A 72,089-nucleotide genomic window follows, 5' to 3' on the forward strand; every position below is an offset into this window, starting at 1 on the left:
TTGCTCCCAATTTAATTTCCTGCACTTGTGTTCTTTTGCAATTTACATTTAAGCTACTGTGACCTTGAATTTACTTTTCCTGCAATTTAATTTCCTTACAATTGTTCTAAGCTTGGATCTACTGCTTTCATTTAATTTCCAGCACCCCATCCCCCTTTACATTTGATGCAATTTACATTTCTTGTCATTTAAGATTTTGTCAATCTACTTTTCTTGCTCTTTAAATTTCCTGCCACTTTACTTTCTGCAATTTAAATTCCCTACAAATTTACATTCTGTTGCTCAACTTCACACAATTCATTCAATGTTAGCTTGACTAAACTAATCACCCAATAAAGTTGCTTGATCCATCAATCCCTGTGGGATCGACCTCACTCTTGTGAGTTATTACTACTTGATGCGACCCGGTGCACTTGCCGGTTAGATTTGTGTGTTGGAAATTCGTTTTCCGCAAAAACACCATCATATATGCACACGTGTCTTCAAGAGGGTGGTAACGGGGTTGACGTGGTGCTAGTGGAGAAAGTAATGGGACATTATAGTCCTTGGGCACTAGGACGACATCGTTTCTGGTGTGTGCCCTATTTCTTCAAATGGAACCCTGTCGCCATAGCCGTTGTGATTTGTGTGAGAGCTTGGGGGTGGTGGTACTGCGGAGTGGTAAATGGCCAGCAATGGAGCTTCATCCAGCGCAAGACGCATTCTACTACTGTCGACCGTGAAATGCGTGAAAGCTGCAGAGGAGAAAGACGACATTGCTTCGAGGTGTAGATGTGGAGTGTATGCCATATTGTACAAATCAAGGACAACGACGAACCCCAGCAGATTGTTCTTTGGATGTCCATTATTTAGGGTAAGTTGGTGGTTTTATTTGATTGATTTTGATTATACCGGCGTAAGAAGAAGTTATTTTTTTTATTATAAGTTGGTGATTTTTGGTTTTGCCATCATGAACATGCAGCTGAAAAATTCCAGTCACTGCAAGTTCTTCTTATGGTTGGATGACCATGTTTCAACAGTAAGTGTTCTGGACAAGTTTATGATTGAGAACGAGGTTGATGATCTGAAACTGTATCTTGGGAAAAAGGTAGTGGAATAGAGACTCACTGATTTGGAGAAGAAGATGTTGCATCTAGAGAGGAAGAAGAATGTTAATTTGTATTTTGTTATTGTTGTTGTGGTTAGTGTAATTTTGGGTTCTGTTGTTGCCAAACTTGGCTAAAAATTGGAAAAGGGGTTTAAATTATGCCTTTAGAATACAATTGTTGTATTAAATTATCCTTTGATGAATGATAATATGCTATTGCTGTAACGTGTTGGAGTTGGGTGGGTATATGTAATATGATGTTGATGGGATTAGAATGAAAAAGACATTAAATAGTTTGGATCATTTAACATTAAACCAAAGTTTAAGATCGAAAGATTACAATCCTAACAAAACATGATATGCAGTCTGATAACAATTCACAACCTTAGCATCGTAGTTTAGCTGGACCTCACTGAATGTTATTATAGTCTCAGTTTTGAGCACTCTTGCTCAATATTGCTTTCAAAATAGTGCTTGACTCTTTGCCCATTAACAATGAATCTCTTGTCAGAATCAATATCCTGAAGCTCCACATATCCATATGGTGACACACTTGTAATCATATATGGTCCCCTCCATCGGGATTTTAATTTCCCGGGAAATAGTCTGAGTCTAGAGTTAAATAATAGGACTTTTTGTCCCGGTTCAAACACTCTGGATGATAAATTCTTGTCATGCCACTTTTTAGCTTTCTCCTGGTAAATTTTTAAATTTTCAAAAGCATTGAGTCTGAACTCTTCTAGCTCATTCAACTGGAGCAATTCTTCCTCTCCAGCTAATTTAGCATCAAGGTTTAGGAATCTGGTTGCTCAGTAGGCTTTGTGTTCCAGTTCCATGGGCAAATAACAGGCCTTACCATACACAAGTTGGTATGGAGAAGTTCCTATAGGAGTCTTGAATGCTGTTCTGTATGCCCACAGAGCATCATCCAAGCTTTTTTTCCAATCCTTTCTACGGTCCATTACAGTCCGTTCCAGGATCCTCTTTAGTTCTCTATTAGAGACCTCACCTTGCCCATTTGTCTGTGGATGATACGGAGTTACCACCTTGTGGCTAATTCCATACCGGACCATAGCAGAGTAAAGCTGTTTATTGCAGAAATAAGTGCCTCCATCACTAATTATTGCTCTGGGGACACCAAATCTACTGAAGATGTGTTTCTGGAGGAACTTTATCATTGTTTTAGTATAACTAGTGGGTGTTGCAATTACCTCTACCCATTTAGATACATAGTCTACTGCCACCAGAATATAGGTGTTTGAGTATGAAGGTGGAAAAGGCCCCATGAAGTCAATACCCCAAACGTCAAACAATTCAATCTCTAAGATCCCTTGCTGAGGTATGGCGTATCCATGAGGTAGATTACCAGCTCTCTGGCAACTGTCACAGTTTCGTACAAACTCTCGAGAGTCTTTATAGAGAGTAGGCCAGTAGAAGCCGCATTGGAGGACTTTTGTGGCTGTTCGCTCACTTCCGAAATGTCCTCCATATTGTGATCCATGGTAGTGCCAAAGGATCCTCTGCGCTTATTCTCTAGGCACACATCTACGGATTATTCCGTCTGCGCATCTCTTAAAGAGATATGGTTCATCCCACAAGTAGTACTTTGCATCAGAAATTAATTTTTTTGTTTGTTGCCTGCTGTACTCCTTGGGTATGAACTTTGCAGCCTTATAGTTTGCAATGTCTGCAAACCATGGTACTTCCTGAATGGCAAAGAGTTGCTCATCCGGAAAGGTTTCAGAGATCTCAGTGATGGGGAGGGACGCCCCTTCTACTGGTTCTATCCGGGACAGATGATCTGCCACTTGGTTTTCTGTCCCTTTTTTGTCTCTTATTTCTATATCAAACTCTTGTAGAAGCAGCACCCACCTTATGAGCCTGGGTTTTGAATCCTGCTTTGTGAGTAGATATTTAAGAGCAGCATGGTCAGTGTACACAATCACCTTTGATCCTACCAAATAGGATCTGAACTTGTCAATGGCATAAACCACTGCAAGCAATTCCTTTTCTGTGGTTGTGTAATTCCTCTGTGCATCATTTAGGACACGGCTGGCATAGTAAATGACATGCAGAAGTTTGTCATGCCTCTGTCCCAATACTGCACCAATGGCATGGTCACTGGCATCACACATCAGTTCGAATGGTAATGTCCAATTTGGTGCAGAAATGACTGGTGCTGTGACCAGCTTGGCTTTCAGGGTCTCAAACGCCTGCAGACACTCTGTGTCAAATATAAATGGCGTGTCAGCAGCTAGCAGATTACTTAGAGGTTTTGTGATTTTTGAAAAATCCTTTATAAACCTCCTATAGAATCCTGCATGCCCCCAGAAAGCTTCTGATTGCCTTAACATTGGCAGGTGGTAGTAACTTTTCAATTACCTCTACCTTAGCTTGATCTACCTCTATTCCTCTGTTCGAAATCTTGTGCCCAAGGACGATCCCTTCAGTCACCATAAAGTAATATTTTTCCCAGTTTAAAACCAGGTTAGTCTCTTGGCACCTTTTTGGAACAAGTGTCAGGTGATCAAGACAGGAGCTGTATGAGTCTCCATATACTGAGAAGTCATCCATGAAGACTTTCAGAAATTTTTCCATCATATCAGAGGAAATAGAGAGCATGCATCTCTAAAAGGGTGCAGGTGCATTACACAGCCCAAATGACATTCTTCTGTAGGCAAATACTCCAGATGGGCATGTAAATGCTGTTTTCTCTTGATCTTGGAGATCTACTACAATTTGGTTGTAGCTTGAATATCCATCCAAAAAGCAGTAATAATCATGACCTGCTAGTCTTTCTAGCATCTGGTCTATAAATGGTAAAGGAAAATGATCCTTTCTGGTGGCTATATTGAGTCTTCTGTAGTCAATACACATGCGCTACCCTGTAACTGTTCTTGTGGAAACCAGTTCATTTTTTTCATTATGAACTACTGTCATGCCTCCCTTCTTGGGGACGACTTGGACAGGGCTCACCCAGGGGCTATCAAAAATTGGATAAATAATCCCAACCTCTAGTAATTTAGTGACCTAATTCTGCACCACTTCCTTCATGGCTGGATTTAGCTGCCTTTGTGGTTGAACCACTAGCTTAGAATTATTCTCCAAGAGAATCTTGTGCATGTATCTGGCTGGGCTAATGCCCTTAAGATCACTTATGGACCACCCAAGAGCTGTCTTGTGTGTCCTTAACACTTGAATCAGCGGTTCCTCTTCCTGTGACTTTACCGTAGAGCTTATGATCACAGGAAAAGTGTTGTCTTCTCCCCGAAATGCATATTTCAGGGATGGTGGCAGTGGTTTGAGCTCTAGTTTGGGAGGCGTTTCCTCTAATTGAGGAGTTTTCAGAGGTTCTTCTAATTCCTCTAGCTCCTCCAGATCAGGCTGAACATCTTTAAATATGTCCTCTAGCTCTGATTCGAGACTCTCAGTCATATTGACTTCTTCTACCAGAGAGTCAATAAGATCCACTTTCATGTAGTCTCTTTTGGTGTGTCTGGATACTGCATAGCTTTGACAGCATTCAACTTAAACTCATCCTCATTGACTCTCAAGGTCACTTTTCCCTTTTGGACATCAATGAGGGTGTGCCCAGTTGCTAGGAAAGGCAACTAGCAAAGTCAGTGGGAAAGGCAAATAGCCCAACCTTGACAATCATGTCCTCGATTATGCCTGATGGGTATTTAATGGAGCCATCAGCAAGTTGAAGACAGATCCAGGTTGGTTTGATCTCATCGGTTAAACCAAGCTTTCTGATAGTGGATGCAGGGATTAGGTTGATACTTGTCCCAAGATCACATAGAGCTGTCTTAGTGCAAACTCCTTCTAATGTGCATGGTATCATAAGGCTTCCGGGATCCTTAAGCTTCTCTGGTAAGCTTTTTGGAATGACTGCACTGCATTCCTCAATGAAAAAAACTTTTTTAGTTTCTCTCCAATCCTTCTTATGGCTTAAGATTTCTTTCATGAACTTAGCATAAGAGGGTATTTGCTCGAGTACTTCTGCAAACAGAATCTTTATTTCAAGAGTCCTGAGATAGTCTACAAAGCGGGCAAATTGCTTATCCTGTTTTGCTTGGCGGAGTTTTTGAGGATAAGGTATTTTGGCTTTATATTCTTTAACCTTGGTTGCTACAGGGTTATTTCCTACAGAAGCAGGCTGAGACACCTTCTTGAGGGAGTTATTATCAGCACTTGCAGGTGTCTGATTCCTTACTGGCGTTTGAACGCCAGGATTGGGCGCTGGATTGGCGTTTAACGCCAGATTCCTACCCTGTTCTGGCGTTTGAACGCCAGAATTGAACATGGAATTGGCATTTGATGCCAACTTTTCACCCTTTTCTGGCGTTTGAACGCCAGAACTAGGCATCCACTAGGCATTTAACACCAGTTTGTCACCCTTTTCTGGCGTTTGAACGCCAGAATCCTTCCTCTCTGGGCTCTTATTATCCTCAGAGGGATTTTGGGTAGCATACTGTTCATCCTCTGTCAGCTGTTCTTTCCTTGGCTTTCTGCTGCTTTGAGTTGATGTATTTAATGTTTTTCCACTCCTTAATTGAACAGCTTGATATTCTTCTGTTATTTGTTTAGATAACTATTGTCTTGTCTGGTCAAGTTGTGCTTCCATATTCTTATTAGCATCCCTAGTATCTTGTAACATTTCTTTAAATTCTGCTAACTGTTTTATCAGAGTAAGTAATTGCTGGTTGAGTTCAGGAACTTTTTCTGGAGGACTAAGGTCAGTAGATACTGCTTTAGCCTCTTCCTTCATGGAGGACTCACTGCTCAAGTATAGATGTTGATTTCTAGCAACAGTATCTATAAGCTCTTGAGCCTCTTCAATTATCTTTCTCATGTGTATAGATCCACCAGCTGAGTGATCTAGAGATATCTGAGCTTTTTCTATAAGCCCATAGTAAAAGATGTCTAACTGCACCCATTCTGAAAATATTTCAGAGGGGCATTTCCTCAGCATCCCTCTGTACCTATCCCAGACGTTGTAAAGAGATTCATTATCCTCTTGCTTAAAGCCTTGGATGTCCAGCCTTAGCTGTGTCATCCTCTTGGGAGGGAAATATTGATTCAGAAATTTTTTTAACAGCTGTTTCCATGTCCTTATGCTGGCCTTAGGCTGGTTATTTAACCACCTCTTAGCTTGGTCTTTTACAGCAAATGGAAATAGTAATAATCTGTAGACATCCTGGTCTACTTCCTTATCATGTACTGTGTCATCAATTTGTAAGAACTGTGCCAGAAACTCAGTAGGATCTTCCTGTGGAAGACCGGAATATTGGCAATTTTGTTGCACCATGATAATGAGCTGAGGATTCAACTCAAAACTATTGACTCCGATGGAGGGTATACAGATACTACTCCCATATGAAGCAGTAGCGGGGTTAGCATATGACCCCAGAGTCCTTCTGGACTATTCATTTCCACTTAGTTCCATAATGGAGAAAGGGAGATGATGTGGATTTATTTTATTTATTTTATTATATTTATATATATATATATATATATTTTTTTTCAGAATAATAATAATAAAAATTGGAAACTAAAAAAATAAAAAGAAAGATTTGAAAATTTTTTATGAGGATTTTCGAAAAAAAAGAAGAAAGAGAAAGTGGTTAGTAAGTTTTGAAAAAAAAAAGATATGATTGAAAAGATATGATTGAAAAATAATTTAAAAAGATTTGATTTTGAAAATTGAAGACTAATTTAATGCAAAACTTTCGAAAATTTGAGAAAAACACCAAGGAACACCAAACTTAAAAATTTTAAGATCAAAACACAAGAAAGACTCAAGAACATAAATAGAACACCAAACTTAAAATTTTTAGAAAACCAAAAATAAATTTTCGAAATTTAAATAAAAACTAACAAGAGAACACCAAACTTAAAACATGCAACTAGACTCAAACAGAAAAATCTAAAAGAAAAAATAATAATAATCTTTTTTTTGAAAAATTTTGAAAAGAAAATAAAAGACTCTGACCCAAAAGACAAAATTTTCCTAATCTAAGCAACAAGATGAACCGTCAGTTGTTCAAACTCAAACAATCCCCGGCAACGGCGCCAAAAACTTGGTACATGAAATTACAATCACACTTGCAATTCCGCACAACTAACCAGCAAGTGCATTGGGTCGTCCAAGTAATACCTTATGTGAGTAAGGGTCGATCCCACGGAGATTGTCGGCTTGAAGCAACCTATGGTTACCTTGTAACTCTTAGTCAGGAGATTAATAATGAAAAGGGTTTTTGTTTGCAATATAATAAAAGAGCATGAAATAAAAGGTACTTGTGGTTCAATAATGGAGAATAGGTTGGAGTTTTGGAGATGCTCTGTCATATGAATCTCTGCTTTCCTACTATCTTCTTCTTCACGCACGCAAGGCTCCTTCCATGGCAAGCTGTGTGTAGGGTGTCACCGTTGTCAATGGCTACTTCCCATCCTCTCAGTGAAAATGGTCCATGTACGCTGTCACCGCACGGCTAATCATCTGTCGGTTCTCGATCATGTTGGAATAGAATCCAGTGATCCTTTTGCGTCTGTCACTACGCCCAACACTCGCGAGTTTGAAGCTCGTCACAGTCATCCCTTCCCAGATCCTACTCGGAATACCACAAACAAGGTTTAGACTTTCTGGATCCCAGGAATGGCCGTCAATAATCCTAGCTTATACCACGAAGACTCTGGATGCACAAATTCGAACACTCTGTTGTCAGGAGAGGCACTCAAAGTCGTGAACCAGGAACCCAAGAGATACACATTCAATTTAAGATAGAACGGAGGTGGTTTTAAGGCACGTGTTCATAAGTTGAGAATGGTGATGAGTGTCACGGATCATCACATTCATCATGTTTAAGTGCGAACGAATATCTTAGAATGGAAACAAGCGTGATTGAATAGAAAACAATGGTAATTGCATTAATCCATCGAGACACAGCAGAGCTCCTCACCCCAACCATGGAGTTTAGAGACTCATGCCGTAGAGATACAATGTAAGACGTGAAAATGTCACGAGGTACAAAATAAATCTCTAAAGGTAGGTTTTATACTCAACTAGTAACCTAGGTTTACAGAAAATGAGTAAACTAAAATAGGTAGTGCAGAAATCCACTTCTGGGGCCCACTTAGTGTGTGCTTGGGCTAAGCATTGGAGCATTCACGTGCATAGGCCTTTCCTGGAGTTAAACGCCAGCTTTGGTGCCAGTTTGGGCGTTTAACTCCAACTTTTATGCCAGTTCTGGTGTTTTGACGCCAGAAAAGGCAAGAGAGCTGGCGTTTTGACACCATTTTACGTCATCAAAACTCGCGCAAAGTATGGACTATTATATATTGCTGGCATTTTGACACCATTTTACATCATCAAAACTCGCGCAAAGTATGGACTATTATATATTGCTGGAAAGCCCTGGATTTCTACTTTCCAACGCAATTAAAAGAGCGCCATTTGTAGTTCTGTAGCTCCAGAAAATCCACTTCGACTGCAGGGAGCTCAGAATCCAACAGCATCTACAGTCCTTTTTCTACCTCTGAATTAGATTTTTGCTCAGGTCCCTTGATGAGCGGATAATTTATACGCTTTTGGCATTGTTTTTAGTATGTTTTTAGTATGTTTTAGTTAGTTTTTAGTATATTTTTATTAGTTTTTAGTTAAAATTTACTTTTCTGGACTTTACTATGAGTTTGTGTGTTTTTCTGTGATTTCAGGTATTTTCTGGCTGAAATTGAGGGACCTGAGCAAAAATCTGATTCAGAGACTGAAAAGGACTGCAGATGCTGTTGGATTCTGACCTCCCTACACTCGAAGTGGATTTTCTGGAGCTACAGAAGCCCAATTGGCGCGCTCTCAACGGCGTTGGAAAGTAGACATCCTGGGCTTTCCAGCAATATATACTAGTCCATACTTTGCCCGAGATTTGATGGCCCAAACCGGCGTTCCAAATCAGCTCAAAACTGCCCGGCGTTAAACGCCGGAACTGGCACAAGAATGGGAGTTAAACGCCCAAACTGGCATAAAAGCTGACGTTTAACTCCAAGAAAAGTTTCTACACATAGAAGCTTCAATGCTCAGCCCAAGCACACACCAAGTGGGCCCGGAATTGGATTTTTATGTCATTTACTCATTTCTGTAAACCCTAGACTACTAGTTCTCTACAAATAGAACCTTTTGCTATTGTATTTGAACATCTTGAGATTTTCATATCTTTAGATCTTTGAATCTTTTGATCATTTTCGATCTTAGGATCATCTTTGGACGTCTAGTTCTTAGATCATGGGGGCTGGCCTCTCGGCCATGCCTAGACCTTGTTCTTATGTATTTTCAACGGTGGAGTTTCTACACACCATAGATTAAGGTGTGGAGCTCTGCTGTACCTCAAGTATTAATGCAATTACTATTGTTCTTCTATTTAATTCAGCTTGTTCTTGTTCTAAGATATCACTTGTTCTTCAACTTGATGAATATGATGATCCGTGACACTCATCATCATTCTCACCTATGAACGTGTGCCTGACAACCACCTCCGTTCTACCTTAGATTGAGTGGATATCTCTTGGATCCCTTAATCGGAATCTTTGTGGTATAAGCTAGAATTGATGACGGCATTCAAGAGGATCCGGAAAGTCTAAACCTTGTCTGTGGTATTCTGAGTAGGATTCAATGATTGAATGACTGTGACGAGCTTCAAACTCCTGAAGGCTGGGCGTTAGTGACAGACGCAAAAGAATCAATGGATTCTATTCCAACCTGATTGAGAACCGACAGATGATTAGCCGTGCCATGACAGGGTGCGTTGAACATTTTCACTGAGAGGACGAGATTGTAGCCACTGACAACGGTGATGTCCAACATACAGCTTGCCATGGAAAGGAGTAAGAAGGATTGGATGAAGACAGTAGAAAAGCAGAGAGACGGAAAGGACAAAGCATCTCCATTCGCTTATCTGAAATTCTCACCAATGAAATACATAAGTATCTCTATCTTTATGCTTTATTCATATATCATCCATAACCATTTGAATTTGCCTGCCTAAGATTTACAAGGTGACCATAGCTTGCTTCATACCAACAATCTCCGTGGGATCGACCCTTACTCGCGTAAGGTTTATTACTTGGACGACCCAGTACACTTGCTGGTTAGTTGTGCGAAGTTGTGAAATTATGTTTAGATCATGGTATTGCGCACCAAGTTTTTGGAGCCATTACTAGGGACTGTTTGAGTTGTGAAAAGTAGAGATCACAATTTCGTGCACCAAGTTTTTGGCGCCGTTGCCGGGGATCGTTAAGTTTAGACAACTGACGGTTCATCTTGTTGATTAGATTAGGTATTTTTCAGAGTTCTTAAGAATGAATTCTAGTGTTTCAAGATGATGTTCTTATCATCACCAAAGCTGATTGATTCTCATCAATTTAGCTCTTGAATGTAATGTCCTGCTGAAGCTTGGCTAGCCATGTCTAATTTCTTTAGACTGAAGCTTTAGACTAACATTGCATGATTCCTGGAATTCTCATTAAGAATTTTGATATCTTTACTTTCTTTTCCACTTAATTTTCGAAAAATCCAAAAAAATTTACAAAATCATAAAAACAAAAAATATTGTATGTTTCTTGTTGAGTCTAGTGTCTCATTTTAAGTTTGGTGTCAATTGCATGTTTCTGTTCTTCTTGCATTCATTCATGTGTCTTAAGTGATCTTCAAGATGTTCTTGATGATTTCCTTGCTCTGATCTTTAAATTCTCTTATCTTGAGTATTTTTGTTGTTTCTCATATGCATTCTCATTTTGTTAGTGTCAGTAGTATACAAACTGCTAAGTTTGGTGTCTTGCATGCATTGTTATTTGATTTTAGTTGCATTTTGATTATTCCTCATTATTAAAAATCTAAAAATTTTTAATTTGTGTCTTTTCAAGTCAATAATACAGAGAATTGAAGATTCAGAACATTCAGCAGAGGAATTGCACAGAAAAAGCTGGGTGTTCAAAACGCCCAGTGAGGAAGGAAAACTGACGTTTAAACGCCAGCCAGGGTGCCTGGCTAGGCGTTTAACGCCCAAAAAGGTAGTGTTTTGGGCGTTAAACGCCAGAATGTGCACCATTCTGGGCGTTTAATGCCAGGATGGCACAAGAAGGAAGATTCTGTTTTTAATGCAAATTTTTTTCAAGTTTTCAAAATCTTTTCAAAATCGAATCTTTTTCAAATCAAATCTTTTCAATCAAATCTTTTTCAAAATCAATTTCTTTCCATTTTCAAAAATACTTGCTATCAATTAATGATTTGATTCAACATTTCAAGTATGTTGCCTTTTCTGTTGAGAAAGGTTTAATGTTTGAATCATATCTTTTCTTGTTAGCTAAGTCATTAATTTTTAAACTCAAATCTTTTTAAATTGTTTTTCAAATCATATCTTTTCAATCATGTATTTTTCTCACATCTTTTTCAAAATAGTTTTCAATCATATCTTTTTGATTTCTAATTTCAAAATCTTTTTCAAAAATCACTTGATTTCTTTTCCACTCTTAGTTTTCGAAAATCAATTAGTGTTTTTCAAAATGTTTTTAAAATCTTTTACTTAATTTTCAAAAATTTCTTCCTCTCTTCTCACATCCTTCTATTTATGGACTAACACTATTCCTCAATGAACAAATCGAACTCCATCTCTTTTGATAAGTTTGAATTCTTCTACCTCTTCCTTCTATTTTTCTTTTCCTCTGACACCTCAAGGAATCTCTATACTGTGACATAGAGGATTCCATATTTTCTTGTTTTCTTCTCTTTCATATGAGCAGGAGCAAAGACAAAAGCATTCTTGTTGAGGCTGACCCTGAACCTGAAAGGACCTTAAAGCGAAAGCTAAGAGAAGTTAAGGCACAACTCTCTATAGAGGATTTAACAGAAATCTTCAAAGAAGAAGACATGGCAGCCGAAAACAACAACAATGCCAACAATGCAAGGAAGGTGCTGGGTGACTTTACTGCACCTACTCCCGACTTCTATGGGAGAAGCATCTCTATCCCTGCCATTGGAGCAAACAACTTTGAGCTTAAGCCTCAATTAGTTTCTCTAATGCAACAGAATTGCAAGTTCTATGGACTTCCATTGGAAGATCCTCATCAGTTTTTAGCTGAATTCTTGCAAATCTATGACACTGTCAAGACTAATGGGGTTGACCCTGAGGTCTACAGACTTATGCTATTCCCTTTTGCTGTAAGAGACAGAGCTAGAATATGGTTGGAATCACAACCTAAAGAAAGCCTGAACTCTTGGGAAAAGCTAGTCAATGCCTTCTTGGCAAAGTTCTTTCCACCTCAAAAATTGAGTAAGCTTAGAGTGGAAGTCCAAACCTTCAGACAGAAGGAAGGAGAATCCCTCTATGAAGCTTGGAAAAGATACAAACAATTGATCAGAAAGTGTCCCTCTGACATGCTTTCTGAATGGAGCATCATAGGTATTTTCTATGATGGTCTGTCTGAACTGTCCAAGATGTCTTTGGATAACTCTGCTGGAGGATCTCTTCATCTGAAGAAGATGCCTACAGAAGCTCAAGAGCTAATTGAAATGGTTGCAAATAACCAATTCATGTACACTTCTGAAAGGAATCCTGTGAACAATGGGACGAATCAGAAGAAATGAGTTCTTGAGATTGATACTCTGAATGCCATATTGGCTCAGAACAAAATATTGACTCAGCAAGTCAATTTGATTTCTCAAAGTCTGTCTGGAATGCAAGCTACACCAGGCAGTACTAAGGATGCTTCATCTGAAGAAGAAGCTTATGATCCTGAGAACCCTTCAATGGAAGAGGTGAATTACATGGGAGAACCCTATGGAAACACCTATAATTCTTCATGGAGAAATCATCCAAATCTCTCATAGAAGGATCAACAGAGACCTCAACAAGGTTTCAACAACAATAATGGTGGAAGAAACAGGTTTAGCAATGGCAAGCCTTTTCCATCATCTTCTCAGCAACAGACAGAGAATTCTAAGCAGAGCCACTATGACTTAGCAACCATGGTCTCTAATCTAATCAAAACCACTCAAAGTTTCATGACTGAAACAAGGTCCTCTATTAGGAATTTGGAGGCACAAGTGGGTCAGCTGAGCAAGAAAATTACTGAACTCCCTCCTAGTACTCTTCCAAGCAATACAGAAGAGAATCCAAAAGGAGAATGCAAGGCCATTAACATGACCTACATGGCCGAACTTGGAGAGGAGGAAGAGGCAGTGAACGCCACTGAGGAAGACCTCAATGGACGTCCACTGGCCTCCAATGAGTTCCCTAATGAGGAACCATGGGAATCTGAGGCTCACACTGAGACCATAGAGATTCCATTGGATTTACTTCTGCCATTCATGAGCTCTGATGAGTATTCTTCCTCTGAAGAGGATGAATATGTCACTGAAGAGCATGTTGCTAAGTACCTTGGAGCAATCATGAAGCTAAATGACAAGTTATTTGGTAATGAGACTTGGGAGAACGAACCTCCTTTGCTCACCAAAGAACTGGATGACTTGTCTAGGCAGGAATTACCTCAAAAGAGACAAGACCCTGGAAAGTTTTCAATACCTTGTACCATAGGCACCATGACCTTTAAGAAGGCTCTGTGTGACCTAGGGTCAAGTGTAAACCTCATGCCTCTCTCTGTAATGGAGAAGTTAGGGATCTTTGAGGTACAAGCTGCAAGAATCTCACCATAGATGGCAGACAATTCAAGAAAACAAGCTTATGGACTTATAGAGGATGTTCTGGTAAAGATTGAAGACCATTACATCCCTGCTGATTTTATAGTCCTAGAGACTGGGAAGTGCATGGATGAATCCATCATCCTTGGCAGACCCTTCCTAGCCACAGCAAAGACTGTGATTGATGTGGACAGAGGAGAATTGATCATTCAAGTGAATGAAGAATCCTTTGTGTTTAAGGCTTAAGGATATCCCTCTGTCACCATGGAGAGGAAGCATGAAGAGCTTCTCTCAAAACAGAGCCAAACAGAGCCCCCACAGTCAAACTCTAAGTTTGGTGTTGGGAGGCCACAACCAACTTCTAAGTTTGGTGTTAAACCCCCACATTCAAACTCTAAGTTTGGTGTTGGGAGGTTCTAGGATTGCTCTGAGCATCTGTGAGGCTCCATGAGAGCCCACTATCAAGCTACTGACATTAAAGAAGCGCTTGTTGGGAGGCAACCCAATGTTATATTAATCTATTTTCCTTTGTTATTTTATGTTTTCTGTAGGTTGATGATCATGGGAAGTCACAAAATCAATTGAAAAAGTAAAAACAAAATGAAAAACAGAAAGAAAAACAGCACACCCTGGAGGAAGACCTTGCTGGCATTTAAACGCCAGTAAGAGCAGCAAATGGGCGTTTAACGCCCAGTCTGGCACCATTCTGGGTGTTTAACGCCAGAAAGGGGCACCAGACTGGCGTTAAACGCCAGGAAAGGGCAAGAAGCTGGCGTTAAACGCCATAAATGGGCACCAGCCCGGCGTTTAATGCCAGAATTGGCATAGAGAGCATTTTTGCTCGCCACTTGGTGCAGGGATGAATTTTCCTTGACTCCTCACGATCTGTGGACCCCACAGGATCCCCACCTACCCCACCACCCTCTCTCTTCTTCTTCACCCATTCACCAATCACCTCAACCACTCTTCCCCAAAAACCTTCACCTATCAAATCCCATCTTTCTCTTCACCACTCACATCCATCCTTCATAAAACCCCAGCTACCTCACCTTTCAAACTCAAACCACTTTCCCTCCCAAACCCACCCTCCCATAGCCGATCCCTACCCCTCTCTCCACCTCTATATAAACCCATCTTCACTCCTTCATTTTCACACACCCTAAACACTACTTCTCCCCCTTTGGCCGAACCATAAAGCCATCTCCATCTCCTCTATTTCTTCTTCTTCTACTCTCTTCTTTCTTCTTTTGCTCGAGGACGAGCAAACATTTTAAGTTTGGTGTGGTAAAAGTATTGCTTTTTGTTTTTCCATAACCATTTATGGCATCCAAGGCCGGAGAAACCTCTAGAAAGAGGAAAGGGAAGGCAAAAGCTTCCACCTCCGAGTCATGGGAGATGGAGAGATTCATCTCAAGGGTACATCAAGACCACTTCTATGAAGTTGTGGCCTTGAAGAAGGTGATCCCCGAGGTCCCTTTCAAACTCAAAAAGAGTGAATATCCGAAGATCCGACATGAAATTCGAAAAAGAGGTTGGGAAGTTCTTACCAACCCCATTCAACAAGTCGGAATCTTAATGGTTCAAGAGTTCTATGCCAATGCATGGATCACCAAGAGCCATGATCAAAGTGTGAACCCGAACCCAAAGAATTGGCTTACAATGGTTCGGGGGAAATGCTTAGATTTTAGTTCGGAAAATGTAAGGTTGGCGTTCAACTTGCCTATGATGCAATGAGATGAACACCTTTACACAAGAAGGGTCAACTTTGATCAAAGGTTGGACTAAGTCCTCATAGACATTTGTGAAGAGGGCGCTCAATGGAAGAGAGATTCAAGAGGGAAGCCGGTTCAACTGAGAAGGCATGACTTCAAACCCGTGGCTAGGGGATGGTTGGAGTTTATCCAACGCTCAATCATTCCCACTAGCAACCGGTCCAAAGTTACTATAGACCGGGCCATCATGATTCATAGCATCATGATTGGAGAAGAAGTAGAAGTTCATGAGGTTATAGCTCAAGAACTTTATAAGGTGGCGGACAAGTCCTCTACCTTGGCAAGGTTAGCCTTTCCTCATCTCATTTGTCACCTCTGTTATTCAGTTGGAGTTGACATAGAGGGAGACATCCTCATTGATGAGGACAAGCCCATCACTAAGAAAATGATGGAGCAAACAAGAGATCCCACTCATCATGAAATCCCTGAGATATCTCAAGGGATGCACTTTCCTCCACAAAACTATTGGGAGCAAATCAACACCTCCCTAGGAGAATTGAGTTCCAACATGGGACAACTAAGGGTGGAGCACCAAGAACATTCCATTCTCCTCCATGAAATTAGAGAAGATCAAAGAATCATGAGAGAGGAGTAACAAAAGCAAGGAAGAGACATTGAGGAGCTCAAGTGTAATACCCGGTCTAACCGAAATTTAATTAAATAATAAGTTAAGGAGGAGCGAATATGGTTGGAATATTTGGCAATTGGAATTTGATGATTTAAATATGATATTTGGATTCAGTGAATTTTTCCGAGTCGGAAGACATAGTTTTCTGCGTAAAAGCGCGCAGTGGAATTTTGACCGACAGTACCGGCTGAGACCTGTCTGGTACTGCAGCTGAGAAAATTGATTATGAGTAAATAATATTAAGAAATGAGGAATTATGATTAGGGGAGGTAGAAATATTTAAAGTGCGATTTGGAGCGCTAATCTTAAAGGTTTTGGTCCAAAATTGGGCCAACGGACAACAATAAGTGAACTGGGCCTAAGTGGGCCCAAGACCCAACATATATAAACATTAGTTATGAGCATTTCAGCTCATTTTACCCTAAAAAGAAGGGTTGGGGCGCTGAAATTGGGAGAGAGAAGAGAAGAGAGAAAACCTAACTCTCTTTGATCTTCAAATCACCATAACTTGAGCTACGGAGCTCCGATTGACGAGCCGTTTGCGGCCACGCGTCGCTCTTCTCATCCTCTACATTTCTATCTAAGTTTTGTGGTGAGTATTCCATTCATCTCTGCCCAGTTTTCGAAATTCCCCACTGTTACACGTTTTTGGGAAGTTAGTGTTGAAATCTTGTGATTTTGGGTGTTTAGGGATACTCCAACATGGATTCTAAGTGGGTTCTATCCCTACTTCATATGGGCTGAGGTAAGAAGTGCTCAAACCCTTGTGAGTTGTCATTTTCATGAGCCCTAGGTTGATGTATGTATGTGATATTGGTTATGTTAGTGTATTTGATGATCTTGGTGCACAATTGAAAGATTGGTGTTGCTTGAGGAGCTTTGGTGAGGCTTGGGACTAAGGTTGGTGGAGACTTCTAAAGAAGAGGCTCAATTGATTTGGCTACAAGAGGTACGGTTTAAGTTTCATTTAAGTACCGTGTGGTGTGATGAGAATTCCTAGGCTAGATGCCCCTAGGATTAAGTTTGGATTGTGTAAATGGTTGGTGCTAATATGCATAGTCGGTATGTAATGTGAATTGATGATTGGATTGAGAATTGTGTGGACTTGTATGCTTGGTGTATTGAAAATTTGATATATTGGGTAATGAGTATTGATTTGTGATTTATGCATTTAAATTGTGAAATTGGGCCGGAGGCCGTAAATTTTGGGCCGGAGGCCAGAAAGAGGTAAGGAAGGTAAGTTGATGTGTGCATTGTATGATGACACAAGTGATTGGATGAATTTCATATAATGAATATATGAATGATTGGGTTGGTTATTGAGTAATGAGGTTTGAGGAGTTGAAGTGTGGAAATTGGTAAATTTTGGGTGAAATAGTATAGATGAGGCATGTTTGATTTTTGGTTGAGATATATTATGTGGTCATATATGTAAGTATGATTATTGATGCCTTGATGGTATGTTAATGCATGAGAGATATGTATGTTGTGATATATGCTTGAGAAATGATTGGGGTTGATTTGGGGTTGAAACCACGTGATAGTGAGTATGATATTGATCATGTATAATGATGGTTGGATCGAAATAGTATTGTTGGAAATTGGGATGAGGAAAGATGTATGACATGTTGATATGTTTGTAATTTAGCCACTTGTTTGAAATGGGTAAAGATGGTTATATGGCGGTTTGTGAATTGTGGTAAAGTGTCAATGTGTGAGTTGAGGAGGCTTGATGTTGAAATTGATGTATTTTGATTGACTTCAAAGAAAAGGGATGAAAATGGCATGTTTTGGTTGATTTTAAAAAGAGTTGAAAATGGCTTGTTTTGAAAATGGCACTTTGTGGTTTTATATGAAAACAGGGTTTTTGGGCATACTTTGACGGGACATAACTTGGACTATGGATCTTTGTTTTGTGCCAAATCTGTTTAGAAATGAAATTGGATCCGGGATGTCCATGCCGTTCGAAGAACGGGTGAAAAACGATTTAAAATGAGGAAGTTATGTCCGTCGGAAGATTGGGGGTTGAATCTGTGAATTCTGCAGCTTTTAACTTAGAAAATTTTTAGCAGAATGACCCCTTGCGCGTGGGCGCACTTGGCGCGTACGCGCCGATCTTTCAGAAAACGCCATCCACGCGTGCGCGCAGTGTGCGCGGGCGCGCCGATGGTGCTGCACCCAACGCCCAGCCATTTTCCAGAGAGTTATGCCAGAATTGTGCCAGTGTTGTGCCTGGGGCACGAGAACACCCGCGCGTACGCGTGGTTGACGCGTGCGCGCCGATTGGCAAGTTTGTAGTCCACGCGTTAGCGTGCATGACGCTTGCGCGTCGATGAGTTTTTAAGGACATCCACGCGTGCGCGTGGAGTACGCGTACGCGTGGCATTGTTTTCATGCCAAATTTGATATTTGAGTTTGAAAAGCCAAATCTCATACTTCTAAGCCTCCGATCTCACCACTTATATCCTAAATCGTTATGATATGCCTAGCTATTAGAAAAGGGCTAGTGAATGAGGTAACTTGCGAGTGAAGCAAGGGGAAGATGAATAATCAATGAGGATCATTGATGATTATGTGAGATGTGGAGGATGGTGGTGGAAGTGCTTGTTATGCTATTGGCCGAAGGGCCATAATTGTTTATGAATTGGCTGGTTCTGGATTGAACCGTGAGCCGGAATAGCTGTGTATGCTATGAATATTGGCTGGTTATGGATTTAACCGTGAGCCGGATGGTTGATATGGATGTTGATCCATGGATGAGAATTCCTGCATGTTTATGCTGAATTATTGATAATTGTGATTTGCACTTCCACTATCTGAGATGCGAGTAACCCCGGGTAGTAGGCAGTGGCGTTGTCCACTTGCTCCGGGTATGAGACGGAAAAGGATGTTTATGATAAATGAGTTAATTATAGAGTTTTGAATGAATGTAACTCTGATACCTGGGTAGTAGTAAGGGTTGTGGTTCGTCCCACTTGCTCCAGGTTAATGTTTGAGATTTGATAACAATGAGGATTGATAATTTGAATTGAGATTGAATGAATATATGCTTGAGATACCTGGGCAGTAGCAAGGGTTGTGGTTCGTCCCGCTTGCTCCGGGTTAATGTTTGAGATACCTGGGTAGTAGCAAGGGTTGTGGTTCGTCCCACTTGCTCCAGGTCAGAGATTGTGACGCCTGGGTAGTAGCCGCAGTAGTGGGTGTTCCACTGGCTCCAGGTAAGCATGCTTGTGTTTTCTCTCTGGTTGTAAGGGTGACAGGGCACCGATACCCTCTAATGGCGACAGGGCGCAGATACCCTCTAATGGCGACAGGGCGCAGATACCCTCTAATGGTGACAGGGCACATATTCCCTCTAATGATATTAATACGCAACAGAGAGACTGTGCCCGGGTTAGCTATCGGACACGTCGGGTTGGCTTGATAACCGACAGATGATATCATCAGCCATAGGGCAGGCATTCATCATTTGCATATGTTTGAATTGTTTGGGTTTGCCTATGTGTTTTGGATTTCTACATCATATATGCTATGTTACCTGATTATGTGCTACTTGATCTACTTGTACCTTATTTGTGTATTACTTGTCTGTATTGCTTGTGTTTGTACAACTGAGAGATCCCTCATGTTGGTGTCGATGGATGTTGAGGGCTGTTCTTGATGAGATGAATTGAGGATACGATTGCATAATGATGATGATTTTTGAATGAGATCATTTGAGCCCCCTGGGTGGACGCAGTGATGTGATTTCACTAGCTCCAGGCGAGGGTATGATGTATTGATATAACGTTGCTGAGGCAGAACAACTGGTAATGGTTTTGCTTATGATTCTGAGTCTGATTCGTGAAAGAATCAGCGAGTTGGGAAAACATGTGTAACATGAACTAGATTTAGAATCCCCTTACAACAGATGCCTATTCATGGATTAGTGAGAATCTAGGCTGGATACTTGGTGAAAAGGAGTTTAGGATGCTTAGTGAGTTTTTGTTGCAGTGCATTGGATTTATTTGGCACTTTTACCGTACTGGGAACCCATGGGCCCGGGGTTCTCATTCCGTATATATTTCTTGTTTTTCAGATACAGGTTCAGGTGCTCAGAAGTGAGCTGCGGTTCGTCTGAGAGATGGCGAAGATATTTATTTCCTCTACTTTGTGTTTTGATTAGAATCTCTCCATCTTTGTTTTGAAAAGATTATATTATGTAATTGAACCCTTTTTGAACTTGCCTATAGAGGCTCTCATGTTTCCTTTGGGAGAGATTAGGATATTTTGTTGTCATCTACTTTCATATTGTACCCTAGCCGGCCTAAACTTCGCGGGTCGCGACTAGTGGCTATTTACTTATGTTATATATATCTATCTGTTATCTATCTCTTAATCTCCTTTATGCCTTATCCGTATATCGCTTTCGGCTTCACGTTTCATCTTTTCGTTGTCGAAACGTGAGTGATACGTCTTCGCGATTTTATTTCTACTCTTTTCAGGCTTCTTGATTAATACTCCTTTCAAAATTACCTATATTTATATATTAAAAATCCACCTGAGAGTCGTACCACCGTAATATCATTGACTTATGACTCGAGCATAAGGATTTGGATATTAGGGTGTTACATTATGGTATCAGAGCAGTTCGTCCTCGTGAGCCTGAGGGATGGAACTGCTTATGCTTCAATGCATACTCTGAGTCTGTGCCTGTGCTAGTTAGGGTATCTAACTGATACATCTAGCATGAAGTCCATGAGTGTACCTTTGGTACTTTGAAGCACCATACTTCCGATATTGAGACTGATCAACTTGATATCGATTGTTTGGTGTGTATAGGAACCAAATGGCGCCTCGTGGACCCAGTCAGGGACGTGAGAGAGATCGTACTAGCACGCAGGAACCGGAAGTCAACCTGAATAACCCGGTAAACCTTATGGCGGCTTTGGAGAATATGGCTGCTGCTATGCAGGCCACTGCAGAGGCTCTTGGGCAACAGATAAACAATAATGGCAATGGTGGAAGGGAAGCACAGGGCCCGATGACGCTGGCAACTTTCTTAAAGGTTAATCCACCTAAGTTCAAGGGAACCACCAATCCGACTGAAGCTGATACTTGGTTTCAGGCTATGGAGCGAGCGTTGCAAGCGCAGTTGGTACCCGAGGAGCAGTGTGTTGAATTTGCTACCTACCTGCTTACAGGGGAGGCATCGCATTGGTGGCAAGGGGCTCGACGTCTCTTACAACAGGGGAATTATCCTATCACTTGGGATGCCTTCCGGGTGGAATTCTATAAGAAGTACTTCCCAAATTCCGCCAGGACATCCAAGGAATTGGGGTTACTACGGTTGAAGCAAGGTGTTATGTCCGTATCTGAGTATACAGACAAATTTGAGGAGTTATTCAGGTTTTCTCGCATGTGTCAGGGAACTCCGGGAGACTTCGAGGAATGGAAATGCATTAAGTATGAAGGAGGGCTCCGGAGTGACTTCTTGAGTTCAGTGGGACCAATGGAGATCCGAACTTTTTCAGAGTTGGTGAATAAGAGCAGAATTGTTGAAGAGTGTGTGAAGAGGATGGTTGCAGAGAAAGGAAGTCATAGAGAGCACAACCAAAGATTTGCACCAAGGGGTCGAGAGTTTAAGGAGAGAGGATACATGCAACACTTTCCCCAAGGGCGGAATAACTTTGCGACGAGTGAGGAGTCCCAAAGAAATGGTAAGGGAAAGCGGACATCGACTTCTTCTGATGTTTCGAGCTGTCAAAGATGTGGAAGTCATCACCCAGATAGGCCATGCCTATTGGGGTTAGGCGTATGTTACAAGTGCGGGTTACCAGGGCATGTATCAAGAAATTACCAACAAGGAGAGAGTCAGGATGCGGGCCGATTGCGGCAGTAAGATTGAGGTAATTGCAATAATCAGGCTTAAATGGCAGTGTGTGATTTTATAATACCGCCTGTACAGTAAAACTGGGAATGTCGAACTTAATGTTAGACTGAGAAGCAAACCGGATGGTCCGAGTAAGGGATTGCCTTAATACAAATGGATAAATGCCCGTGATGTAAATGACTTTCTGTTGAGAATGATGTGTTGTGTTTGTTATGTAGTTGGTTGATTTCTGGATTTTTGGTGAAACGGATTGAACCCATGACTTTTAGTTCCTTTGATTTAAACAGATAAAGAATGGTCCTAAACGATGGATTTAGAAACGTTGAGTTGAAATACCAGTCACACTAAGTTGTGGTTGGGTACTTGAGGAAATAAGTGATGGAGCTAATACTTGACGAGAAATCAAAGTGGCATAGCGGAAGCTTGCTAAAAGCGTTAGCATAGTATGGTAATAATAAGGAAAAGTGGGATATGATTAAAAATGCTTTATGCTTTGAGTACTTAAAAGTTTAGTGAGCTTATACGGATACTGATTCCCGATAATTGGAATTAATTACGGCTGTGAGCCTTAACGGTTCTGGAACGGGTGATGAAATTATCATGGATGCATAGTCGGATTTAGATGATGATTGAGTGCAAGTTGTAGTGTTCGAAAGATGAGTGCTATGATGTTTGGTCATGGTGACTTTGGATTTGGATCAAGATTTGTAATGATCGGATTCAGAGGAATCGTTTGGAAACCTTTAAATTGCAATGCTGATGCGGTACTGAGATTGGTTTGAGGGAATCCGTGACGAGTGGTAAACTCCAATTTTTGGGGAGGTGCTGTTAAAAATTTTCCCAAGAATTTGAAGGAGTACTTGGTCATGCTTTTGAAAATGATTTTGATCTGAGTAACTTCAACAAAAGAGATGTGTCTCGAAAGCTTTTATAGATTATTAAAGGGAAGCGGATTCATAAGAGTTTGTCAGCTTGTTAGTCCAAACTCATTGAATTCTAAAAGCGAAGAAAGCTTTGATTGATTATAGTGATGTGGGATGATGGTTATGATTAACGATGATAGCAATATTATTGATGAGACGGTAAAAGTAAGGAACGAGACTGTTGGTCAGCGTTGAACGAACGACCGAGACCCTCAGGAATAAAGAAATCAGAGCACGGCAACGGAAGCGCGCAGAGTAAAAGGACCTTGGAACTGTTATGTGTTTGATATAAAGGTAGGCTATGCTCGCGTACTCGCAGTGATGGATGGAATTTTTGAGGACGAAAATTTCTGTTAGGGGGGTAGAATGTAATACCCGGTCTAACCGAAATTTAATTAAATAATAAGTTAAGGAGGAGCGAATATGGTTGGAATATTTGACAATTGGAATTTGATGATTTAAATAAGATATTTGGATTCAGTGAATTTTTCCGAGTCGGAAGACATAGTTTTCTGCGTAAAAGCGCGCAGTGGAATTTTGACCGACAGTACCGGCTGAGACCTGTCTGGTATTGCAGCTGAGAAAATTGATTATGAGTAAATAATATTAAGAAATGAGGAATTATGATTAGGGGAGGTAGAAATATTTAAAGTGCGATTTGGAGCGCTAATCTTAAAGGTTTTGGTCCAAAATTGGGCCAACGGACAACAATAAGTGAACTGGGCCTAAGTGGGCCCAAGACCCAACATATATAAACATTAGTTATGAGCATTTCAGCTCATTTTACCCTAAAAAGAAGGGTTGGGGCGCTGAAATTGGGAGAGAGAAGAGAAGAGAGAAAACCTAACTCTCTTTGATCTTCAAATCACCATAACTTGAGCTACGGAGCTCCGATTGACGAGCCGTTTGTGGCCACGCGTCGCTCTTCTCATCCTCTACATTTCTATCTAAGTTTTGTGGTGAGTATTCCATTCATCTCTGCCCAGTTTTCGAAATTCCCCACTGTTACACGTTTTTGGGAAGTTAGTGTTGAAATCTTGTGATTTTGGGTGTTTAGGGATACTCCAACATGGATTCTAAGTGGGTTCTATCCCTACTTCATATGGGCTGAGGTAAGAAGTGCTCAAACCCTTGTGAGTTGTCATTTTCATGAGCCCTAGGTTGATGTATGTATGTGATATTGGTTATGTTAGTGTATTTGATGATCTTGGTGCACAATTGAAAGATTGGTGTTGCTTGAGGAGCTTTGGTGAGGCTTGGGACTAAGGTTGGTGGAGACTTCTAAAGAAGAGGCTCAATTGATTTGGCTACAAGAGGTACGGTTTAAGTTTCATTTAAGTACCGTGTGGTGTGATGAGAATTCCTAGGCTAGATGCCCCTAGGATTAAGTTTGGATTGTGTAAATGGTTGGTGCTAATATGCATAGTTGGTATGTAATGTGAATTGATGATTGGGTTGAGAATTGTGTGGACTTGTATGCTTGGTGTATTGAAAATTTGATATATTGGGTAATGAGTATTGATTTGTGATTTATGCATTTAAATTGTGAAATTGGGCCGGAGGCCGTAAATTTTGGGCCGGAGGCCGGAAAGAGGTAAGGAAGGTAAGTTGATGTGTGCATTGTATGATGACACAAGTGATTGGATGAATTTCATATAATGAATATATGAATGATTGGGTTGGTTATTGAGTAATGAGGTTTGAGGAGTTGAAGTGTGGAAATTGGTAAATTTTGGGTGAAATAGTATAGATGAGGCATGTTTGATTTTTGGTTGAGATATATTATGTGGTCATATATGTAAGTATGATTATTGATGCCTTGATGGTATGTTAATGCATGAGAGATATGTATGTTGTGATATATGCTTGAGAAATGATTGGGGTTGATTTGGGGTTGAAACCACGTGATAGTGAGTATGATATTGATCATGTATAATGATGGTTGGATCGAAATAGTATTGTTGGAAATTGGGATGAGGAAGGATGTATGACATGTTGATATGTTTGTAATTTAGCCACTTGTTTGAAATGGGTAAAGATGGTTATATGGCGGTTTGTGAATTGTGGTAAAGTGTCAATGTGTGAGTTGAGGAGGCTTGATGTTGAAATTGATGTATTTTGATTGACTTCAAAGAAAAGGGATGAAAATGGCATGTTTTGGTTGATTTTAAAAAGAGTTGAAAATGGCTTGTTTTGAAAATGGCACTTTGTGGTTTTATATGAAAACAGGGTTTTTGGGCATACTTTGACGGGACATAACTTGGACTACGGATCTTTGTTTTGTGCCAAATCTGTTTAGAAATGAAATTGGATCCGGGATGTCCATGCCGTTCGAAGAACGGGTGAAAAACGATTTAAAATGAGGAAGTTATGTCCGTCGGAAGATTGGGGGTTGAATCTGTGAATTCTGCAGCTTTTAACTTAGAAAATTTTTAGCAGAATGACCCCTTGCGCGTGGGCGCACTTGGCGCGTACGCGCCGATCTTCCAGAAAACGCCATCCACGCGTGCGCGCAGTGTGCGCGGGCGCGCCGATGGTGCTGCACCCAACGCCCAGCCATTTTCCAGAGAGTTATGCCAGAATTGTGCCAGTGTTGTGCCTGGGGCACGAGAACACCCGCGCGTACGCGTGGTTGACGCGTGCGCGCCGATTGGCAAGTTTGTAGTCCACGCGTTAGCGTGCATGACGCTTGCGCGTCGATGAGTTTTTAAGGACATCCACGCGTGCGCGTGGAGTACGCGTACGCGTGGCATTGTTTTCATGCCAAATTTGATATTTGAGTTTGAAAAGCCAAATCTCATACTTCTAAGCCTCCGATCTCACCACTTATATCCTAAATCGTTATGATATGCCTAGCTATTAGAAAAGGGCTAGTGAATGAGGTAACTTGCGAGTGAAGCAAGGGGAAGATGAATAATCAATGAGGATCATTGATGATTATGTGAGATGTGGAGGATGGTGGTGGAAGTGCTTGTTATGCTATTGGCCGAAGGGCCATAATTGTTTATGAATTGGCTGGTTCTGGATTGAACCGTGAGCCGGAATAGCTGTGTATGCTATGAATATTGGCTGGTTATGGATTTAACCGTGAGCCGGATGGTTGATATGGATGTTGATCCATGGATGAGAATTCCTGCATGTTTATGCTGAATTATTGATAATTGTGATTTGCACTTCCACTATCTGAGATGCGAGTAACCCCGGGTAGTAGGCAGTGGCGTTGTCCACTTGCTCCGGGTATGAGACGGAAAAGGATGTTTATGATAAATGAGTTAATTATAGAGTTTTGAATGAATGTAACTCTGATACCTGGGTAGTAGTAAGGGTTGTGGTTCGTCCCACTTGCTCCAGGTTAATGTTTGAGATTTGATAACAATGAGGATTGATAATTTGAATTGAGATTGAATGAATATATGCTTGAGATACCTGGGCAGTAGCAAGGGTTGTGGTTCGTCCCGCTTGCTCCGGGTTAATGTTTGAGATACCTGGGTAGTAGCAAGGGTTGTGGTTCGTCCCACTTGCTCCAGGTCAGAGATTGTGACGCCTGGGTAGTAGCCGCAGTAGTGGGTGTTCCACTGGCTCCAGGTAAGCATGCTTGTGTTTTCTCTCTGGTTGTAAGGGTGACAGGGCACCGATACCCTCTAATGGCGACAGGGCGCAGATACCCTCTAATGGCGACAGGGCGCAGATACCCTCTAATGGTGACAGGGCACATATTCCCTCTAATGATATTAATACGCAACAGAGAGACTGTGCCCGGGTTAGCTATCGGACACGTCGGGTTGGCTTGATAACCGACAGATGATATCATCAGCCATAGGGCAGGCATTCATCATTTGCATATGTTTGAATTGTTTGGGTTTGCCTATGTGTTTTGGATTTCTACATCATATATGCTATGTTACCTGATTATGTGCTACTTGATCTACTTGTACCTTATTTGTGTATTACTTGTCTGTATTGCTTGTGTTTGTACAACTGAGAGATCCCTCATGTTGGTGTCGATGGATGTTGAGGGCTGTTCTTGATGAGATGAATTGAGGATACGATTGCATAATGATGATGATTTTTGAATGAGATCATTTGAGCCCCCTGGGTGGACGCAGTGATGTGATTTCACTAGCTCCAGGCGAGGGTATGATGTATTGATATAACGTTGCTGAGGCAGAACAACTGGTAATGGTTTTGCTTATGATTCTGAGTCTGATTCGTGAAAGAATCAGCGAGTTGGGAAAACATGTGTAACATGAACTAGATTTAGAATCCCCTTACAACAGATGCATATTCATGGATTAGTGAGAATCTAGGCTGGATACTTGGTGAAAAGGAGTTTAGGATGCTTAGTGAGTTTTTGTTGCAGTGCATTGGATTTATTTGGCACTTTTACCGTACTGGGAACCCATGGGCCCGGGGTTCTCATTCCGTATATATTTCTTGTTTTTCAGATACAGGTTCAGGTGCTCAGAAGTGAGCTGCGGTTCGTCTGAGAGATGGCGAAGATATTTATTTCCTCTACTTTGTGTTTTGATTAGAATCTCTCCATCTTTGTTTTGAAAAGATTATATTATGTAATTGAACCCTTTTTGAACTTGCCTATAGAGGCTCTCATGTTTCCTTTGGGAGAGATTAGGATATTTTGTTGTCATCTACTTTCATATTGTACCCTAGCCGGCCTAAACTTCGCGGGTCGCGACTAGTGGCTATTTACTTATGTTATATATCTATCTGTTATCTATCTCTTAATCTCCTTTATGCCTTATCCGTATATCGCTTTCGGCTTCACGTTTCATCTTTTCGTTGTCGAAACGTGAGTGATACGTCTTCGCGATTTTATTTCTACTCTTTTCAGGCTTCTTGATTAATACTCCTTTCAAAATTACCTATATTTATATATTAAAAATCCACCTGAGAGTCGTACCACCGTAATATCATTGACTTATGACTCGAGCATAAGGATTTGGATATTAGGGTGTTACATTATGGTATCAGAGCAGTTCGTCCTCGTGAGCCTGAGGGATGGAACTGCTTATGCTTCAATGCATACTCTGAGTCTGTGCCTGTGCTAGTTAGGGTATCTAACTGATACATCTAGCATGAAGTCCATGAGTGTACCTTTGGTACTTTGAAGCACCATACTTCCGATATTGAGACTGATCAACTTGATATCGATTGTTTGGTGTGTATAGGAACCAAATGGCGCCTCGTGGACCCAGTCAGGGACGTGAGAGAGATCGTACTAGCACGTAGGAACCGGAAGTCAACCTGAATAACCCGGTAAACCTTATGGCGGCTTTGGAGAATATGGCTGCTGCTATGCAGGCCACTACAGAGGCTCTTGGGCAACAGATAAACAATAATGGCAATGGTGGAAGGGAAGCTCAGGGCCCGATGACGCTGGCAACTTTCTTAAAGGTTAATCCACCTAAGTTCAAGGGAACCACCAATCCGACTGAAGCTGATACTTGGTTTCAGGCTATGGAGCGAGCGTTGCAAGCGCAGTTGGTACCCGAGGAGCAGTGTGTTGAATTTGCTACCTACCTGCTTACAGGGGAGGCATCGCATTGGTGGCAAGGGGCTCGACGTCTCTTACAACAGGGGAATTATCCTATCACTTGGGATGCCTTCCGGGTGGAATTCTATAAGAAGTACTTCCCAAATTCCGCCAGGACATCCAAGGAATTGGGGTTACTACGGTTGAAGCAAGGTGTTATGTCCGTATCTGAGTATACAGACAAATTTGAGGAGTTATTCAGGTTTTCTCGCATGTGTCAGGGAACTCCGGGAGACTTCGAGGAATGGAAATGCATTAAGTATGAAGGAGGGCTCCGGAGTGACATCTTGAGTTCAGTGGGACCAATGGAGATCCGAACTTTTTCAGAGTTGGTGAATAAGAGCAGAATTGTTGAAGAGTGTGTGAAGAGGATGGTTGCAGAGAAAGGAAGTCATAGAGAGCACAACCAAAGATTTGCACCAAGGGGTCGAGAGTTTAAGGAGAGAGGATACATGCAACACTTTCCCCAAGGGCGGAATAACTTTGCGACGAGTGAGGAGTCCCAAAGAAATGGTAAGGGAAAGCGGACATCGACTTCTTCTGATGTTTCGAGCTGTCAAAGATGTGGAAGTCATCACCCAGATAGGCCATGCCTATTGGGGTTAGGCGTATGTTACAAGTGCGGGTTACCAGGGCATGTATCAAGAAATTACCAACAAGGAGAGAGTCAGGATGCGGGCCGATTGCGGCAGTAAGATTGAGGTAATTGCAATAATCAGGCTTAAATGGCAGTGTGTGATTTTATAATACCTCCTGTACAGTAAAACTGGGAATGTCGAACTTAATGTTAGACTGAGAAGCAAACCGGATGGTCCGAGTAAGGGATTGCCTTAATACAAATGGATAAATGCCCGTGATGTAAATGACTTTCTGTTGAGAATGATGTGTTGTGTTTGTTATGTAGTTGGTTGATTTCTGGATTTTTGGTGAAACGGATTGAACCCATGACTTTTAGTTCCTTTGATTTAAACAGATAAAGAATGGTCCTAAACGATGGATTTAGAAACGTTGAGTTGAAATACCAGTCACGCTAAGTTGTGGTTGGGTACTTGAGGAAATAAGTGATGGAGCTAATACTTGACGAGAAATCAAAGTGGCATAGCGGAAGCTTGCTAAAAGCGTTAGCATAGTATGGTAATAATAAGGAAAAGTGGGATATGATTAAAAATGCTTTATGCTTTGAGTACTTAAAAGTTTAGTGAGCTTATACGGATACTGATTCTCGATAATTGGAATTAATTACGGCTGTGAGCCTTAACGGTTCTGGAACGGGTGATGAAATTATCATGGATGCATAGTCGGATTTAGATGATGATTGAGTGCAAGTTGTAGTGTTCGAAAGATGAGTGCTATGATGTTTGGTCATGGTGACTTTGGATTTGGATCAAGATTTGTAATGATCGGATTCAGAGGAATCGTTTGGAAACCTTTAAATTGCAATGCTGATGCGGTACTGAGATTGGTTTGAGGGAATCCGTGACGAGTGGTAAACTCCAATTTTTGGGGAGGTGCTGTTAAAAATTTTCCCAAGAATTTGAAGGAGTACTTGGTCATGCTTTTGAAAATGATTTTGATCTGAGTAACTTCAACAAAAGAGATGTGTCTCGAAAGCTTTTATAGATTATTAAAGGGAAGCGGATTCATAAGAGTTTGTCAGCTTGTTAGTCCAAACTCATTGAATTCTAAAAGCGAAGAAAGCTTTGATTGATTATAGTGATGTGGGATGATGGTTATGATTAACGATGATAGCAATATTATTGATGAGACGGTAAAAGTAAGGAACGAGACTGTTGGTCAGCGTTGAACGAACGACCGAGACCCTCAGGAATAAAGACATCAGAGTGCGGCAACGGAAGCGCGCAGAGTAAAAGGACCTTGGAACTGTTATGTGTTTGATATAAAGGTAGGCTATGCTCGCGTACTCGCAGTGATGGATGGAATTTTCGAGGACGAAAATTTCTGTTAGGGGGGTAGAATGTAATACCCGGTCTAACCGAAATTTAATTAAATAATAAGTTAAGGAGGAGCGAATATGGTTGGAATATTTGGCAATTGGAATTTGATGATTTAAATATGATATTTGGATTCAGTGAATTTTTCCGAGTCGGAAGACATAGTTTTCTGCGTAAAAGCGCGCAGTGGAATTTTGACCGACAGTACCGGCTGAGACCTGTCTGGTACTGCAGCTGAGAAAATTGATTATGAGTAAATAATATTAAGAAATGAGGAATTATGATTAGGGGAGGTAGAAATATTTAAAGTGCGATTTGGAGCGCTAATCTTAAAGGTTTTGGTCCAAAATTGGGCCAACGGACAACAATAAGTGAACTGGGCCTAAGTGGGCCCAAGACCCAACATATATAAACATTAGTTATGAGCATTTCAGCTCATTTTACCCTAAAAAGAAGGGTTGGGGCGCTGAAATTGGGAGAGAGAAGAGAAGAGAGAAAACCTAACTCTCTTTGATCTTCAAATCACCATAACTTGAGCTACGGAGCTCCGATTGACGAGCCGTTTGCGGCCACGCGTCGCTCTTCTCATCCTCTACATTTATATCTAAGTTTTGTGGTGAGTATTCCATTCATCTCTGCCCAGTTTTCGAAATTCCCCACTGTTACACGTTTTTGGGAAGTTAGTGTTGAAATCTTGTGATTTTGGGTGTTTAGGGATACTCCAACATAGATTCTAAGTGGGTTCTATCCCTACTTCATATGGGTTGAGGTAAGAAGTGCTCAAACCCTTGTGAGTTGTCATTTTCATGAGCCCTAGGTTGATGTATGTATGTGATATTGGTTATGTTAGTGTATTTGATGATCTTGGTGCACAATTGAAAGATTGGTGTTGCTTGAGGAGCTTTGGTGAGGCTTGGGACTAAGGTTGGTGGAGACTTCTAAAGAAGAGGCTCAATTGATTTGGCTACAAGAGGTACGGTTTAAGTTTCATTTAAGTACCGTGTGGTGTGATGAGAATTCCTAGGCTAGATGCCCCTAGGATTAAGTTTGGATTGTGTAAATGGTTGGTGCTAATATGCATAGTTGGTATGTAATGTGAATTGATGATTGGGTTGAGAATTGTGTGGACTTGTATGCTTGGTGTATTGAAAATTTGATATATTGGGTAATGAGTATTGATTTGTGATTTATGCATTTAAATTGTGAAATTGGGCCGGAGGCCGTAAATTTTGGGCCGGAGGCCGGAAAGAGGTAAGGAAGGTAAGTTGATGTGTGCATTGTATGATGACACAAGTGATTGGATGAATTTCATATAATGAATATGAATGATTGGGTTGGTTATTGAGTAATGAGGTTTGAGGAGTTGAAGTGTGGAAATTGGTAAATTTTGGGTGAAATAGTATAGATGAGGCATGTTTGATTTTTGGTTGAGATATATTATGTGGTCATATATGTAAGTATGATTATTGATGCCTTGATGGTATGTTAATGCATGAGAGATATGTATGTTGTGATATATGCTTGAGAAATGATTGGGGTTGATTTGGGGTTGAAACCACGTGATAGTGAGTATGATATTGATCATGTATAATGATGGTTGGATCGAAATAGTATTGTTGGAAATTGGGATGAGGAAGGATGTATGACATGTTGATATGTTTGTAATTTAGCCACTTGTTTGAAATGGGTAAAGATGGTTATATGGCGGTTTGTGAATTGTGGTAAAGTGTCAATGTGTGAGTTGAGGAGGCTTGATGTTGAAATTGATGTATTTTGATTGACTTCAAAGAAAAGGGATGAAAATGGCATGTTTTGGTTGATTTTAAAAAGAGTTGAAAATGGCTTGTTTTGAAAATGGCACTTTGTGGTTTTATATGAAAACAGGGTTTTTGGGCATACTTTGACGGGACATAACTTGGACTACGGATCTTTGTTTTGTGCCAAATCTGTTTAGAAATGAAATTGGATCCGGGATGTCCATGCCGTTCGAAGAACGGGTGAAAAACGATTTAAAATGAGGAAGTTATGTCCGTCGGAAGATTGGGGGTTGAATCTGTGAATTCTGCAGCTTTTAACTTAGAAAATTTTTAGCAGAATGACCCCTTGCGCGTGGGCGCACTTGGCGCGTACGCGCCGATCTTCCAGAAAACGCCATCCACGCGTGCGCGCAGTGTGCGGGCGCGCCGATGGTGCTGCACCCAACGCCCAGCCATTTTCCAGAGAGTTATGCCAGAATTGTGCCAGTGTTGTGCCTGGGGCACGAGAACACCCGCGCGTACGCGTGGTTGACGCGTGCGCGCCGATTGGCAAGTTTGTAGTCCACGCGTTAGCGTGCATGACGCTTGCGCGTCGATGAGTTTTTAAGGACATCCACGCGTGCGCGTGGAGTACGCGTACGCGTGGCATTGTTTTCATGCCAAATTTGATATTTGAGTTTGAAAAGCCAAATCTCATACTTCTAAGCCTCCGATCTCACCACTTATATCCTAAATCGTTATGATATGCCTAGCTATTAGAAAAGGGCTAGTGAATGAGGTAACTTGCGAGTGAAGCAAGGGGAAGATGAATAATCAATGAGGATCATTGATGATTATGTGAGATGTGGAGGATGGTGGTGGAAGTGCTTGTTATGCTATTGGCCGAAGGGCCATAATTGTTTATGAATTGGCTGGTTCTGGATTGAACCGTGAGCCGGAATAGCTGTGTATGCTATGAATATTGGCTGGTTATGGATTTAACCGTGAGCCGGATGGTTGATATGGATGTTGATCCATGGATGAGAATTCCTGCATGTTTATGCTGAATTATTGATAATTGTGATTTGCACTTCCACTATCTGAGATGCGAGTAACCCCGGGTAGTAGGCAGTGGCGTTGTCCACTTGCTCCGGGTATGAGACGGAAAAGGATGTTTATGATAAATGAGTTAATTATAGAGTTTTGAATGAATGTAACTCTGATACCTGGGTAGTAGTAAGGGTTGTGGTTCATCCCACTTGCTCCAGGTTAATGTTTGAGATTTGATAACAATGAGGATTGATAATTTGAATTGAGATTGAATGAATATATGCTTGAGATACCTGGGCAGTAGCAAGGGTTGTGGTTCGTCCCGCTTGCTCCGGGTTAATGTTTGAGATACCTGGGTAGTAGCAAGGGTTGTGGTTCGTCCCACTTGCTCCAGGTCAGAGATTGTGACGCCTGGGTAGTAGCCGCAGTAGTGGGTGTTCCACTGGCTCCAGGTAAGCATGCTTGTGTTTTCTCTCTGGTTGTAAGGGTGACAGGGCACCGATACCCTCTAATGGCGACAGGGCGCAGATACCCTCTAATGGCGACAGGGCGCAGATACCCTCTAATGGTGACAGGGCACATATTCCCTCTAATGATATTAATACGCAACAGAGAGACTGTGCCCGGGTTAGCTATCGGACACGTCGGGTTGGCTTGATAACCGACAGATGATATCATCAGCCATAGGGCAGGCATTCATCATTTGCATATGTTTGAATTGTTTGGGTTTGCCTATGTGTTTTGGATTTCTACATCATATATGCTATGTTACCTGATTATGTGCTACTTGATCTACTTGTACCTTATTTGTGTATTACTTGTCTGTATTGCTTGTGTTTGTACAACTAAGAGATCCCTCATGTTGGTGTCGGTGGATGTTGAGGGCTGTTCTTGATGAGATGAATTGAGGATACGATTGCATAATGATGATGATTTTTGAATGAGATCATTTGAGCCCCCTGGGTGGACGCAGTGATGTGATTTCACTAGCTCCAGGCGAGGGTATGATGTATTGATATAACGTTGCTGAGGCAGAACAACTGGTAATGGTTTTGCTTATGATTCTGAGTCTGATTCGTGAAAGAATCAGCGAGTTGGGAAAACATGTGTAACATGAACTAGATTTAGAATCCCCTTACAACAGATGCCTATTCATGGATTAGTGAGAATCTAGGCTGGATACTTGGTGAAAAGGAGTTTAGGATGCTTAGTGAGTTTTTGTTGCAGTGCATTGGATTTATTTGGCACTTTTACCGTACTGGGAACCCATGGGCCCGGGGTTCTCATTCCGTATATATTTCTTGTTTTTCAGATACAGGTTCAGGTGCTCAGAAGTGAGCTGCGGTTCGTCTGAGAGATGGCGAAGATATTTATTTCCTCTACTTTGTGTTTTGATTAGAATCTCTCCATCTTTGTTTTGAAAAGATTATATTATGTAATTGAACCCTTTTTGAACTTGCCTATAGAGGCTCTCATGTTTCCTTTGGGAGAGATTAGGATATTTTGTTGTCATCTACTTTCATATTGTACCCTAGCCGGCCTAAACTTCGCGGGTCGCGACTAGTGGCTATTTACTTATGTTATATATATCTATCTGTTATCTATCTCTTAATCTCCTTTATGCCTTATCCGTATATCGCTTTCGGCTTCACGTTTCATCTTTTCGTTGTCGAAACGTGAGTGATACGTCTTCGCGATTTTATTTCTACTCTTTTCAGGCTTCTTGATTAATACTCCTTTCAAAATTACCTATATTTATATATTAAAAATCCACCTGAGAGTCGTACCACCGTAATATCATTGACTTATGACTCGAGCATAAGGATTTGGATATTAGGGTGTTACATCAAGCACTCCATAAGATCTTCAAGAGGAAGAACAAGCCGCCATCACTAAGGTGGACCCGTTCTTTAATTTCCTTGTTCTTTATTTTCTTATTTTTCGAAAATTATGCTTTATGTTTTATTTATGTTTGTGTCTTATGATCATTAGTGTCTTAGTGTCTATGCCTTAAAGTTATGAATGTCCTATGAATCCATCACCTTTCTTAAATGAAAAATGTTCTTAATTGAAAAAGAGAAGAATTGCATGAATTTTGAATTTTATAATAGATTAATTATTTTGATGTGGTGGCAATACTTTTGTTTTCTGAATGTATGCTTAAACAGTGCATATGTCTTTTGAATTTGTTGCTCATGAATGATTGGCTCTTGAAAGACTGATGAAAAAGGAGACATGTTACTGAGGATCTGAAAAATCATAAAAATGATTCTTGAAGCAAGAAAAAGCAGTGAATATTCAAAAAAAAAGAGAGAGAGAAAAACGAAAAAAAAGAAGAAAAGAGAAAAAGAAAAAGAAAAAAAATGAAGTTATGATCCAAGGCAAAAAGAGTGTGCTTAAGAACCCTGGACACCTCTAGTTGGGGACTCTAGCAAAGCTGAGTCACAATCTGAAAAGGTTCACCCAATTATGTGTCTGTGCCATGTATGTATCCGGTGGTAATACTGGAAGACAGAGTGCTTTGGGCCACGGCCAAGACTCATAAAGTAGCTGTGTTCAAGAATCATCATACTTAACTAGGAGAATCAATAACACTATCTAGATTCTGAGTTCCTATAGAAGCCAATCATTCTGAATTTCAAAGGATAGAGTGAGATGCCAAAACTGTTCAGAGGCAAAAAGCTAAAAACCCCGCTCATCTAATTAATACTGATCTTCATAGATGTTTTTGGAATTCATTGCATATTCTCTTCTTTTTATCTTATTTGATTTTCAGTTGCTTGGGGACAAGCAACAATTTAAGTTTGGTGTTGTGATGAGCGGATAATTTATACGCTTTTTGGCATTGTTTTTAGTATGTTTTAGTTAGTTTTTAGTATATTTTTATTAGTTTTTAGTTAAAATTCACTTTTCTGGACTTTACTATGAGTTTGTATATTTTTCTGTGATTTCAGGTATTTTCTGGCAGAAATTGAGGGACCTGAGCAAAAATCTGATTCAGAGACTGAAAAGAACTGCAGATGCTGTTGGATTCTGACCTCGCTGCACTCGAAGTAGATTTTCTGGAGCTACAGAAGCCCAATTGACGTGCTCTCAACGGCGTTAGAAAGTAGACATCCTGGGTTTTCCAGCAATGTATAATAGTCCATACTTTGCCCGAGATTTGATGGCCCAAACCGGCGTTCCAAATCAGCTCAAAACTGCCCGGCGTTAAACGCCGGAACTGGCACAAGAATGGGAGTTAAACGCCCAAATTGGCATAAAAGCTGGCGTTTAACTCCAAGAAAAGTCTCTACACATAGAAGCTTCAATGCTCAGCCCAAGCACACACTAAGTGGGCCCGGAAGTAGATTTTTATGTCATTTACTCATTTCTGTAAACCCTAGACTACTAGTTCTCTACAAATAGAACCTTTTGCTATTGTATTTGAACATTTTGAGATTTTCATATCTTTAGATCTTTGAATCTTTTGATCATTTTCGATCTTAGGATCATCTTTGGACGTCTAGTTCTTAGATCATGGGGGCTGGCCTCTCGGCCATGCCTAGACCTTGTTCTTATGTATTTTCAACGGTGGAGTTTCTACACACCATAGATTAAGGTGTGGAGCTCTGCTGTATCTCGAGTATTAACACAATTACTATTGTTCTTCTATTCAATTCAGCTTGTTCTTGTTCTAAGATATCACTTGTTCTTCAACTTGATGAATATGATGATCCGTGACACTCATCATCATTCTCACCTATGAACGTGTGCCTGACAACCACCTCCGTTCTACCTTAGATTGAGTGGATATCTCTTGGATCCCTTAATCGGAATCTTCGTGGTATAAGCTAGAATTGATGGCGGCATTCAAGAGGATCCAGAAGTTCTAAACCTTGTCTGTGGTATTCTGAGTAGGATTCAATGATTGAATGACTGTGACGAGCTTCAAACTCCTGAAGGCTGGGCGTTAGTGACAGACGCAAAAGAATCAATGGATTCTATTCCAACCTGATTGAGAACCGACAGATGATTAGCCGTGCCGTGACAGGGTGCGTTGAACATTTTCACTGAGAGGACGAGATTGTAGCCACTGACAACGGTGATGTCCAACATACAGCTTGCAATGGAAAGGAGTAAGAAGGATTGGATGAAGACAGTAGGAAAGCAGAGAGACGGAAGGAACAAAGCATCTCCATTCGCTTATCTGAAATTCTCACCAATGAAATACATAAGTATCTCTATCTTTATGCTTTATTCATATATCATCCATAACCATTTGAATCTTCCTGACTAAGATTTACAAGGTGACCATAGCTTGCTTCATACCAACAATCTCCGTGGGATCGACCCTTACTCGCGTAAGGTTTATTACTTGGACGACCCAGTGCACTTGCTGGTTAGTTGTGCGAAGTTGTGAAATTATGTTTAGACTATGGTATTGCGCACCAAGTTTTTGGAGCCATTACTAGGGAATGTTTGAGTTGTGAAAAGTAGAGATCACAATTTCGTGCACCATCCCTCAATTTCAGCCAGAAAATACCTGAAATCATAAAAAACGCACAAACTCATTGTAAAGTCCAGAAATGTGAAATTTGCTTAAAAACTAATAAAAATATACTAAAAACTAACTAAATCATACTAAAAACTATATAAAAACAATGCCAAAAAGCGTATAAATTATCCGCTCATCAGGTGCTGATTGTGATAGTGGTATAACCACAAGAGAAAGGTTGTCTTGGGTCTTCTTCCTTGGTTTTCTAGTCTTAAGTTTCCAATTTGGGTTGGATGGCACACCCTTGTGATGAGCGGATAATTTGTACGCTTTTTGGCATTGTTTTTAGTATATTTTTAGTATGATTTAGTTAGTTTTTAGTATATTTTTATTAGTTTTTAGTTAAAATTCACTTTTCTGGACTTTACTATGAGTTTGTGTGTTTTTTTGTGATTTCAGGTATTTTCTGGCTGAAATTGAGGGACCTGAGCAAAAATCTGATTCAGAGACTGAAAAGGACTGCAGATGCTGTTGGATTCTGACCTCCCTGCACTCGAAGTGGATTTTCTGGAGCTACAGAAGCCCAATTGGCACGCTCTCAACGGCGTTGGAAAGTAGACATCCTGGGCTTTCCAGCAATATATGATAGTCCATACTTTGCCCAAGATTTGATGGCCCAAACCGGCGTTCAAAGTCACCTTCAGAATTTCCAGCGTTAAACGCCGGAACTGGCACCAAAGTGGGAGTTAAACGCCCAAACTGGCACAAAAGCTGGCGTTTAACTCCAAGAGAAGTCTCTACACGAAAATGCTTCAATGCTCAGCCTAAGCACACACCAAGTGGGCCCGGAAGTGGATTTTTATGTCTTTTACTCATCTTTGTAATTCTTAAGATACTAGTTCCCTATAAATAGGACCTTTTACTATTGTATTTTCATCTTTTGATCATGTTTTTATGATTGAACCCTCTTTGGGAGGCTGGCCATTCGGCCATGCCTAGACCTTGTTCTTATGTATTTTCAACGGTGGAGTTTCTACACACCATAGATTAAGGTGTGGAGCTCTGCTGTACCTCGAGTATTAATGCAATTACTATTGTTCTTCTATTCAATTCCGCTTGTTCTTGTTCCAAGATATCACTTGTTCTTCAACTTGATGAATGTGATGATCTGTGACACTCATCATCATTCTCACCTATGAACGTGTGACTGACAATCACCTCCGTTCTACCTTAGATTGGGTGAATATCTCTTAGATTCCTGATACACGATGCATGGTTGATCGCCCGACAACCGAGCGCTCGCCTGACAACCGAGCCAGCCATTCCGTGAGATCAGAGTCTTCGTGGTATAGGCCAGAACTGATGGCGACATTCAAGAGAATCCGGAAGGTCTAAACCTTGTCTGTGGTATTCTGAGTAGGATTCAATGATTGAATGACTGTGACGAGCTTCAAACTCGCGATTGTGGGGCGTTAGTGACAGACGCAAAAGAATCACTGGATTCTATTCCGACATGATCGAGAACCGACAGCTGGATAGCCGTGCCGTGACAGGGTGCGTTGAACATTTCCACTGAGAGGATGGGAGGTAGCCACTGACAACGGTGAAACCCTTGCATACAGCTTGCCATGGAAAGGAGTAAGAAGGATTGGATGAAGATAGTAGGAAAGCAGAGAGACGGAAGGGACAAAGCACCTCCATTCGCTTATCTGAAATTCTCACCAATGAATTGCATAAGTATCTCTATCTTTATCTTTATATTTTATTCATATATCATCCATAACCATTTGAGTCTGCCTGACTGAGATTTACAAGGTGACCATAGCTTGCTTCATACCAACAATCTCTGTGGGATCGACCCTTACTCGCGTAAGGTTTATTACTTGGACGACCCAGTACACTTGCTGGTTAGTTGTGCGAAGTTGTGATAAAGAGTTGAGATTGCAATTGTGCGTACCATGTTGATGGCGCCATTGATGATCACAATTTCGTGCACCACCATGCAAGTCTTATAGTTGTGCCCTGTTTGACCACACTTGCTGCAGGTCACATAGAAACTTCTCCTCAGTTTTTCACCTTCGATAAAAGTTTCTGCTGGGTCCTTCTGCCTGTTATGTACCTTTGGACGACCAATTGGCCGCTTAATGATAGGTGCAGCAGGCCTAGTCTGATCAGACCGTATCCAGAACTCTTCACTTGTAACAGGTTGAATAAAGTGCTCGTAAGTCTTCTTCAGTGATTCCATGCATAACCATGGATGCACATAATCTTTCATGTTGTCATGTCTTTTTCTGATTGCTGCAACTGCATGGGTGCACAGCATCCCTTTCCCAGCAAACCCAACAAGTTAAGGATAACAATTAGACATATACAACTTAGACATATACAAATTGAGGATAACAATTGGACATATGCAAGTAAGGAAACAGCAGCAGCACGCAGGCAAATCCAACAAGAAACAATTAGTGAAATATAATTACAGTAGCAGCAGGCAAGCAAATCCAACAAGAAACAATGTCATAAGTAAAATAACAGCAACAGCAGGCAGGCAAATCTAACAAGAAACATTTAGAGAAATAAAATTACACACTGACCAGTTAATTGCCATATGTTACATGTAAATGTATGTTTAATCAGGTCCACATCCAACTTAGATCCCTTTTGTGTGACCTCAAATCGCTTGCGCTCGTTATCACCAATCCACTCTGCAGTCCATTTGTTACTTGGCTTAACAAGCCTTTTCAACCTTTTCTCCTGAACCAGTGCAAGCTTTCCATGATGGCAATCTATCAGTCTCTTGTGTTGAACCATTCGCCTCATGAGGTAGCAGCGCACTTCTTCGCATATTGTGAGTATAGGCTTGCACCTGTACTTGGTGATCTTGGAGTTGAAAGACTCACACATATTGTTAGTCAGGTTGTCCACTTTTGGACCATGACTGAAATAGGCCCTTACCCATGTTGCAGGTTCAAATTTCATCAGGTATGACCAGGCATCCTGATTAACTTCCTTCATCCTCTCCATTCTTGTCTTGAACTCAGCCACAGTTGTGCATTTTTCACAGTCCCACACAATTTTTCTGATATATAAGTCCTTGAAATGGTTGATGAAATTCTTTCACATGTGCATGACACAATTGCGCACATGTGCATTCGGCATTATCTCCTTCAATGCAGGCATCAGTCCCTGAAATAGAATGGTTCAAGAAGGACTTTCATCATTTTGCATCAAATGTACTTAAATTAAGTATAGAGAATCTGACTTACTAACCTTTTGCATGTCAGACATAAAATTCCAACCAAGTTGTTGCACATCTCCAATGTCGTCTTGTAATAGGTTCAGAAACCACTTCCATGACTTTTTCGACTCAGACCTTGCCACAACAAATGCAATGACATAAAACTGGTTATTAGCATTGATGAGTTTGGAAAACTCAAATTTATTTTAATGATGAACAAACATTATTGAAATAGTTAAATACAAAATTATTAATTTGATTTTCATTAAACATATTTTAATTAATAATTTTGTGTTGCAGGCTTTTAATATGGGACGAAAATAAAAGGAAAATTGCAAGCCCAAGTGTTTCATGAATATATTCAGCATTGATGCAAAAATATTTTGTTTGTTATGGCTGAATTATTATTCTTGTTATTGGGCCAGCAATTGTGATAACAAGCCCAATTAAAGGTCTTGGTATGAGACCAAAAATGCTTGGTCCGAAATTAAAAGGCAATGGGGCACAATATTGTTTTATTCACTTAACAAAAGAAACCCATTCCTTTGATTATGTACTGCATGCTCCAACTGATATCACTTTTATTCCTTGATGGAATCCAAATTTTATTAATTGGAGTTATTGCAGACCTTGGAACAATGAGAGAGAAATTGATTTGATGGCTTTAATGATTCTACACGCCTCTCAGTAAAGGGAAGTAGGAAACTTGAGTGCACTTTTATTCCTTCTCTTTGCTACTTAATTGTTTTGATCAAATCCATTGAATATCTTCTTTCTTCTCTCTCTAATCTTTCTTTCTTCTTCCTTCGGTCATGTCACAGCAACCATGGAAGCTACACTAAGCTACCAAAAGGAAAAAGATAAAGCTGCATGCATCAAGACCATCAAGTTAATGATGGCAAGAAAAAGAAAACCAAAAGTATGTTGTGGCTGAGATAATCACCAAATGTGGTAAGATTTGGTGAGGTAATCTCGGATCCTTCATACTCAAAAATAAGGAAGAAGATTCGGCCAGCAAGGTGAGATTCTTGGAGGCATGGCTTGTCTCTGATTCTGCTCAACCACCACAGGAAGTAGCTAGAGTGGCGAAGTGATGGAAGAGGCAGAGATTGGAGCAGATGAAGCCATCATCATCATGAAGCATCAAGGGCCAGAAATCCATCTTGGAGAGGAAGCCAAGGATGGAGCGCTCGGATTGATGAAGAATGATGACCAAGGAAGGACTAGAGGTATTTGCAAGTTGGTTTTTGCATGAGTTACCTCTTCTCTCTCTGTGGCCGAACCGGTTTTGTTTTGAAGGAAAGGAAGCTAAGCTCGGGTGTGTGTTTTCAAATTGTGAAGGCTTCACTTCTCTATAAAAGAGGTGAACAGTTATGGTTTGATTCAAGGAGAAAATTAGAGAGTGCAAGACACAGAGTTCTCAGAGCTACCTGAGCTAACAGATTTCTCTTCTCCTTCAATGTTTTCTATTTTGTAATTTTCTATTTAATTTTGTCATGTCTTGAGACTCATGAAACAAAGGCAAACAGTGAAGTTTGTATGAAAAAGCCATAGAGCGAAAAAAGGCAGAGAGTGCAAAATTAAAAGAAAAAGCCATAGATGTCCTTAGAGTTTCTTTGTATATCTATGTTGTGTTTCATGATTCTGTGGGAATTCCCTTGTAAGTTGGGTTAGCACTTTACAATTTGTAATCTGGATGATTATAGTAAAAATTCCATCATCGTTGTGATGGAGACTGGATGTAGGCTGCCCTGCACTTAGCAGCTGAACCAGGATATATCTGGGTGCAATCTTCTCTCTCTCTCCTACTTCACTTCAGTTTCTACTGTTCAGATGCAAAATCAAAAATGTCTCGTGCCATGTGACGAGACAAAATGAAAATGTCTCGTGGCTAGGGATGAGCTAAAAACAGAAAAGTTTCCTCTAAGTCCAGCAAGTGTTAGCAAGCAAAAAGGGGACTAAGATTCAACCCCCTTCTCTTAGCCACTGAAACCATCAATTGGTATCAGAGCTTGGTCTCAAGGAGATCAAGCTTTGCAGCTTGGAGTAAAGATCCTCATGGCGGAAAACTGTGGCGCAAATGTGGTGTCCTATAATCTGACCGAAGGACAATCAAGCAACAGACCTCCTCTTTTCAATGGGAAAAATTATACCTATTGGAAGGAGAGGATGAAGATATTTGTACAAGCAGTGGATTACAGACTTTGGAAGATTATCCTGGAAGGGCCTTAATTTCCAACTACCACAAGTGCTGAAGGAGTAGTCACCCTCAAACTAGAAGCAAGATGGACCGAGGAAGATAGGAAGAAGGTAGAGATAAATGCCAAGGCAGTAAACCTGCTCAACTGTGCTATCAGCTTTGAGGAGTACCGACGGGTATCACGATGCATAACGGCAAAGAAAATCTGGGACAAGCTACAAATCACTCATGAAGGAACCACCATTGTAAAGAAGACTTGGACAGACATGTTGAACAGAGAATATGAAATGTTTGCAATGAAGGAAGGAGAGTCCATTGATGAACTGTTCGAACGGTTCAACACTATCATTGTTGGCTTAGATGCTCTGGGAATTACACATTTTGATTCTGTGCTTGTGAGAAGAGTGCTGAGATGTCTCACTAAAGAGTGGAAAACAAAAGCTTTAATTATTTTTGAAAGCAGTAATCTTGACTCCATGACACTTGATGATTTGAGAGGAAATCTTCTTGCTTTTGAAAACACTTATTTGAAAAAAGAATAAAAAAAGAAAGGAATTGCATTTTCTTCTGTCACTAACCCTCTGGATGATGAATCCAGTGATAACTCATCTGAAAGTGAATTTGTGTTGTTTGCCAAAAAATTTAGGAAAATGATGAAGCACAAAAGCAAAGGCGGCAGCTCAAGGAAAATGAAGAAAGACCTGAGCAAAGTTACTTGTTTCAACTACAAGGAAATGGGGCATTACAAATCCGATTGTCCCAAGATAAAAAGGGAGGAGAAGAGAAAAAGAGGAAAGAAGAAAGGTCTGATGGCTTCATGGGAATACTTAGAAAATGACTTGAACAGTGATGAAGAATCTGAGACTAAGTCATAGCCTTGTCTCATGGCAGATCATGTAGATCAGGTATTTTTTCAAAACCCTGACACCGAAGACCTTCATCTCATGATAGATCACCTCTCTGAAAAAATAAGATGTTTTCTGACTGATAATCAAGATCTTGAACAACAAATTTTCATTCTTAAAGCTGAAAATGATTTTCTCAAAGAGAAACTAAGGGAGGTCGAAACTGCTTGTGATCTTGTGGAAGAAAATAAGCAGTTGAAAGCCCAACTTAGAAGCTGTGAAAGTGATCACTCGGTAGTGGCATATGTAAACTGTTTTAAGGAAAATGAAGAGTTGCGGGAAAAGGTTAAAAATCTTGAAAATGACTTAGCCAAATTTACTCTCAGTTCTGAAAATTCAAATCAAATATTGGCTAGTCAAAAACCACTTTTTGATAAACCTGGATTGGGATTTTATAAATCTGATGAGAAACCCTCTTTTAAAGATAAACCTTCCTCATCCAATGACACAAGGTTTCAAGATCCCACCTACTTTAACAAAACAGCAACTCCAAGATTTTGTAGATTGTGTAACCGAAGTGGTCATTTTCCAGTTCAATATTTCTTTGGTGAAAGAATGATTGGTGATAAAGTTTACAAAGTTATTTTTTATTACAATGATTTGGGACATAGGAGATGGTTTAACGTGAAAGGATCCAAGAAAATTTGGATACCTAGGGTCACTTGAGCTTATTTTGTAGGTATGCCTAGCATCCAAGAAGAAAGAAAATATGTGGTACATGGATAGCGGATGCTCTAGGCATATGACCGGAAAGACAACCTTCTTCATAAAGCTTGATGAATATGATGGAGAACTTGTCACTTTCGGTGATGATGCAAAAGGAAAAATAGTGGCTGTTGGGAAAGTGGGTAAAAATCTCTCATCTTGTATAAATGATGTCCTTCTTGTATATGGCTTGAAACATAACTTACTTAGTGTTAGTCAATTGTGTGATTTGGGTTTTGAAGTTATTTTTAAGAAGTTTGTTTGCTTAGTTGTTTGTGAGAAAACTGGGGATGTTCTATTTGAAGCTAAAAGATGCAACAATGTGTATGGATTAACTCTTGAGGATTTAAAGGAACAAAATGTAACATGCTTTACTTCTCTTGAATCCGAAAAATGGCTTTGGCATAGAAAGTTGGGTCATGCTAGCATGTACCAAATTTCTAAGCTAGTCAAAAAGAATTTGGTTAAAGGAATTCCAAACATCAAGTTTGATAAGGATCTTACTTGTGATGCTTGCCAATTGGGCAAACAAGTAAAATCCTCTTTTAAATTAAAAGATGGAATCTCAACCAAAAGGCCATTGGAGATGTTACATATTGATCTATTTGGTCCTACTAGAACTCAAAGTTTAGGAGGTAAACACTATGGTCTTGTGGTGGTAGATGATTACTCTAGATTTGGTTGGGTACTTTTCCTTGCTCATAAGAATGATGCATTTTATGCCTTCTCCACCCTTTGCAAGAAAATTCAAAATGAAAAGGATTTGAAAATTGCCCATTTGAGAAGTGATCACGGAAGAGAATTTGAAAATCAAGACTTTGAAAAATTCTGTGATGACTTAGGGATTTCTCATAATTTTTCATGCCCTAGAACCCCCCAACAAAATGGGGTGGTTGAAAGAAGGAATCGAAGCCTTCAAGAAATGACTAGGGCCATGCTATGTGAGAATGAAGTTCCTAAATTTTTATGGGCTGAAGCTGTGAACATAGCATGTTATATTTTGAATAGAACAATCATTAGAAAAGGGTTAAAGAAAACTCCTTATGAGCTATGGAAAGGAACCCCTCCAAATCTTAAGTACTTTCATGTTTTTGGATGCAAATGCTTTGTACTTAACATTAAGGAAAACCTTGGAAAATTTGATCCAAAATCCTATGAAGGAATGTTTGTTGGATATTCCACCACAAGCAAGGCCTATAGAGTTTATCTCAAAGAGTATAAAACCATAGAGGAATCCATACATGTTACTTTTTGTGATTCTAACTTAATTCCCAGTATTGTAAAGGATAATGATTCAGATTGCAAAGAGGATGGAACAAGTAAAGAAAATCCTAAATCTGTGCAAAATGAAGAATCTGTCAGCCCGGTTTTATCTCGTCAGATTGGAGGAGACATTCCCATTTTGTCTCCTGAACAGGCACGAGCAACTGAAACAGTGAGACCACCAGAAGTTCATCAAAGTTCTACACCTGTCTGAAATCCTAGAGAATGGAAGTCTATGAGGGGTTATCCTCATGACTTCATCATTGGTGATCCCTCTCAAGGTGTAACAACAAGATCCTCCACCAAAAGGCAAACCGAACCTAGCAACTTTGCTCTCTTGTCACAAATGGAGCCCAACAATGTCAAACAAGCTCTTGAATATCCATCATGGGTCAAGGCCATGCAAGAGGAGCTTGCTCAATTTGACAAGAAGGAGGTTTGGACATTAGTACCTCATCCGGATGGTAAGAAGGTAACGGGTACTAAGTGGGTATTCAAAAATAAACTTGGTGAGGATGGACAAGTTGTTCGTAACAAGGCTAGATTAGTGGCCCAAGGTTACGATCAAGAAGAGGGAATAGATTTTGATGAGTCTTTTGCTCTGGTAGCTAGAATGGAAGCAATTAGGTTGCTTCTTGCCTATGCTGCCGATAAAGGTTTCAAAATGTTTCAAATGGATGTCAAATGTGCTTTCCTTAATGGCTTTATTGATAGAGAAGTGTATGTGGCTCAATGGTGCACGAAATTGTGATCACTACAACTTCGCACAACTAACCAGCAAGTGCACTGGGTCGTCCAAGTAATAAACCTTACGCGAGTAAGGGTCGATCCCACGGAGATTGTTAGTATGAAGCAAGCTATGGTCACCTTGTAAATCTTAGTCAGGCAGACTCAAATGGGTATAGATGATGAATAAAACATAAAGATAAAGATAGAGATACTTATGTAATTCATTGGTAGGAACTTCATATAAGCGTATGAAGATGCCTTCCCTTCTGTCTCTCTGCTTTCCTACTGTCTTCATCCAATCCTTCTTACTCCTTTCCATGGCAAGCTTAAGCAAGGGTTTCACCGTTGTCAGTGGCTACCTCCCATCCTCTCAGTGGAAATGTTCAACGCACCCTGTCACGGCACGGCTATCCATCTGTCGGTTCTCGGTCAGGCCGGAATAGAATCCAGTGATTCTTTTGCGTCTGTCACTAACGCCCCGCCTGCTAGGAGTTTGAAGCACGTCACAGTCATTCAATCATTGAATCCTACTCAGAATACCACAGACAAGGTTAAACCTTCCGGATTCTCTTGAATGCCGCCATCAGTTCTAGCCTATACCACGAAGATTCCGGTTAAAGAATCCAAGAGATATTCACCCAATCTAAGGTAGAACGGAGGTGGTTGTCAGTCACACGTTCATAGGTGAGAATGATGATGAGTGTCACGGATCATCACATTCATCAAGTTGAAGAACAAGTGATATCTTGGACAAAGAACAAGCGGAATTGAATAGAAGAACAATAGTAATTGCATTAATACTCGAGGTACAGCAGAGCTCCACACCTTAATCTATGGTGTGTAGAAACTCCACCGTTGAAAATACATAAGAACAAAAGTGATCATTGGTTTCGGCCCCAGAGAGGGAACCAGAAAAACCAAGATGAAAATACAATAGTAAAAGGTCCTATATATAGAGAACTAGTAGCCTAGGGTGTACAGAGATGAGTAAATGACATAAAAATCCACTTCCGGGCCCACTTGGTGTGTGCTTGGGCTGAGCAATGAAGAATTTTCGTGTAGAGACTCTTCTTGGAGTTAAACGCCAGCTTTTATGCCAGTTTGGGCGTTTAACTCCCATTTTGGTGCCAGTTCCGGCGTTTAACGCTGGGAATTCTGAGGGTGACTTTGAACGCCGGTTTGGGCCATCAAATCTTGGGCAAAGTATGGACTATCATATATTGCTGGAAAGCCCAGGATGTCTACTTTCCAACGCCATTGAGAGCGCGCCAATTGGGCTTCTGTAGCTCCAGAAAATCCACTTCGAGTGCAGGGAGGTCAGAATCCAACAGCATCTGCAGTCCTTTTCAGTCTCTGAATCAGATTTTTGCTCAGGTCCCTCAATTTCAGCCAGAAAATACCTGAAATCACAAAAAAACACAAACTCATAGTAAAGTCCAGAAAAGTGAATTTTAACTAAAAACTAATAAAAATATACTAAAAACTAACTAAATCATACTAAAAACATACTAAAAACAATGCCAAAAAGCGTACAAATTATCCGCTCATCACAACACCAAACTTAAATTGTTGCTTGCCCTCAAGCAACTGAAAATCAAATAAGATAAAAAGAAGAGAATATACTATAGACTCCAAATTATCAATGAAACTTAGCTCCAAATTAGATGAGCGGACTAGTAGCTTTTTGCCTCCGAACAGTTTTGGCATCTCACTTTATCCTTTGCAATTCAGAATGATTGGCTTCTTTAGGAACTCAGAATCCAGATAGTGTTATTGATTCTCCTAGTTAAGTATGATGATTCTTGAACACAGCTACTTATTGAGTCTTGGCCGTGGCCCAAAGCACTCTGTTTTCCAGTATTACCACCGGATACATACATGCCACAGACACATAATTGGGTGAACCTTTTCAGATTGTGACTCAGCTTTGCTAGAGTCCCCAATTAGAGGTGTCCAGGGTTCTTAAGCACACTCTTTTTGCCTTGGATCACAACTTTATTTCTTTCTTTTTCTTTCTTTTTCTCTTTCTCCTTTTTTCGTTTTTTTTTCGCTTCCTCTTTTTTTTGTATTCACTGCTTTTTCTTGCTTCAAGAATCATTTTTATGATTTTTCAGATCCTCAGTAACATGTCTCCTTTTTCATCATTCTTTCAAGAGCCAACAATTTTAACATTCATGAACAACAAATTCAAAAGACATATGCACTGTTCAAGCATACATTCAGAAAACAAAAAGTATTGTCACCACATCAAACTAATTAAGCTAGTTTTAAAGATGAATTCGAAATCCTGTACTTCTTGTTCTTTTGTAATAAAAACAGTTTTCATTTAAGAAAGATGATGGATTCATAGGACATTCATAACTTTAAGGCATAGACATTAAGACACTAATGATCATAAGACACAAACATGGACAAACATAAGCATAAAAATTCGAAAAACAAGAAAATAAAGAACAAGGAGATTAAAGAACGGGTCCACCTCAGTGATGGCGGCTTGTTCTTCCTCTTGAAGGTCTTATGGAGTGCTTGAGCTCCTCAATGTCTCTTCCTTGTCTTTGTTGCTCCTCTCTCATGATTCTTTGATCTTCTCTAATTTCATAGAGGAGAATGGAGTGTTCTTGGTGCTCCACCCTTAGTTGTCCCATGTTGGAACTCAGTTCTCCTAGGGAGGTGTTGATTTGCTCCCAATAGTTTTGTGGAGGAAAGTGCATCCCTTGAGGTATCTCAGGGATTTCATGATGAGTGGGATCTCTTGTTTGCTCCATCCTTTTCTTAGTGATGGGCTTGAGGTCATGCCTTCTCAGTTGAACCGGCTTCCCTCTTGAATCTCTCTTTCATTGAATGCCCTCTTCATAAATGTCTATGAGGACTTGGTCCAACCTTTGATCAAAGTTGACCCTTCTTCATGGCCACAACTTCATAGAAGTGGTCTTGATGCACCCTAGAGATGAATCTCTCCATCTTCCATGACTCAGAGGAGGAGGCTTTTGCCTTCCCTTTCCTCTTTCTAGAGGTTTCTCCGGCCTTGGATGCCATAAATGGTTATGGAAAAACAAAAAGCAATGCTTTTACCACACCAAACTTAAAAGGTTTGCTCGTCCTTGAGCAAAGAAGAAAGAAGAGAGTAGAAGAAGAAGAAATAGAGGAGAGGTGTTGAGGTGATTGGTGAAGAAGAGAGAGAGTGGTGGGGTAGGTGGGGATCCTGTGGGGTCCACAGATCCTGAGGTGTCAAGGAAAAGTCATCCCTGCACCAAATGGCATGCAAAATCACGTTTTGAGCCAATTCTGGCGTTAAACGCCGTGCTGGTGCCCATTTCTGGTGTTTAACGCCAGGTTCTTGCCCTTTCCTGGCGTTTAACGCCAGTCTGGTGCCCCTTTCTGGCGTTAAACGCCCAGAATGGTGCCAGACTGGGCGTTAAACGCCCATCTGCTAATCTTACTGGCGTTTAAACGCCAGTAGGTTCTTCCTCCAGGGTGTGCTGTTTTTCTTCCTGTTTTTCATTCTGTTTTTGCTTCTTCAATTGATTTTGTGACTTCTCATGATCATCAACCTACAAAATAAAATAGAATAACAAAGAAAAATATATAAAATATAACATTAGGTTGCCTCCCAACAAGCGCTTCTTTAATGTCAGTAGCTTGACAGATGGCTCTCATAGAGCCTCACAAATGATCAGAGCAATGTGGGAACCTCCCAACACCAAACTTAGAGTTTGAATGTGGGGGTTCAACACCAAACTTAGAGTTTGGTTGTGGCCTCCCAACACCAAACTTAGAGTTTGACTGTGGGGGCTTTGTTTGACTCTGATTTGAGAGAAGCTCTTCATGCTTCCTCTCCATGGTGACAGAGGGATATCCTTGAGCCTTAAACACAAAGGATTCTTCATTCATTTGAATGATCAGTTCGCCTCTATCAACATCAATCACAGCCTTTGCTGTGGCTAGGAAGGGTCTGCCAAGGATGATGGTTTCATCCATGCACTTCCCAGTCTCTAGGACTATGAAATCAGCAGGGATGTAATGGTTTTCAATCTTCACTAAAACATCCTCTACAAGTCCATGAGCTAGTTTTCTTGAGTTGTCTGCCATCTCTAATGAGATTCTTGCAGCTTACACCTCAAAGATCCCTAGCTTCTCCATTACAGAGAGAGGCATGAGGTTTACACTTGACCCTAACTCACACAGAGCCTTCTTGAAGGTCATAGTGCCTATGGTACAAGGTATTGAAAACTTCCCAGGATCTTGTCTCTTTTGAGGTAATTTCTGCCTAGACAAGTCATCCAGTTCTTTGGTGAGCAAAGGAGGTTCATTCTCCCAAGTCTCATTTCCAAATAACTTGTCATTTAGCTTCATGATTGCTCCAAGGTATTTAGCAACTTGCTCTTCAGTGACATACTCATCCTCTTCAGAGGAAGAATACTCATCAGAGCTCATGAAAGGCAGAAGTAAGTCCAATGGAATCTCTATGGTCTCATTTTGAGCCTCAGATTCCCATGGTTCCTCATTAGGGAACTCATTGGAGGTCAGTGCACGCCCACTGAGGTCTTCCTCAGTGGCGTTCACTTCCTCTCCTTCCTCTCCAAATTCGGCCATGTTGATGGCCTTGCACTCTCCTTTTGGATTTTCTTCTGTATTGCTTAGGAGAGTACTAGGAGGGAGTTCAGTAACTTTCTTGCTCAGCTATCCCACTTGTGCCTCCAAATTCCTAATGGAGGACCTTGTTTCAGTCATGAAACTTTGAGTGGTTTTGATTAGATCAGAGACCATGGTTGCTAAGTTAGAGGGATTCTGCTTAGAATTTTCTGTCTGTTGCTGAGAAGATGATGGAAAAGGCTTGCCATTGCTAAACCTGTTTCTTCCACCATTATTGTTGTTGAAACCTTGTTGGGGTCTCTGTTGATCCTTCCATGAGAAATTTGGATGATTTCTCTATGAAGAATTATAGGTGTTTCCATAGGGTTCTCCTAGGTAATTCACCTCTTCCATTGAAGGGTTCTCAGGATCATAAGCTTCTTCTTTAGATGAAGCATCCTTAGTACTGCTTGGTGCATTTTGCATTCCAGACAAACTTTGAGAGATCAAATTGACTTGTTGAGTCAATATCTTGTTCTGAGCCAGAATGGCATTCAGAGCATCAATCTCAAGAACTCCTTTCTTCTGATTAGTCCCATTGTTCACAGGATTCCTTTCAGAAGTGTACATGAATTGGTTATTTGCAACCATTTCAATCAGCTCTTGAGCTTCTGTAGGCATCTTCTTCAGATGAAGAGATCCTCCAGCAGAGCTATCCAAAGACATCTTGGATAGTTCAGAGAGGCCATCATAGAAAATACCTATGATGCTCCATTCAGAAAGCATGTCAGAAGGACATTTTCTGATCAATTGTTTGTATCTTTCCCAAGCTTCATAGAGGGATTCTCCATCCTTCTGTCTGAAGGTTTGGACTTCCACTCTAAGCTTACTCAATTTTTGAGGTGGAAAGAACTTTGCCAAGAAGGCATTGACTAGCTTTTCCCATGAGTCCAGGCTTTCTTTAGGTTGTGAGTCCAACCATGTCCTAGCTCTGTCTCTTACAGCAAAAGGGAATAGCATAAGTCTGTAGACCTCAGGGTCAACCCCATTAGTCTTGACAGTGTCACAGATTTGCAAGAATTCAGCTAAAAACTGATGAGGATCTTCCAATGGAAGTCCATGAAACTTGCAATTCTGTTGCATTAGAGAAACTAATTGAGGCTTAAGCTCAAAGTTGTTTGCTCCAATGGCAGGGATAGAGATGCTTCTCCCATAGAAGTCGGGAGTAGGTGCAGTAAAGTCACCCATCACCTTCCTTGCATTGTTTGCATTGTTGTTGTTTTCGGCTGCCATGTCTTCTTCTTTGAAGATTTCTGTTAGGTCCTCTACAGAGTGTTGTGCCTTAGCTTCTCTTAGCTTTCGCTTCAAGGTCCTTTCAGGTTCAGGGTCAGCTTCAACAAGAATGCCTTTGTCTCTGCTCCTGCTCATATGAAAGAGAAGAGAACAAGAAAATGTGGAATCCTCTATGTCACAGTATAGAGATTCCTTTAGGTGTCAGAAGAACAGAAAAATAGAAGAAAGAGGTAGAAGAATTCGAACTTAATCAGAGAGAGTTCGAATTGTGCATTGAGAAGGAGTGGTACTCCATAAATAAAAGGATGTGGGAAGAGGGGAAGAGAATTTTCGAAAATTAATTAAAAAGTTTTTAAAATCATTTTGAAAAATTGATTGATAATTTTCAAAAACTCAAAGTGGAAAAAGAATCAAGTGAGTTTTGAAAAAGATTTTGAAATTAGAAGTCAAAAAGATTTGATTGAAAACTATTTTGAAAAAGATGAGGTTAAGAAGATATGATTGGTTTAAAAAAACATGTGATTGAGAAGATATGATTTGAAAACAATTTTTAAAAAGATTTGATTTTAAAAATTAATAACTTGGCTATCAAGAAAAGATATGATTCAAACATTAAACCTTTCTCAACAGAAAAGGCAACATACTTGAAATGTTGAATCAAATCAATAATTGATAGCAAGTATCTTTGAAAAAGGAAAGAAATTGATTTTGAAAACATTTGATTGAAAAGATATGATTTGAAAAAGATTTGATTTTTGAAAAACTTTGAAAACTTGAAGAAAAAATTGATTTGAAAACAAAATCCTCTCCCTTGTGCCATCCTGGCGTTAAACGCCCAGAATGGTGCACATTCTGGCGTTTAACGCCCAATGCACTACCTTTTTGGGCGTTAAACGCCCAACCAGGCACCCTGGCTGGCGTTTAAACGCCAGTCTGTCCTTCTTCACTGGGCGTTTTGAACGCCCAGCTTTTTCTGTGTAATTCCTCTGCTGCATGTTCTGAATCTTCAGTTCCCTGTACTATTGACTTGAGAAGACACAAATTAAAAATATTTTTGGATTTTTAATAATCAAAATGCAACTAAAATCAAATAACAATGCATGCAAGACACCAAACTTAGCAGTTTGTATACTACTGACACTGACAAAATGAGAATGCATATGGAGAACAACAAAACACTCAAGTCAAGAGAATTCAAAGATCAGAGTAAGAAATAATCAAGAATTACTTGAAGATCCTTAAGACACATGAATGAATGCATGCAATTGACACCAAACTTAAGATGAGACACTAGACTCAAACAAGAAACATAAAATATTTTTGGTTTTTATGATTTTGTAATTTTTTTGTGCTTTTTCGAAAATTTATATGGAAAAGAAAAATAAAGGTATCAAAATTCTTAATGAGAATTCCAGGAATCATGCAATGTTAGTCTAAAGCTTTAGTCTAAAGGAATTAGACATGGCTAGCCAAGCTTCAGCAGGACATTGCATTCAAGAGCTAAATTGATGATAATCAATCAGCTTTGGTGATGATAAGAACATCACCTTGAAACACTAGAATTCCTTCTTAAGAACTCTGAAAAATACCTAATCTAAGCAACAAGATGAACCGTCAGTTGTCCATACACAAAACAATCCCCGGCAACGGCGCCAAAAACTTGGTGCACGAAATTGTGATCACTACAACTTCGCACAACTAACCAGCAAGTGCACTGGGTCGTCCAAGTAATAAACCTTACGCGAGTAAGGGTCGATCCCACGGAGATTGTTAGTATGAAGCAAGCTATGGTCACCTTGTAAATCTTAGTCAGGCAGACTCAAATGGGTATAGATGATGAATAAAACATAAAGATAAAGATAGAGATACTTATGTAATTCATTGGTAGGAACTTCAGATAAGCGTATGAAGATGCCTTCCCTTCTGTCTCTCTGCTTTCCTACTGTCTTCATCCAATCCTTCTTACTCCTTTCCATGGCAAGCTTAAGCAAGGGTTTCACCGTTGTCAGTGGCTACCTCCCATCCTCTCAGTGGAAATGTTCAACGCACCCTGTCACGGCACGGCTATCCATCTGTCGGTTCTCGGTCAGGCCGGAATAGAATCCAGTGATTCTTTTGCGTCTGTCACTAACGCCCCGCCTGCTAGGAGTTTGAAGCACGTCACAGTCATTCAATCATTGAATCCTACTCAGAATACCACAGACAAGGTTAGACCTTCCGGATTCTCTTGAATGCCGCCATCAGTTCTAGCCTATACCACGAAGATTCCGGTTAAAGAATCCAAGAGATATTCACCCAATCTAAGGTAGAACGGAGGTGGTTGTCAGTCACACGTTTATAGGTGAGAATGATGATGAGTGTCACGGATCATCACATTCATCAAGTTGAAGAACAAGTGATATCTTGGACAAAGAACAAGCGGAATTGAATAGAAGAACAATAGTAATTGCATTAATACTCGAGGTACAGCAGAGCTCCACACCTTAATCTATGGTGTGTAGAAACTCCACCGTTGAAAATACATAAGAACAAAAGTGATCATTGGTTTCGGCCCCAGAGAGGGAACCAGAAAAACCAAGATGAAAATACAATAGTAAAAGGTCCTATATATAGAGAACTAGTACCCTAGGGTGTACAGAGATGAGTAAATGACATAAAAATCCACTTCCGGGCCCACTTGGTGTGTGCTTGGACTGAGCAATGAAGCATTTTCGTGTAGAGACTCTTCTTGGAGTTAAACGCCAGCTTTTATGCCAGTTTGGGCGTTTAACTCCCATTTTGGTGCCAGTTCCGGCGTTTAACGCTGGGAATTCTGAGGGTGACTTTGAACGCCGGTTTGGGCCATCAAATCTTGGGCAAAGTATGGACTATCATATATTGCTGGAAAGCCCAGGATGTCTACTTTCCAACGCCGTTGAGAGCGCGCCAATTGGGCTTCTGTAGCTCCAGAAATTCCACTTCGAGTGCAGGGAGGTCAGAATCCAACAGCATCTGCAGTCCTTTTCAGTCTCTGAATCAGATTTTTGCTCAGGTCCCTCAATTTCAGCCAGAAAATACCTGAAATCACAGAAAAACACACAAACTCATAGTAAAGTCCAGAAAAGTGAATTTTAACTAAAAACTAATAAAAATATACTAAAAACTAACTAAATCATACTAAAAACATACTAAAAACAATGCCAAAAAGCGTACAAATTATCCGCTCATCACTCAACCCCCCGGCTTTGAACATAAAGATTTTCCAAATCATGTTTTTAACTCTCAAAGGCCCTTTATGGCCTTAGGCAAGCTCCAAGAGCTTGGTATGAAAGGCTTAGTGCTTTCCTATTAGAAAATCAATTTCAAAGGGGTACCACGGACACTACTTTATTTATTAAAGCATCTAATGATGATATTCTTCTTGTTCAAGTTTATGTGGATGATATTGTGTTTGGATCGGCCAATGAGTCCTTGTGTGAAGAGTTTGGAAAACTCATGACTAGTGAGTTTGAAATGAGTTTAATGGGAGAGCTAACTTTCTTTCTTGGCCTCCAAATTAAACAAACTCCTAGTGGTACCTTTATTCACCAAGGCAAGTATGCAAAAGAATTGATAAAGAAATTTGGCTTAGAAAGTTCCAAACCAATGGGAACACCAATGTATCCAAACAATAAACTTGAAAAAGATGATAATGGCAAAGATGTGGATGAAACACGGTATAGGGGAATGATTGGTTCATTAATGTATCTTACCTCCTCTAGACCGGATATAGTTCAAAGTGTAGGTGTATGTTCAAGATTTCAATCTCACCCAAAAGAATCCCATCTATCGGCCGTTAAACGCATCATTGATATATTAAAGGAACATGTGAGTATGGTTTATGGTACCCAAAATCTGATGATTTTTGTGCAGTTGGGTTTTGTGATGCAGATTACGCGGGAGATAGAGTGGATAGAAGGAGAACCTCCGGCATGTGTTGCTTTCTTGGAAGCTCACTCAACATGTGGTCAAGCAAGAAACAAGCCACAGTGGCTCTATCCACAGCTGAAGCTGAATATATATCCGCATCTGCTTGTTGTTCACAATTAATTTGGTTGAAAACTCAATTGGAAGATTACAAATTAAAAATCAATAGTATACCCCTATTTTGTGACAATATGAGTGCCATAAATATTTCAAAAAATCTTGTTTTGCACTCAAGAACTAAGCACATTGAGATCAAATACCATTTCATTAGAGAACATGTGCAAAAGAGTACTATTGATATTCAATTTGTAAAATCTGAAGAACAAATTGCTGATATTTTTACAAAACCCCTCTGTGAAGACAGATTCTGTTTGTTGAGGAAAAGCTTGGGAATAATTGATATAAACTCTGTTAAATTCTGATTCTGTTTAGTTTTATCTCGCAGGAATGGACGAGATAAAAATAAATGCATGATGGGAGAGCTATGATTAAGGGGGAGACTGCGCAGAAATAAATACCAATGGGCCCACAAAATCCCTTTGACCCATCTCTGACCGTTTTGTTAGTTACTCATTTTTTGAAAATCAAATCTCAAAGTTGTCCTATCATATCTAGTTGAAAGAGAGATAATGTCAAATCAAATCCTTCTTTTTCAACTAATCCCTTGATTCAAGGAACCACCTTTTCAAATCCTTGGGAAACCGCTCTGGTTAATAACCGCGCATGATGACTATTAACCACCCCCATTATCTCTCTCCAATCAACATTTATTGCTTCCTTAACCTCCCTCCACTCTCCACCTTCGGCCAACCCTTCTTCTTCCACCCTCATTATCTCTCTTCACATAATGAAAAAGAAACTACATCAAGAAAAAGTGGAAGAATCTGCCTCTCTCAAAAACAGTTCACTCCACAATCACACACACATATTCACATTCACTCTACATCTTCTTCCTCTCCCTCTCAATCTACTAAACAAACACCCACCATGAGAAAGAAGATTGCTCACAAGAGTTCTGGCCGTGGCAAAAACAAAGAGTCCAGTGTTGAAGAAGAATCATCTCACACCTCACCCGTTCCTTCCCCACCGCCACATTCAACAAAGAAGGCTACACCACACACATCAGGCAGAAGCTCTCAGAAGCCCAAAGGTTTCGTGTTACATGAAACTAGGGAACCAGCAAACCTTGAGTCACTGGAATTCAAGAACAAATTTCACAAGCCACATTCTCACTATGATCCATCCAGATTCTTGACATGTGCATTCTATGAATTCCATCAAGAGGTTTTGGAAAAGAGGCATATCTGTCCCTCATATTTGGTGAATCTTAAGCAACTGGCAGCCAAAGAAATTATCTTGCAACCTCTGTTTGACAACATCAAATGGTCCCCATTGCTCCACACTCACAAAATGGTTTATCCAAAATTGGTTAGGCAATTTTATGCAAATCTCAGACTGATTGATGGTAGTCTTCACTCCTATGTGAAACGTGTGCATATCACTCTGAATACTGAAACCATCAGTGCTGCCCTTGGCTACACGGATGAAGGACCGAGGGTATACATGAGTGACAAATGGGATGAACATGTTGGGCTTACTTACAAGCAAGTTCTCTCTCATATCTGTGTAAACATGTCTGGATTGGACGGCACTGTTCCTACTCACGAAGCTCTTGGACCAACCAACTCATTGCTGCATCGCATCACTACCCACATTTTAACTCTACAAAGTGGTTCTCACAATAGGGTAACCGTATCTGATTCTTTAATAATTTTTGCCCTTGTTACTTCTTCTCCTATTTCATTTGCTTATCTCATGATTAGACATATGTGGGAGTCTGTAAGAAGTACCAAAAAGGCTAATTTACCTTATGGAATGTTTCTCACGTGTATTTTTGAGTACTATAAGGTAGATTTAACAAATGAGGCTGTGGAGAACAAATTTTCTATGATCAAAGGAGGTGGTGCTGTAAAAGGAACCAAGAGTAAGAAATCAATGCCAATGGACAGCGACCTTGAAAGTCAGTTTGAATCCTCCAAAGCAACCGAATCCATAAGAGAAATTCTCACCGAATTCTCTAATATGTCTACACTCATGGTTCAATTTCATAGGGCTGCTCGCAAGCTAGCCTATGAAAATGAACGGGCTTGGGGGAGATGTAAAGAGAGAGTGGGTATGATGCTGGAAAACTTGGAGAAGGATCTGGGAGTTGGCAGTGAAGAAGATGTTGGAGACTCTGATCTCAATTTGTCTGATGATTAATGATTGTTTCTTTACTTTTATTTGATATTGGCTCCATTAGGCTCAATCTGTTTTTTTTTTTTTTTTGTATGAGCATAACTTGAGACTCATTGCTCTATGATACTTTGATACACTCTTGTTACTTTATTATGGATATTTTGTTGTGTTTTGCATATTTTGTGCAGGTAACCCTTGATGACAAAAGGGGGAGGAAAATTAGTTTCCAAAATTGAAATTGAAACTAATGAAACAGGGGAGGATCTGCTGAAACAGGGGATGAAATTTTTAATTGAAAATTTATGATCAACCTTGTTTAAAGAATGCATGTTGATAGTGCATTTGTTTCACTATGGTTACTGTTGCTGAAAAAGCATTTGGCATTTAGTAGTTTATGATGTTGTTTGACAAATATATCATTCTGATTATATAAATGCCTGGATGTTGATTTATCTTGATGAACATGCTTTTATTGAAATAGGAATATTCTTATTCATCTTGGTAAATATGTTGTTTTGAAAACTTATTTTTGGCAGTTCCTTTAAACTGTGATATCTAACAGCTGCCATGTTTTGATCATGTGTGATTCAAAAATATTTTCCTTACTTGAATGATATGGCTCTGATATTTTGACTAGAAAATAATTGAATTTTTTGAACAACATTGGTGTGTGTAAATTATTGAGCAGAAAATCAGATTATTGATAACAAATGAGTTTTGTATATCATTCAAATCTGCTCATAAATCAAGCATTTAGCATCATGAATAAATATGCTAAATAACATTGTTATTTTGAGGCTTGATTTAAATGTTACATGTTTATGCTTCCCTTGGTAAAATAAGCATACATTAAGGGGGAGCCATGTGACAATTAGAAAGGGGGAGAAATTCAAATTCAAAGGGAGTATTATTTACTCTAATCTTTAATTTCTTTCCATTTCAATTTTAATAATGTTTGTCATCAAGGGGGAGATTGATGAGTTTGGAAAACTCAAATTTATTTTAATGATGAACAAACATTATTAAAATAGTTAAATACAAAATTATTAATTTGATTTTCATTAAACATATTTTAATTAATAATTTTGTGTTGCAGGCTTTTAATATGGGCCGAAAATAAAAGGAAAATTGCAAGCCCAAGTGTTTCATGAATACATTCAGCATTGATGCAAAAATATTTTGTTTGTTATGGCTGAATTATTATTCTTGTTATTGGGCCAGCAATTGTGATAACAAGCCCAATTAAAGGTCTTGGTATGAGACCAAAAATGCTTGGTCCGAAATTAAAAGACAATAGGGCACAATATTGTTTTATTCACTTAACAAAAGAAACCCATTCTTTTGATTATGTGCTGCATGCTCCAACGGATATCACTTTTATTCCTTGATGGAATCCAAATTTTATTAATTGAAATTATTGCAGACCTTGGAACAATGAGAGAGAAATTTATTTGATGGCTTTAATGATTCTACACGCCTCTCAGTAAAGGGAAGTAGGAAACTTGAGTGCACTTTTATTCCTTCTCTTTGCTACATTAATTGTTTTGATCAAATCCATTGAATATCTTCTTTCTTCTCTCTCTAATCTTTCTTTCTTCTTCCTTCGGTCATGTCACAGCAACCATGGAAGCTACACTAAGCTACCAAAAGGAAAAAGAAGAAATTGCATGCATCAAGACCATCAAGTTAATGATGGCAAGAAAAAGAAAACCAAAAGTATGCTGTGGCTGAGATAATCACCAAATGTGGTAAGATTTGGTGAGGTAATCTCGGATCCTTCATACACAAAAAGAAGGAAGAAGATTCGGCCAGCAAGGTGAGATTCTTGGAGGCATGGCTTGTCTCTGATTCTGCTCAACCACCACAGGAAGTAGCTAGAGTGGCGAAGTGATGGAAGAGGCAGAGATTGGAGCAGATGAAGCCATCATCATCATGAAGCATCAAGGGCCAAAAATCCATATTGGAGAGGAAGCCAAGGATGGAGCGCTCGGATTGATGAAGAGTGATGACCAAGGAAGGACTAGAGGTATTTGCATGTTGGTTTTTGCATGAGTTACCTCTTCTCTCTCTGTGGCCGAACCGGTTTTATTTTGAAGGAAAGGAAGCTAAGCTCGGGTGTGTGTTTTCAAACTGTGAAGGCTTCACTTCTCTATAAAAGAGGTGAACAGTCATGGTTTGATTCAAGGAGAAAATTAGAGAGTTCAAGACACAGAGTTCTCAGAGCTACCTGAGCTAACAGATTTCTCTTCTCCTTCAATGTTTTCTATTTTGTAATTTTCTGTTTAATTTTGTCATGTCTTAAGACTCATGGAAAAAAGGAAAACAGTGAGGTTTGTATGAAAAAGCCATAGAGCAGAAAAAGGCAAAGAGTGCAAAATTAAAAGAAAAAGCCATAGATGTCCTTAGAGTTCCTTTGTACATCTGTGTTGTGTTTCATGCTTCTGTGGGAATCCTCTTGTAAGTTGGGTTAGCACTTTACAATTTGTAATCTGGATGATTATAATGAAAATTCCATCATCATTGTGATGGAGACTGGATGTAGGCTGCACTGCACTTAGCAGCTGAACCAGGATATATCTGGGTGCAATCTTCTCTCTCTCTCCTACTTCACTTCAGTTTCTACTGTTCAGATGCAAAATAAAAAATGTCTCGTGCCAAGTGACGAGACAAAATGAAAATGTCTCGTGGCTAGGGACAAGCTAAAAACAGAAAAGTTTCCTCTAAGTCCAGCAAGTGTTAGCAAGCAAAAAGGGAGCTAAGATTCAATCCCCCTTCTCTTAACCACTGAAACCATCAAGCATCTTGTGCAACAGCAGATAGCAATTGGCCCCAATGATAGGTCTTGAGGAATGCTCCATCCAAGTGAATCAACGGCCTGCATCCACTCCTAAATCCCCTCTTGCAGGCATCAAAACATATATACATTTTATCGAATGTTGGGGGCGCTTGTGGCTGGGGAATAACGTCCAACAACGCAGTAGACCTTGGATTGCTTCTATGTATCTCCATTAGATAGTCTCTAAGCTTCCCATATTGTTCTACCTCCTTTCCCATGATCCTGTCTTTGGCTTCCCTCACAGCTCTGTAAACCATTTTAGGATGTAGTACTAGATCAAACTCTTCTTTTAAAAAATCAATGGCCTCATGTGTGTTCATATGGGAATGGGTGGTCATCTTTTTCTCCACTTTTTTGCTGATCCAGTGTTGGTCAGCCGCGTTACTTCCCAGATCTCTTGCGCATGTATGTTCACTCCTATAGGTTTTCACTTGGAAACACTGCAGCTGTTTATTGTATGATAGATGAGCAATCCAGGGACAATTCTCATTGTTGCAGCCAACTCTAACCCTTTCCTTATCATTTTTAATCCAGACCAACTCCCTCCCCTCAGCAATAAACGAATCCTTCACAACTTTCTTGAACCTCTCTATTGTAGCAAATCTTGTGCCTAGCTCAAATCTGCCTTTTCCAAAGCCATTGTGTTCATCAAACTCAGGCCAGTGTGGTTTGTTCCCTTCATCCTCTGATGAGACAGGGGTATGCAGCTCTTCAGACTCATATTCAAACACAATGTCTTCATTATCAGTGTCTACATCACTGACATAGTCTATAACGGCTGGCCTCATGCTGGGCTCCCTAGCAGGCCTTGATCTGTTGGGCTGACTTCCAGGCCTACTAGTGCTGGGCTGTTTAGCAGGCCCAGTAGACCTTGAGGAACTTTCACCAGTTGAGCCCACCCTTCTTGCTTTAAATATCTCCCTTTTACATTCATGTGTTGCTTGTTTTTTGGCTTCTCATTAGGATCAACCCCTTTCCTCGACGATGGAGACACATGTTTCCTCTTCCCTTTGGCAGCTCTAACCCTTCTGCTCTCATCATCTTCACCAGTATCACTCCCACTTTCATAACCAGCTAGAGGTGGTTTATACGGCTCATCTTCATCACTGTCAGTGCTATCAATGGCGGTAGATGAGCCATCCGACTTCTCCAAGTCATTTGGATCGACTTCTTCCTCAACCTCAGCATTTTCCTCAAAATCATCATCTGCGATCTCAGGTTCGTCAACAGGATGGTAAAAAAAATGTAAAACTCTTCAGTATCTTTGTTCCTCAACTTAGCCTGTCGCATTTGGTTGATCCCTGCGTCCCCCCCTCAGTACATGCAACCCTGACTCCATATCTTTACTTTTTGGATCATACCAGTAAGCCTCCTTATAGGATTGATATCCTAGTCCTTTGAACATCGTGACCAGATCGCCAAAATTGACAAAATCCAAATCCATTAGAGGAAACTTCTCAACTTGACCATTAACATACACTAACTCACCGCTAGCCCTCCGTGAAAAGTTACCCCCATAATGGAACACGGGAACACCAAAGACATCAACCATCTGCAAAATTTTTCAATCCACAACAAACCATAAAACCACCCCTTATTATATAAATCACAAAAATCTCTCTAAACAACACATGGCAAATGACTAACCCCACAACTAATCACATATCAGAATCACTTACAATCCTTATTAGTCTCACCCTACAACATTGATAGCAAAAAAACGACCATAAGCAGAACGATTGAACATCAATGTACGTACCACTCTCTACGGCAGACGCAGGTATAACCACGGAGCTTCAATATGAAACTCCTCCACGGAACTGCAACGACGACAATGCGGAGACGAAGTGTTGTATTTTTTGGAGGGAAAAGCTTAGTAGTGCTAGGGCTTCTTGTAATTCTTTCTCACTGGTATGGGCAGCACTGGCATATTTTATAACGCACACTCACCACTGCAAAACACACACCAAAAACGACGTCGTCCGAGTGCCCAAAGACTACAATGTCCCATTACTTTCTCCACTAGCACCACGTCAGTCCCGTTACCACCCTCCTGAAGACACGTGCGCATATACACGCCACATAGGCGCCAGGTAAACATATTCCGTTACGTGTTGGACACCAAATTGAACGGGAGGACCAATTTGTACGGTGTTTTGATGGGTGAGGGATCGTTTTGTATTTTCCAATCTTGAGAGAGTTAAAAGTCCATGATTTAAAAGGTCAGAAACGAATTTGTCCTTTATCCTAAAAAGAAAGTAGAAGAAATTAAGAAAAATATATTAGATTATAATAGAAATTTATTTTGTGAAATATAAAGTTAGATCAAATATAAATATGTCATTAAATTTTTTAAACAAATATGCATTACACATAATATTTTTATTGTAAAAAGAACAATTTTCACTTTTTTTTTTAGTGAAAAATATTTTTTCATCGTAACATTACCGATTATAATTCATTGAATTTTGGAATTTTTGATCCTCCAGTTACCACTTGTCAAAAATTCCAAAAAGTTCAGCTAACATCGTGTTAGAGACGAATAAAGATGAAGGAATAATATAATCTCCTAAAGCATCTTTTGAAGGCTCACTTACCTCATACGCTTTCTCCTTTACTTTGGCCTCAACGTGCAGCTTTAATTGTTTAAACTTCTTTATTTATTTACTAACTGTCTTTCCCGCCTCTATGTTAATGCAATTACCAAAATGACCATTACGTTTCATATGCTACAAATATTTGAGAGTGATGAATTAGTCTTTTCCACAAGAAAAATTGCCATCCTCTGGAAAGCTATAGAAGAAAGACAAACGAATCTAGTATCTAGGAAAGTGTTAAGTGAGCAATATAACGGGCAGCCATTATGTGCTAGTCTACCACAAATTTTTTTTTTTCATTCTAAAAGATTATCTTTGTCTTCCAAAAAAGAAAAAAAAATAAAGACTATCTTTGTCATATAACCTTTACGAAGTTGTGGAATTTTAAAAAGTGGCTTCTCCTAATTATCAAAGCGTTTAAATTAAGCAAATGCAAGTATAGCATCTATGCTCCGCCAGCAAAGTTATAAAGTGCGTCGACATTGTATCTCAAATTTTCAAAAGTATATAGAATTAGTAACTAATGGTAAAATATCAAAAATAAAATATTACTTCATGTAAAGTAGCTTGAAGGGAAAAAAAAACACTATAATCCATTAATATATAAAAATATTCTGTTCACTCAAATTGTGACCATAGAGAATAAATATTGTTGCTTAACAGCATTATATGTTTGAAATAAATCTCGTAGTAAACTAATAAGACACTCGTATATATTCTTTGGCTCAAAAAAAAAGAAACAAGAAATAATAAAGGGACCGAGTGTGTTAGCCTTGAGCACCTTTGGCACCAAGTTCCTCAACCCCAATCTGCTAAAGTGTCTTGAACTTGCAACTTTAAGATTTATATGAAGTGGAAGCTGAAGAGAATCATTTCATTCAGAGAGAAAAGCAAGGCAAAGCTGCATAGTAAAATATTGAAACAAAGACAGTAAACAACAAAGGAGTCATCATCACAAAATGATAAGCATTTGTAAAAAAAGACCCTGTTTCATGTCAGACCTTAAAAGGTATAACACAAAGTCTTAAATTTTATATTCTCAATTATTCATATCTTTGTCTCTCTGATTTTTACTATCTCACTTCACTTCTTCTATTTCAGGTGCTTAACTAAAAACTCCTGTGAAAATTTAAGAGGTTAATGAGATTGGAACATATCATAGAAGTTACACACTTTCACTTATCACTAAGTTTTTTCAAAGAAAAAAAAAGGAGGGTGAAGCTTGCAAGTTAGTCAAAAATGGGTTCACAATCTGCTCCACCTAAGGCGAACCAGGATGACTACAAGCTGAAAGACACAAAGCCGGTGCTCGGAGAACGGTGGCCACACGGAGGACAACGTGGCGGAAGCGGATGGATCTACACCGAGAGAGCAACAAGCACATACGACCTTGTGGAACAGATGTTTTACCTCTACGTTCGAGTCGAAAAGGCGAAGGACTTGCCTCCAAACCAAGTAACTGGAAGTGTTGATCCTTATGTGGAAGTAAAAGTTGGCAACTATAAAGGGAAAACAAGACACTTTGAGAAGAAAAGCAACCCTGAATGGAAACAAGTCTTTGCATTCTCAAAGGACAAGATACAATCCTCTGTTGTTGAGGTTTATGTAAGGGACAAAGAAATGGTTGCTAGAGATGATTACATTGGAAAAGTTGTATTTGACATGCATGAAGTTCCAACGAGGGTTCCACCAGATAGCCCTTTAGCTCCTCAATGGTATAGATTAGAGGGTAGAAGGGGTGAACCCAAGGTGAGCCACTATGATATACAAATTCTTCATTTTTATTCACTTAATCGTATCGCCTCAAACAGGGAGCCAACACTTCTGTCAATATTTATGATTTATAATTTAGGATTTAAAATTTAATATTTAGTGTTTAGAGTGTTGGTCAAATATTAGGCCCCAAATAATCAATGCTATTGATCATTTAACATTGTTCTCCTATTAGTACAGTTAAATTCTTTCTATCCATAGAAATAGACATAACCATAAGAGACAGACTTTGTGTCTCTATCTCTATCTAAACAATCAAACAAGTTCTTATATTTACTATCTCCATCTAAACACTATTTAAATGCAGTGAAAATTCTCAAACGTGAGAATTGTGGAATGTACCTATCATACTCATTCTGTATGGCTGAGTTTGGTTGCTATCCATGCTGATCGAAGACATGAATACGGTGACAAATGTTCATTGTTTGTAAGGACATGCTGACACACAACTATATATAAAATACATGTATTTAGCATCTTACTAAAAAGTTGAAACACAAATATTAGACATGAGACATGAGTTTTTTTTGTTTATAATTTTATCCCATAAATTTTTTAAAATTCCACTTTCTATCCTCATCAACTTCATCACCAACAACATCTTTTGCATTAGGAGTAAAATTGGTTCTTAAAGATAAATGTGTTTGATCTTATTAGTGTCTTATCAAGTAACAAACTACATGTATTCATGTGTATCTGTGTTTGTGCTAAGCAGGTGAGGGGAGAAATCATGCTAGCAGTATGGATGGGGACACAAGCTGATGAAGCATTCCCTGAAGCATGGCATTCAGATTCAGCTTCAGTTCATGGAGACGGAGTATATACAATAAGATCAAAGGTTTATGTTAATCCAAAGTTATGGTATGTTAGAGTCAATGTCATTGAAGCGCAAGACATTGAACCGCAGGACAAAAGCCAGCCACCACAAGCTTTTGTGAAGGCTCAGGTGGGACAACAAGTCTTGAAGACTAAGCTTTCACCGACGAAGACGCCGAATCCAATGTGGAATGAAGATCTTGTGTTTGTAGCAGCAGAGCCATTTGAGGAGCAGCTTGTGATCACCGTGGAGAACAAGTCTACGCCAGCGAAAGACGAGGTTGTTGGTAGGTTATGCGTGCCATTGAACAAGTTTGAGGTCCGGCTCGACCACAGGCCGGTGCATTCGCGTTGGTTCAATCTTGAGAGGTTTGGGTTTGGTGTTCTTGAGGGTGATAAGAGGCATGAGCTCAAATTCTCAAGTAGGATTCACCTCAGAGTGTGTCTTGAAGGTGCATACCATGTGCTTGATGAATCAACTATGTACATTAGTGATACGCGGCCGACTGCGCGGCAGCTCTGGAAGCAGCCTATTGGGATTCTTGAAGTTGGAATACTGAGTGCTCAAGGCTTGCAGCCGATGAAGACGAACGAGGGAAAGTCTTCAACGGATGCCTATTGTGTTGCCAAATATGGACAGAAATGGGTGAGAACCAGGACAATAACAGAGAGTTTCAATCCAAAATGGAATGAGCAATACACTTGGGAAGTTTATGATCCATGCACTGTCATAACCTTGGGTGTTTTTGACAACTGCCATTTGGGTGGAGGAAGTGGATCAAAAAATGATTCAAGAATTGGAAAAGTGAGGATTCGTTTATCGACATTGGAAATGGATAGAATCTACACAAACTCTTACCCTTTACTTGTTCTTAGTCCCAAAGGATTGAAGAAAATGGGGGAAGTTCAATTGGCGATTCGATTTACATGCCTCTCTTTGGCTCACATAATCTACCTTTATGGACACCCTTTGTTACCAAAAATGCATTACTTGCATCCATTCACAGTAAACCAGTTAGATGGATTGAGGTACCAAGCTATGAATATTGTTGCTGTGAGACTTGGTAGAGCTGAACCACCATTGAGAAAAGAGGTTGTGGAATACATGCTTGATGTGGATTCTCATATATGGAGCTTGAGAAGAAGCAAAGCAAATTTCTTTAGAATTGTGTCCCTTTTTTCAGGTGCGATTTCTATGACTAGGTGGCTTGGTGAGGTTCAACAATGGAAGAATCCAATTACAACAATTCTAGTCCATGTTCTGTTCTTCATTTTGATATGTTACCCTGAACTGATCCTCCCTACTATCTTCCTCTACATGTTCCTCATTGGAATATGGAACTTTAGGTTCCGGCCGAGGCATCCGCCTCACATGGACACCAAGCTTTCGTGGGCGGAAGCAGCACATCCGGATGAACTTGACGAGGAGTTCGATACTTTTCCAACTTCTAAGGCGCAGGATGTGGTCAAAATGAGGTATGATAGGCTAAGAAGTGTAGCCGGAAGAATACAAACGGTTGTTGGAGACATTGCAACTCAAGGTGAGAGGCTTCAAGCATTATTGAGTTGGAGGGATCCAAGAGCAACAAGTTTGTTTGTGATTTTCTGCCTTATAGCTGCGGTGGCGCTATACATAACGCCGTTCAAGATGGTTTCTGTTGTTGCCGGAATATTCTGGCTCCGGCACCCCAAGTTTAGAAGTAAGTTACCCTCTCTTCCTAGCAACTTTTTCAAGAGGTTACCATCTCGCGCCGATGGCATGCTTTGAAGCATGTATAGTTTCTAGAAGTTCAGTACAGGACAGGGATGCAATTTGTTTTGGTATGTAGTTCACTGCTTTTTGTGATTAGTTACATGTTTTGTTTTAGAACAAATTCATTATGTAATAGGTGGAATTGGAGATCAAAGGTAACTATGCTTTGAAGGCTCCAACACTATGCAAAAGAGAGAACATTTATGCAGATTAGCTTCTTTGTATGATTGTATCATTGAATTATCATTTTTTTGGTTCCTACTTTGTGGTGACTAGTGATGTAGAGTGGTCATAAGATTATTTCTTGTGAAAGTTTAATTCGTGTTGATTTGGGATTATGACTTAAAACTAAGTATTAATCTTTAACATCTTTATCTATTACCAAAACCAAGCAAAATGTTTAATCAAGTCCAACCAAGATGTTATAATGTGTTTCACATCTACGCATATGCTCTTCTTTTTTTTTTTCTTTCTTTTCTCATTTAAATTTTTTCGATCTCCTTTTTCTTTTTCCTCCTCCTCCATCGTCAACGTTATTGTTATATCGTTATTGTAATTGTCATCATTACTCTTCCTCCTCTTCCTCCTTTTCCCTCTTTTTTTTTCTTTGAATTTCTTCACATTCATCCATGAATTGTTGCAAGAGCGTACTGACGCCAAGTAAGATAAACGTTCGATTAAAGTAACCATGATGTTTCCTTGGCTCTTTTGGATCTCTTCTTTCTCTTGGAGAAACACTTGGAGTGCTTCCTCTATTGAGGTTTGTAGAGAAAAAGAGAGTTCATCATTTGGAAGAAAGTCTTCGTATATGGAAGATGGTTCATATTGGTAAGAATATTGAGGTGGTATATATGAAGGTAATTGGTCAAGAGGGACTTGAGAGCAGGCACGGACCCAAGCTTGAGAATGGGAAAACTTGCCCCAGTGTCATTTGATATTTTTAAACCATATATATATATAATATGCCCCCATTTTAAATTTTAAATGACCTCATTACAAATAAACTAAGCCCATTTTATCTTTTTATGATTTTGACTATTAGTTAACCTAATTAAATTTAGTCTTCTTCTATTTTTAAATTCAGCCGTCACTCATTTATTCTCTTAAACCCTTTTCTTAGTTTCATATTTTCAACCTTCTTTTTCTATTCCTTGTCTAGTAGTCATCTTCTCTTCATCAAAAGGTAAATTTTAAATTCTCTATTTTGTTTTATATAGCTCTCTATGACTCTATGTATCTTTCAATTTCATTGTTTCTCTTTTTGATATTTTCAATTGCAAATTTTAATTCAAACAATTATAGTTTAGGTATTAATCTATTTTTTTATTCTCTTCATAAATTATATATTTTATGTTATTCTCAATTTAGTTATCCTTATTATTTATTTGTTTATCCTTCGTTCTATTCTATTATATGTAATTATATTGCATATAAATTTTTAAAGTGAATTGATCAATTTACTAATTTAGAATATATATTTTTTATTTTTAGAAATAGTAATGAAAAAATATTTCAAAAGAAAACTACCACTAGAATCTAAAGTCACTCCATTAGTCTCTTCTAATAAAAAGAAGTTCTTAGAATTCAATATGAAAAGTCTGGTAGCTGATCTTGGAGAACGACCCGAAATTTCAAATTATAATCCAAATGACAGAAAGAGAGACATTCAATCAAGTTGATAATGAAACAATTATTCAACATTTTCAAAATATGAAAACAAGAAAAGAAGTACCTTCAAAATTTGAAGCGAAGAAAGTTAGCAGCTAATGTAATTTTTGGTTTTTTTTTGTATTTGAATAATTAATATGCACTTTTATATTTTTAAATATAAATTAATATATATTTTGATAGTAATGTGTATTATTTTTGCCCCCCAACATAAATTTTCTGGGTCCGTCACTGCTTGAGAGTATTGGTGTTAGAATGAGAGTATTGGTGTTAGAATGGTGATGATTCTAAGTGTGGTTCATATGACTCGTATGGTTGTTCTTGAGGCACATAAAATTGGTAATATGGTAGACATAGATTAGGATCATATGGAGGTGTTTGGTTGTAAAATAGGACTTGTGAGTATTGTGGTTGAGGGTGATGTTAAAGAGGTGGTTTATAGGCATATGTTGGTTGAGATTCATAACCGTAGTAAGACTCACCATATCCATTAGATTGGTTTGCACCATAGGAGGATTATGCTCATAGTGACACGGAGGAGGTTGTTACCATGAAAGTTGTCCATATGCATATGGTTCCTCCCTCAATTGATTTTTTATCCCATACTGTGAACTATCATTGAAGTTATTATTTCCTACAACATAGTTACAATCAAACTCAAGGACAAAAGAGTGAGAATTCATAAAAAAAAGAGGAAATAAAAATAAAAGCTATCAAGAAACAAATAAAAATACACTTCTAACTACTAACAAAAATCAAGAACTAACTAAAGAGCAAACTATTCACATATTAACAACAACTAATAATATGACGCACATTTGCAATTCTCCAACAACAGCGCCAAAAATTTGATGGGGGATAAGTGTCGGTTTAGAGTTTCACAAGTTTAAAAACTTGAATTTCGTTGCAAGTATAATTCTAAACCAACAAATAACTCTCAATCAAAGTTTAAAAGATTGTCACAATTCAAATAAAATCACCAAAAATTTTAAATTTCAAGTTGTTCTCCCATAAAATTGCAGTTGGGTGTGCGTATCATTGGCTATGAGAAATCGAAGTTGGAATTAAAATTGCAAGTAAATAACGAGCAATGAGCAAAAGACAAAGGGAATTACTTAAAATAAAGGCAATTAAGGTAAAGGAAAGGAAATTCAAATGACAAAAAGGTCTTGGTAAGGGTTGAGAGTCAAGGTTTCCTATCCTAGTTATTTATCACAAACATGGCAATTATGAAGAGTTAATCTCATTTAGTCAACCCTTAACATTAGGGATAAGTCAAATAGTCATAATTGATCTCAATCTATAAATCCTAACCAACTCATTAATTATGCTTAGTGAAAGGATAGCGTTAGTAAAAAACAAATCAACTAACAACCCTAAATTACCAATCAATGTTGGACATCAATGACTCAAGGTCCCCTAAGTTCTCAATCCCAAGTTAAGAATATAAAATTCTACTTTATAACTAGGTGAGACATTTTATCAAACACTTAGAAGGCATATAAACAAAGCATCATAAATTGCATAAATTAATAAAATTTATGACTACCGAATTCAAGAAAATAATAATAGCAACTCAATTATCATCAATAAACATGAAAACATCAATTGCATTAAAAAAATAAAAAATAAAGTTAAATAATGTAAAATATTATTTTTATTCTTCAATAATAATATTATATTTTTTATTTTTATAATTTAATTTTAATTCACTCCCATAAAAATAATCATTTACGTTATGAATATAAAAAATAATTATTTTAATTTTATTATAATTTTATGTATTTATTTAATTATTATCGAATTAAATGGTTCTACT

The 72,089-nt window shown here is 39.5% G+C and overlaps 4 protein-coding genes, 1 non-coding gene and 1 pseudogene across 5 annotated transcripts; 5 read left to right on the forward strand and 1 right to left on the reverse strand.

Moving 5' to 3' along the window:
* The first annotated feature begins 21,201 nt into the window (after positions 1-21,201).
* On the forward strand, positions 21,202-22,304 carry LOC130963089 (uncharacterized). The gene is made up of 2 exons (XM_057889241.1): positions 21,202-21,972; positions 22,269-22,304. Exons 1-2 carry the CDS (start codon positions 21,202-21,204, stop codon positions 22,302-22,304), a joined length of 807 nt encoding a protein of 268 aa, XP_057745224.1.
* A 6,144-nt stretch (positions 22,305-28,448) lies between these two features.
* LOC130963090 (uncharacterized) lies at positions 28,449-29,464 on the forward strand. Its single transcript, XM_057889242.1, has 2 exons — positions 28,449-29,132; positions 29,429-29,464. The coding sequence occupies exons 1-2, from the start codon at positions 28,449-28,451 to the stop codon at positions 29,462-29,464; spliced, it is 720 nt and encodes a 239-aa protein (XP_057745225.1).
* A 22,667-nt stretch (positions 29,465-52,131) lies between these two features.
* LOC130964882 (small nucleolar RNA R71) lies at positions 52,132-52,239 on the forward strand. Its single transcript, XR_009080948.1, has one exon. It is a non-coding gene; the product is annotated as a small nucleolar RNA R71 (small nucleolar RNA).
* A 4,029-nt stretch (positions 52,240-56,268) lies between these two features.
* On the forward strand, positions 56,269-57,011 carry LOC130963091 (secreted RxLR effector protein 161-like; annotated as a pseudogene).
* Positions 57,012-61,620: 4,609 nt separating this feature from the next.
* Positions 61,621-62,451, reverse strand: LOC130963092 (uncharacterized). The gene has a single exon (XM_057889243.1). The coding sequence runs from the start codon at positions 62,449-62,451 to the stop codon at positions 61,621-61,623; it is 831 nt and encodes a 276-aa protein (XP_057745226.1).
* Positions 62,452-65,037: 2,586 nt separating this feature from the next.
* LOC130961801 (FT-interacting protein 1) lies at positions 65,038-68,882 on the forward strand. The gene is made up of 3 exons (XM_057887813.1): positions 65,038-65,269; positions 65,362-66,009; positions 66,749-68,882. The coding sequence occupies exons 2-3, from the start codon at positions 65,500-65,502 to the stop codon at positions 68,615-68,617; spliced, it is 2,379 nt and encodes a 792-aa protein (XP_057743796.1). The 5' UTR covers positions 65,038-65,269; positions 65,362-65,499; the 3' UTR covers positions 68,618-68,882.
* The last annotated feature ends 3,207 nt before the right edge of the window (positions 68,883-72,089 follow it).

Source organism: Arachis stenosperma, chromosome 2 (genome assembly GCF_014773155.1).
Source record: "Arachis stenosperma cultivar V10309 chromosome 2, arast.V10309.gnm1.PFL2, whole genome shotgun sequence".
Classification (NCBI taxonomy): Eukaryota; Viridiplantae; Streptophyta; class Magnoliopsida; order Fabales; family Fabaceae; genus Arachis; species Arachis stenosperma.

Coding starts and splice junctions, on each gene's coding strand:
- LOC130963092 (XM_057889243.1), bottom strand. CDS start 62,451: ATGAGGCCAGCCGTTATAGACTATGTCAGTGATGTAGACACTGATAAT.
- LOC130963090 (XM_057889242.1), top strand. CDS start 28,449: ATGGAGCGAGCGTTGCAAGCGCAGTTGGTACCCGAGGAGCAGTGTGTT. Junction 29,133..29,428: donor CATGCCTATTGGGGTTAGGC/GTATGTTACAAG, acceptor TTTGTTATGTAG/TTGGTTGATTTCTGGATTTT.
- LOC130963089 (XM_057889241.1), top strand. CDS start 21,202: ATGACGCTGGCAACTTTCTTAAAGGTTAATCCACCTAAGTTCAAGGGA. Junction 21,973..22,268: donor CATGCCTATTGGGGTTAGGC/GTATGTTACAAG, acceptor TTTGTTATGTAG/TTGGTTGATTTCTGGATTTT.
- LOC130961801 (XM_057887813.1), top strand. CDS start 65,500: ATGGGTTCACAATCTGCTCCACCTAAGGCGAACCAGGATGACTACAAG. Junction 66,010..66,748: donor GTAGAAGGGGTGAACCCAAG/GTGAGCCACTAT, acceptor TGTGCTAAGCAG/GTGAGGGGAGAAATCATGCT.